Source organism: Gigantopelta aegis, chromosome 6 (assembly GCF_016097555.1).
Source record: "Gigantopelta aegis isolate Gae_Host chromosome 6, Gae_host_genome, whole genome shotgun sequence".
Taxonomy (NCBI): Eukaryota; Metazoa; Mollusca; class Gastropoda; order Neomphalida; family Peltospiridae; genus Gigantopelta; species Gigantopelta aegis.
The window spans coordinates 6273757-6345845 of NC_054704.1; the positions used below are offsets into that span (position 1 = coordinate 6273757).

The window sequence follows — 72089 nt, forward strand, 5'->3', positions numbered from 1 at the left end:
AACAAGAGGCTGTGACGTTGAAACGGGGAAATACCCTTAAAAATGTAACTGACGTTTGTCTCGATAACCGTTACTTCTCAGAGGTACGTGCGTTTTTAAAAAATATATTTTTAAACAAATGCATTTCATTGTATTAGAAACACCAGGATGACCAGTAACACTTAGAATGAACGGACGTGGATAATATAAACAATACAATCTAAATAATGTCTGATTTCAGTTATCAAAAAGGCTTTAACAGTGAAAAATATGCCTTAGTGTTTAAAAACTAAGGTCTGTTACTTTAATAAGCAAGGAGACAATTATGTGAAGAGTTACAATGTGTCTATTGGATCATTGTATACAAGAAATAGACAAACTGTTGAACAATTCACCAAAATGGAGGGTCCGAACTAGGATTTTTTGTTGGAGGGGGGGGGGGGGGGGGGGGGGGGGGCAACTGAGTAGTTAATAGTCTAAAACTCCTTAAACGGTTAAGAAGATAATTTGTTTTAAGTTTCTATAATTTATTCGGATTTTTTCCCTGAAATGTAATATGTATAGGTATAGGTAATTATGGTTTACAATGCTATCTGAGGACATCATTATCTCCTTATTATTCATTTCTTATCACAAATGTTTGATATCATCCCACCAACTACTCAATGAGCAAGGAAGATGATATTATATGAAATTCAATGATCACAAAGAAAACGTCGTATGTATAATCGCTACGTCATTGAAGATGAATTTCATTTTATTTTAATATGTCCATTGTATTTACATATTCGCTCATTACATGTTAAAAATACTACTGGTTGAGACTACCTGTTTTTAAATTAATACAATCACTGTCTGTTCAGAACAGAAAAAGAACTTGGTAACCTTGGTAAATATTTAAAATATACATTACATTTAAGATCGCAACATAATAAAAAGTCCATTCTCCAAATACACATCCACGTGTTTATGTTTATATATGTTTGTATAATTGTATATAACTGCATGTATATGAGCTACGAGGCTTAAAGTAAATGAACTACTACTACTACTACATACATACATACATACATACATACATACATTTTATAAGTGCATCGACCGTAAAACTTTAACGGGAGTTCATTACAGATAAGATAGCTATATATATATAACACAATAAACTACCTGCTGCTTTTATTAATATATAATGCCATTCTAATTGTGATTTATGTGTCAAGATCGCACTAGAGCGGTACTTGTGTTTATCATTGTTATCGAAGTCGACACGCATTTAATAATGGGTATTGTCTGTTGTGTCATCTTTCTGCCATAATTTATGCATCTCTGTCAACGACCCACTGAGACACGGGAAAGAGGGTCCGGTATCTATGCGGCAACCGTTGGATACGGTGACAACACGCCTGTAGGAACCACCACATGAAGTGAAGTGAAGCAGGCACCACTATGAGAGTAGGGTGGTTTGGCAAGGGGATTACAGTTTGTATTTATAATTGGCTTCACATTTACGGTTAGTCGGTGATTAAAAACACTAATCATACCTGGAGATACAGTATACTGTCATATAAGGATAAACATTATACAGTACACAGTCATATATATATATATATATATATATATATATATATATATATATATATATATATATATATATATATATATATATTATGCAGTATACTGTCGTATAAGGATAAACATTATACAGTACATTGTCATATAAGGATACATCCATAGTATATATCCTTATATTACGTTATACTGTATAATATGTATCCTTATTTGACAGTATTCTGTATATGTATCTTTACAGTACACCGTCATATAAGGATATATATTATAATATACACTCGTATAAGGAAATTTTATACAGTACACTGTCATATGAGGAAACAAATACAGTATACTGACGTACCAAGTTGCACAGAGGTTTATATAGTATACTGTCGTACAATTAAACTGTCATATATGGATACATATTATAAGTATAACATACAAGGATCCATATTATTTACTATACTGATATACCAAGATGCATAGTATCTAATACAGTATACTGTCGTACAATTATACTGGCATATAATGATACTAGTACATACTAGTAAGTATAACGTATAAGGATACATATTATACAGTATACTGATGTACCAATATGCATAGTAGCATGTTCATTGTACATCGTACATGGAAACACAATATACAGTATACTTTCATACCAACAGATATTAAACAATATAATATCATATCAGGATGCATATTATACGGTATACTGTCATACCAAGACACATATACTGCATTGAGTATATTGTGTATACCAGGATATATATTAACTAGTATATACCAGGATAGACAGCAAACTGTCCATTAGTTAAATTAATGTGACTGCATGTTGAACAACGGTCTCGACTTGGACGAGAATGTATAAGTATGTTTACCTGTATGGGACCCGCGTGTACACGCAGCTATTTAACGCCTGTCTTCTTACCTGTGTAAGTTACCTGTCTATTTACCTGTATGGGACCCGCGTGTACACGCAGCTATTTAACGCCTGTCTTCTTACCTGTGTAAGTTACCTGTCTATTTACCTGTATGGGACCCGCGTGTACACGCAGCTATTTAACGCCTGTCTTCTTACCTGTGTAAGTTACCTGTCTATTTACCTGTATGGGACCCGCGTGTACACGCAGCTATTTAACGCCTGTCTTCTTACCTGTGTAAGTTACCTGTCTATTTACCTGTATGGGACCCGCGTGTACACGCAGCTATTTAACGCCTGTCTTCTTACCTGTGTAAGTTACCTGTCTATTTACCTGTATGGGACCCGCGTGTACACGCAGCTATTTAACGCCTGTCTTCTTACCTGTGTAAGTTACCTGTCTATTTACCTGTATGGGACCCGCGTGTACACGCAGCTATTTAACGCTATTTACTGTCTTCTTACCTGTGTAAGTTACCTGTCTATTTACCTGTATGGGACCCGCGTGTACACGCATCTATTTAACGCCTGTCTTCTTACCTGTGTAAGTTACCTGCTATTTAACGCCTGTCTTCTTACCTGTGTAAGTTACCTGTCTATTTACCTGTATGGGACCCGCGTGTAAGTTACCCTGTCTATTTACCTGTATGGGACCCGCGTGTACACGCAGCTATTTAACGCCTGTCTTCTTACCTGTGTAAGTTACCTGTCTATTTACCTGTATGGGACCCGCGTGTACACGCAGCTATTTAACGCCTGTCTTCTTACCTGTGTAAGTTACCTGTCTATTTACCTGTATGGGACCCCTGCGTGTACACGCAGCTATTTAACGCCTGTCTTCTTACCTGTGTAAGTTACCTGTCTATTTACCTGTATGGGACCCGCGTGTACACGCAGCTATTTAACGCCTGTCTTCTTACCTGTGTAAGTTACCTGTCTATTTACCTGTATGGGACCCGCGTGTACACGCAGCTATTTAACGCCTGTCTTCTTATTTAGTTACCTGTCTATTTACCTGTATGGGACCTGTGTAAGTTACCTGTCTATTTACCTGTATGGGACCCGCGTGTACACGCAGCTATTTAACGCCTGTCTTCTTACCTGTGTAAGTTACCTGTCTATTTACCTGTATGGGACCCGCGTGTACACGCAGCTATTTAACGCCTGTATTCTTACCTGTGTAAGTTACCTGTCTATTTACCTGTATGGGACCCGCGTGTACACGCAGCTATTTAACGCCTGTCTTCTTACCTGTGTAAGTTACCTGTCTATTTACCTGTATGGGACCCGCGTGTACACGCAGCTATTTAACGCCTGTCTTCTTACCTGTGTAAGTTACCTGTCTATTTACCTGTATGGGACCCGCGTGTACACGCATCTATTTAACGCCTGTCTTCTTACCTGTGTAAGTTACCTGTCTATTTACCTGTATGGGACCCGCGTGTACACGCATCTATTTAACGCCTGTCTTCTTACCTGTGTAAGTTACCTGTCTATTTACCTGTATGGGACCCGCGTGTACACGCAGCTATTTAACGCCTGTCTTCTTACCTGTGTAAGTTACCTGTCTATTTACCTGTATGGGACCCGCGTGTACACGCAGCTATTTAACGCCTGTCTTCTTACCTGTGTAAGTTACCTGTGTATTTACCTGTATGGGACCCGCGTGTACACGCAGCTATTTAACGCCTGTCTTCTTACCTGTGTAAGTTACCTGTGTATTTACCTGTATGGGACCCGCGTGTACACGCAGCTATTTAACGCCTGTCTTCTTACCTGTGTAAGTTACCTGTGTATTTACCTGTATGGGACCCGCGTGTACACGCAGCTATTTAACGCCTGTCTTCTTACCTGTGTAAGTTACCTGTGTATTTACCTGTATGGGACCCGCGTGTACACGCAGCTATTTAACGCCTGTCTTCTTACCTGTGTAAGTTACCTGTGTATTTACCTGTATGGGACCCGCGTGTACACGCAGCTATTTAACGCCTGTCTTCTTACCTGTATAAGTTAACTGTGTATTTACCTGTATGGGACCCGCGTGTACACGCAGCTATTTAACGCCTGTCTTCTTACCTGTGTAAGTTAACTGTCTATTTACCTGTATGGGACCCGCGTGTACACGCAGCTATTTAACGCCTGTCTTCTTACCTGTATAAGTTAACTGTGTATTTACCTGCATGTAAAACATATTTATGTGAGACTTACGGGGTGAAAAGTAGTGCAGGAATTTGATTCCGAAGTTGTAAATATCCCATTACAACATTTTATTGAGCAGACCACACAGGCAGAGAAAAAAACCTTACTGTACCTACAGCTTTGATGACACAGTGTAAAGAGGTGGGGCACATTTTAAGAAAATTACACTAAGATACTTGACGCTATGTAGAGGAGAATTTCCCAATGTTATTTCCTAGTATCCGGAACATACAGGTACCGTTATTTAGAACGTCGTCAAAACGTGCGAGTACATGGGGTTGGATCCAGATTTGGCCATCTGCTCTAGTTCTTACATGCCTGTAAATAACCCGGTGATGTGGTGTTATCAACAAATCATACACTCGTCAGATACGGCCTTCGTTTATAAGATAGCTATTTAATTTATACAAAATGGCGAAAAGTAATAAAGCCCCAATCACCCTCTCCCCCCCCCCCCCCCCCAATTATGTTATAAGACAAAGACAACCACAACTTCCACAAACTTGCGTGTTTTTAGAAATAAACACAAACACAACTAAGCTTCAATAAATACATTATATATCATGACAATCGTCATCAGAAACGCCCAGTCACCATCTTCGCAAGCCAAATTAAAATTCCATATTAGTACAGCATTTACGAAATGCAGTAGCTATACGGAATGGGCGAAGATGACCAATCACTTATATATCCCCCACTGAAAACCAATAAATGCCGGGGGTGAGAGGTTGGGGACAGTTTGTTTTAGAGCACTTGGAAATTCTGGGAGAGAGGGTTCGACTTCCAGCACTCTGCCCCTGGATCCGCGCCTGCATAATAGTGACGTATTAATGTCTGCTTGGTAACAAATGAACCGCTGAACCGTTACGTATTCGTTACTATTTGTATTTGTTTAATTCGAATTACGCTTTAAAAATAGAAAAAATAAGATAATGTGAAAGATAAACCATACATAAACATAGTGGTGTCTACCTCCCTTATGTGTCCCTTCTCCACCCACCCCGACCTTTCCTGTTCTGGACGGAGGAGCAGGCCGAATGTGCACGTTAATCCCTATACTATACCATACCATACCATGCCATACCATACCATACCCTTATTACACCACAATTGAATACACGACCATACAATACAGAATCTCGGTGGACCCATTCTCTGATTGGGGTTTCCCCGTCCTAACCAGTGCCCCACGACTTGTATATCAACGTCCGTGGTGTGTGCTGTCCTGTGTGTGGGAAAGTACATATAAAAGATTCCTTGCTACTAATGGAAAAGTGTGGCGGGTTTCCTCTAAATCTATATGACAGAATTACCAAATGTTAGACATCCAATAGCGATTAATGATTAATAAATAAATGTGCTCTAGTGATGTCGTTAAACAAAAATTCAACTTTAATATTTGGATTTTCAAAAATTGTTCTGTGAGTTTTAGTTTTGTATTTGGTAAGTGCTCAGCGATCGCCTGTGTCCGAGGTATGTCTAAACGATAGCCATTAACAGAGATCACGCACTATTAAGCAAGCCTTCCACACAGGTCTTCCTGTAAGTACGAGGGGATTTCACGAATGATTTAACACCAAAATGAGTTTCTCAAAACGTCGGGGGCTCTATTGTACAGGGACACTAAGGGTGCACGAACAAGGTGATCAGAGTTATGTGTTTATCACCAACTTGAGATTCCAGCCCACGTTTCTATTAACTTTTTCATTGACTGAAAGTGAACTCGGTTCTTTTGGCATAACAAAACATGTTAAGTTACTCCGACGCCAGATATATACTCGTGTGCAACAATAGTTTTGTTGTTGCTGCCACAGTACAGGTATACAACTTTCTACCCGAGCTAATAAATGAACACATGAAATACACATACTTGGATAAGGTGATGCCAAAAAAAATTTGGTTAATTTTACCCGGACACATACTTTAGCTTATCTATGTTATAACCCTATTCAGGTTTATAGATTAACTAAATTCAGTGTCCATTTTCACCGACTGAAATCAGGGTATGCGCCTTTAAGAGTGAAACATTATGAAACACCAAATTAATGTTTTTCGTGTATTTATGTGAAATCATTAACTCTATACTCCGTCCCACAGGGAACGCCTTTTTTCATACGATGAACTTTACTACAAGTTATTTATTTCTGAGACGATTTATTTGTAACTTGCACACAAAATTTGTATTTTTGTGTTATTTCCAAAACACTTTTACTGTTCTTCTTACGTCAGACCAAACTGAAATTATTTACAGAAAACAGTTGTATAGAATGCTAGGACGGACTATAAGTAGACTTTTTGTTTTCATTGAAAAAAATTGCCTTTAATTCACATTTCATTAATTATATCCTACTGCTACCTGGCTTTGTTTTCGTTAGTACATCTGACATGTGCTAAACCCATTTCGTGTTCCGACCTGTGACCTTTCGTTGCACACATTTATTTAAACAAAAAAAACCTCTTTTTTAGCACTGAAACAGTTACACTGTCGGTGTTTTGACTGATTCAATAAAAGGTCAACTAGACCCATAATAACATTGGCTATTGGTTTTGGTTAGATCTCCTGAAAGAGACCTGCTCTCAGAGTAACCAGTAAGATTCGAGTTCAGTTAAATTGGCGAGTCGGGTTACAGAAAAAACCCTTGATATTTTGATCTGGCCTAAGTACATGGTTTGGAGAATCGTGATCTGTAATACCGTGTCTGTATTACCGAGAATGTTCAATCTCAACACGCTTTAATTAGAGGACTTCCATAATACACGTATGTAAAATATATTGGTGGATTGTGTACGTATTGTCAAAAAGCCGTACATTGACAATTCGATTTCTTCTTGTAATATGGCAAGTATGTAATTACAACATCTACCTATAACCAATAATTACACCGACAGGTGTAAATAGGTGTTGACACTATTGAGTACTGAAGTTTAATCACGGTATTTCAGCTTTGTATAGTAGTGCATTCTACAGTGAACTGGTTGACGTGGATAACCTTCAAAAGAAACCCAGGTGATTTTTTTTAAGGTATACAACAGTCCGAACTATTTTTATACTTTCTTTTATAATTTATTATTACGCTGAAGCTTATATTAAAAATCCAAAGTCCGAATAAAGTTTATTATTAATTTTATACAAACTGCATTCCACAAACCTCCCCCGTGATGCGGTTTCATATACCCCCGGAGATTCCTTGACCCCTAATTTAAAACAGCTCTAATAAGTGATTATTTACAATGTGTGAACTTGGTCATACAAACCAGGCGTGTGTGCAAGACATTATACAGGGGAGGGTGATGTCTAGATTGTAGAGAGCCAAGTTTCTAGGTATTCGAGTCATGCTATTTTAAAAAAGAAAATTCACTTTGAGCAGGGTGTTCGACTTCAACCCCCCTCCCCTGCACACGTGTCTGCAAACATGTGTCTGCAAACATGCTGAGTTATGATGTAACAAAAATGTATGTTGTTACTTGATTTACAAAAGTTATGTGTTTTTATGTCGGAGCTAACCTTGCATTTGTAACAGCCAAAGCTTGTTATTTTTTATATTTGACAACGTCGTAGACTTTTTACAATAGTGTTATCATTATTATTTTAATTGTACATACTTATATTATTTGACTATACTGTCTCTCATAATTCCAAAAAGAATGGCTTATGCACTTTTGTTTGTTTTTATTTGTATATGTGTAATGTACATAAGGTGAGACGTTAACCCTGCAGTCCCTGGAATACTTTTAGTATTTAAGCATATAGAACAGATGATTCTACATTATCTAGGTCAACTGCAAACAAATGGCTAGCTTTGTTTTTCTTCATTTAGCGGGACGCCAGTAGAAGTGGGATTTTACGTGATTTGCGCAGGCGATGAGCTTCTCACGTGATTTTAAACAAATTTAACTGTCTTGATTGAGGGGTCGTCTCATATCTCCAAAACATATTTATATCCACAGAGGTATGGTACAACACCTTTCCAGGGGTCGGTGGGGGATTTGCCTTGATCAACAAGCTGTGCAAATTAATAGTACTAAAAACAGCTGTAATGTTCAAATATTTACACCGCTTAAAAACTTTTCTGATTAACGGTTTTAATTATTAAACATTTTGATATATCTGTACTTGTATTTACGTTTCCACCAAAAGCCTTGCATATTAGATTGGATGTTCTGTACATAGACAACCTGGCGTGTGTGCTCACGTACCTTGTTGACCAGCGAGAAATTGATTAGTCTAATCGTTACACGAGTAATTTCCGGTGGACAGTGTTCAGCTTTTGTATTGTGCACGCGATTCATATTTTTATTTATTTACTTTTGACGATAATCATGAGTTATTTATATGTGCATTATGTTTTTCGTATACAACGTCTACACAGTTTAATTGTCTTGCAATGTTCTGTTGTTCTCATAACATAACATAACATAAAACTAGACGTGTGTATGTTTATTGTGTTACAATAATAATCAGTGTGTTTCTTTTCCCACTTTATCCATGTTGACGTCACCAAGGACGTGGGCTATGAATTAGCGATGTAATGAGATGCTGTCCATGAAATTATTATTTTATTTGTAATTTCCTTTTATTTCAAGTCACGAAATACTATCATTCTGTTAAACCTTGTAGTGTAAACTGAAAAAAACACAACCTTTGTTCGAATTAAAATGATACGCCCCACTAGGAATATGCAAAAAATCGAATGGTACACTCGAGCCTGTAAGATATCATTTATATTACAACTCATGTATGCATTGTTAGCCATTTTAATTGAACGTTTCTATTTCATTTTAAAGTTGGGTGGGAGATGACTGGCCTAAATGATTGCAATCTTTTCCCTCGTGTCCCTTATATTTACTTAGGCAAGGTCTTGAAAGTTAGGAAGAATAAGAATGTGGTCATATAAATGTAGGCCTAATTGTACGAAGCAAGAAAACATGACAATACGAATATAAAGGTTTGTTATTAAACTAAGTTTGACAACACGGTGTGCGCCCAAGATGTGTAATATGTACATAACACATACAGGAATGCATATTTTACGACAAAAAGCACGTTGTTAATCGTAGGTTGTTTTGTGTTATGAAGTAAAGAACGTGACAAAAGGCACATGTCACTCAACAAGTTTTTATTTTTTCGACAATCTGAAAGGCAGTTTTATTTATTTTTTACATATTATTTTTTAGACAGAATACAGAAGAACATATGACGGTTGAACCACATTGGATGTTACTAATAGAAACGATTTACTACAGGCTATTTACGATCAACAGTCCAGTGGTTCACAGATGCTATTGCAAAGGCCGTGGTATGTGATGCCCTGTCTGTGGGAAAGTGTAAAAAGTATAAACAACATTGTTTTCTAACACAACATACAGTAATAGAAGTAGAAAGCAAGTTTGCACACATTTGACACTCGTTAGTAGACTAAATCTTACAAAGAGGGAGTTTTAAAGAGAACAAATTCCACGACCTCACCTGCATACCAACTGGCTTTACTTCATTATATACTGCTCACAAACAGCATATTCCCCAAAATTAACAAATACATAACGTAATTGTGCACTGGATTTCATTTGTTTTACGAATCTGAATTATCGTTGGTCACACAATAACGTAATGGCAGTCAGGGTTGGAGTCATGAAAATCACAAGATGTCAATATCGTCTAGCGTCAATGCATTCATTGTACGTTTGTCACATGGTTCTTATAAACCTGCCGCCACTCTTCCTGCAGTGCCTGCCTAATTCTACCAGCGTTCACCACAGCTTGCCTATCCTCCTCTCACTGATGAAGCCCTCGGTGAACAAACACTTTAGGACCAAATCCACAAGCATTAGATCCCACTGTATATGGTTGATCCCGAAAAGTGACTTCTAAATATCTTATACCAACTACCGTTCCTGATGTAGCACTGGCTCCAAAGGAGTTGCTAAAATTGATAAGATGTTCGTGTGACAGTGAATATTCACGTTGAACACACAAATATGGTTGCAACAGTTCCAACCTGAAATGTAAAGTGTTCGGTTTATGCGAAAGTTGCCAGGTTTTCATAAAAAGAGGATAGGATGAAGCATAAATAGTAACATCAAGGCACAAGATGACAAATATATGATATTTAAGTTCTCAAAATACAATGTGATACAGCAAATATATACTAACTATATGTTTACTAACACATAGTTTTTAACTAATACTAATAGACTGGTCATTTGATTGTGCTAACAAAGACACTGGTGAAATGTTTACTTTGATTATGTCCTTTTTGGCAGTATAGTATCTTAATGTTTAATATATATTCATTATTTGTACTGGTGCCCCAGATAATTGTTTAATTGCATTCTTTATCTTTTAAAACATACAAAAAGTCATATAATTCATGTTTCTATCATACCTAGTTACAGAGAAATAGGACTGATCAGAAGATTAAACCAATTTATTCTGATTTGAGAAATTCTTATTTACTGTCCACAATACAAAGAGGATTTTAAAATATTCGTCCTGATTTAAGACAATTCTATGTCAATGTCCAGTTTAACAATGACTATTTTCGGAATACTCGTCCTATCAGAATACAATTCCATTCCCTGTCTGGTATAACAATGCGGATTTTCGGGATATTTTCGTAGAAGAATGTCGTCTGCTTGGCTTTGCGGCAGCCGACAATAGTAGGTGATCCTCTTTGTGTGTGTCGGCTCGTCAGAGATAAGATATACAAAGTCGTTTTCTTTGTAGTCCCAAAGACAACAGCATATGACCACTCGAAATGAGAAATTCTAGAATAATTATCTTTCGTGCCAAAGGTTTCAAATTCAACTCCACTGTAATTATAACGATAGTGTGGAATTGAGGGTACGGGTAGGTGGGTTGAGAGTAAATGCGTGTATAAATCTCGTATATTTAAACATTTATGACGGTAACCGCACAGGATTGAACCACCTCGGTGGATCCATTCAATTGATTGGGTTTTTTCTCGTTTAAACCAGTGCACCACAACTGGTCAAAGGCCGTGGTATGTGCTTTCCCGTCTCTGGGAAAGTGCATATAAAAGATCTCTTGCTGAATTAGGAAAAATGCAGCAGGTTTCCTCTGAATTACCAAATGTTTGACATCCAATAATCGATTATTAATTAATCAATGTGCTCTAGTGGTGTCGTTAAACAAAACAAACTAAACTTTATGACGATAACCGAGTTTGCATACTAACAAAGCAACATGCAAAAAAAAAAAAAATATTAAAAAAAAATAAACGCTACAAAGCCAAAATAACAAAACGACTAATTGAATAATAATAAATACATCTAAGACGAAATCGTGGTGCTAGCAGTAATAAGGTCGGTATTGTAACAAATATAATCATCTGAAACTACTTGTAGTAAAAACACGATTCAGTGGCGGGACCTAGCCCAGTGATAAAGTGCTCGCTTGATGGGTAGTCGGTCTAGGATCGATCCCCGTCGGTGTGCCCATTGGGCTATTTCTTGTTCTAGCCAGTGTACCACGGCTGGTATATCAAAGGCTGTGGTATGTGTTATCCTGTCTGTGGGATGATGCATATAAAATATCCCTCGTTACTAATGGGAAAATATAGCGGGTTTCCTCTCTAACACTATATGTCAAAATTACCAAGTGTTTGACATACAATAGCAGATGATTAATAAATCAATGTGCTCTAGTGGTGTCGTTAAACAAAACAAAGTTTAACTTTAAAAACACAATACAGCTCAGTGGCGTAGGAAGGTGCCAAGAAGTGGGGGGGGGGGGGCACACTTTTATATTAACACACTTTTACACTATTATAAACCAAATATAAAGCAAAATATTTGAAATTGGGGGGCATGTGCCAACCTCCCCCCCCACCCCCCACCCCCCACCCCCGTTTGCTACGCCAATGCAGCTACATAGTCGACGACTTGCTGACCTGACTAATATGCGAAGAAGGTTATTTAAACACATCTTAACAGGCTTCTCATAATCTAAGTTTGGGGAGCAATTTTATGTTTTACTGTCAGGTCTGAATTTTGGTAGAGGCAGGCGATATTGAAAACAAAATTGTACCATTTGTAAAAAGATTACCGCTTGTGACCAGTCTATACCTATAACCAGCAAATCCTCTTTTGTTTTAGACTGGTGTCATCCTCAACAACTGGTTCTGTTTTCTTACGGAAGTAAGCAGCTGTCATGTTGGGAGATATTTAGCACGGATGTCTGCGAGTGTCATCTCAATGACCTACTTATCACTGTGAGACGGACAGTAGTTAGTTTACGTATCAATCGGGTTTCTTTTGTTTCTTGGCAGTTAATTCCTCCTTACTTCGTTCGCGTGAAATAACCCGCCTACTTCTGCTAGGAGAAGAGAACGTTGCTCATATGACAGGATATACAAATACAATAAAACTGGAGATAGGGTCGTGGTGAATGCTCTCATGTCTGCGCAAATAAAGATCACAGGATAATGGATTCACTAGATATTATTACTAAAAAAAGTAGTGTCGGAAATAGAATAAAAATGATTTTTGTCAATTATTTCTTTCATATTAAACTGACAAGTAAATATTTTGTTATTAAATTATTCAGGGTAGGTAACTCCGTTTTGCAAAAAAAAAAAAAAAAAAAAAGTTTGGCACACTAAAAATTGTAGGAATGTATTCATTATTTTCAAATAAAATACCTTCAGTACCATTAATATAATCAGTATAATCGACTAATTGGTCATTATAATACCCATCCACCCCCAAAAAGGGTTCAACATAAGAAAACGGCCAGTTTTGTTGCATAAGCATATATCGTACAACAATGGAATGTAATAAAACTCATATGTACATTACAAATGAACATTACCATCATCGTCATGTGCTATATGTAACTCCTCATTCGTTACCCGCATTATCACAGCATTCAATTGTACAGAGTAAAGAGCATAAGTCGGCCATGGAAAAAATGATATGCAGGTCAATGGTCAATATGTAAGAGGACAAAATGTGTACCATTAATGTTGTATCTCTGTCAAAATGTCAACTTGTGTGTGCGTGTTATATATGAGAGATAGAGAGAAGTGAGACAGTGAAAGAGGGGGAGAGAGGAAAAGAAAGACGGAGCAAGAGAGAGAACAGATGTATGTGTTAGGTTTTGGCAAATTGAGTTTCTTCATAATTACAAAATTTGGAATAATTAGAGAATGCTTCATTGTTGTTTGTATGGCTTATTAGCCAGCCTGTTTTTTGATTTTTTTAAAATAAGTTAGTGGCATTAAAAAACAAAATTACATCACCCATGCTGTGTTATTGAGACAATTATATACACATTTAGTGCTGTCAAAGGTGTACAAACAGTGGTTTAATTGGTGAAACGAAAAGTCGTAGAATACATGGTTAGGATTTTAAAAAGTGTTTTTTTACACATTAAGTATAATGTCAAAGTTGACATTTTTACCTGGGTACCATTTTAATTGATTACAGCCAGTGCTCCACAACTGGTATAACAAAGGCTGTGGTGTGTACTATCCTGTCGGTGGGATGGTGCATATAAAAGATCCCTTGATGCTAATCGAAAAGAATAGCCCATGAAGTGGCGACAGCGGGTTTCCTCTCACAATATCTGTGTGGTTCTTAACCATATGTCTGATGCCATATAACCGTAAATATAATGTGTTGAGTGTGTCGTTAAATAAAACATTTCCTTCCTCTTTAATAGTTGATATTTTGACTTGACATTTTTTCCAGTGACATTTTGTCGTACATCCATTAATTATAAAGATGTGGTTATAGGGATTATTTTTATGTGATTCCCTAACAACAGATGTGTCAGGGCCACAATAAATGTATTCATAATAACAAATCATTGAAAATGTAAACAAATATCCGCCATCTTGGATTGTAGTAAACAGACAAACAGGAAGATGTTGTTAACGGGCGATCACAGTTCTACAATAAATCAAAACATCTAAATTTTGTCATGTACTGCAAGAGTAATAAATTAAATATAATTACCTCACAAAAATAAATACTTGCAATAACGACAACAACACTATTTTTCAATAATTAAATGCGATATCGCTACTTTTTCACTTTGCCACTGAATAAAACGTAAAGTGGCAAGTAACACGAGTTCTATATTTGTTATAAAGTTTTATCAATGTATTTTATACCTGTTACAAGTACTGGTATTCTTCCAATATTAAACAATAAATGTTTTATAGACGTTAACTAACATGTGCTTTTCAAACCTTGCATTCGGCAATGGTGTAACGGATGTGAGTGGCGCTACCAGTCTTCCGGTGCGGTCTCTATTGTTTGGGCACTCATTGATGTACAAGGTGGTGTTTACTCTTGAAATAAAAATGTCAGTAAACAGGAGATTTGGAACAGACTATAACACATTTTGATCCATATGTGTCAATTTCATTACCCTTAAACAAACTTTAATTTAAAACTGAAAGTTAACTGATTATTTTGATTTGCAGCATAAATTATTAATTATGACCAGCATATTTAGTGAATATAAATTCAATATAAGTACAGTAGAAATTTCAAATTTATACAATCGTGCAACCACTTAAAGGTGCTATATCAGAAGTTATATGTGAGCATGTGTTTGTGATAAAGATTCTCCAATAAAAATGTATTTTCTACTAGTAGATAAAATCATTTCCTATAATCATTTATGGGCATATAGTTAAAGGTGTAGTCTTTAAATGTTAAAGCAAAATTTAATAAAAGCATTATTTGCAATAGCTGTCATTATGCAACTTTGAGATAGCACCTTTAATACCGGTATAATAGATCACAAACACAAAATGGTTCTTGACAGTTTTGCTCAAAAGTTACTTATACAAATGTCTACATTTATTTTGTTTTGGAGAGGAATAGGGGTAAACCATCATCAGAAACGTCCCTCACATACAGTAACAGCAATGAAATTGACATGTGTTGACAAAAAAAAGTTTATAGTCTGTTCCAATAAAGTGCACAAATCACCTGTTTGTAACAGAAAAATCAACCTCCACTGAGGGGATTCGAACCAAGGTCTCTCAGTACGAGTCCAGCACTCTACCAACTGTGCTAATAGGGAAATTCCCACTAGCTACTGCCAGTAGGAGCACTTTATACCCATTAGATTGACTTTATACCAACACTACTACATACTCCCTCCTCAAGTGAAGCTACATCCCGGAGCTGTGGGCCACGGGCAGTTGAACTGTTACGGGTCCTGACTGGGTTATAATTGTATTCTTGTATTAAGAACACACCCAGTCCCTACGTCGGCTCCAAATGTAACAGAATGGTTGTATACAGGAAAACACGAACAACTCGGCAGGGGTTTAGGGTTTATTCTGGATCATCAGTCGGGTGGGATATGAAGATCCCTGGTTCCAAGCATACGTATATACAAATACACACACAGACAAAGACTTGCGTCCCTACGTCGGCTCCAAATGTAACAGAAAAATCAACCTCCACTGAGGGGATTCGAACCACGGACTCTCACGACGAGAATCCAGTGCTCTACCAACTGAGCTAATAGGGAAATTCCCACTAGCTACTGCCAGTAGGAGCACTTTATACCAACACTACTACATGTTTACAGACATATTTCTTTTAATTTCAAGAGTAAACACCACCTTGTACATCATTGAGAGCCAAAACAAGTAAATGCTAAATTAGGTAGACTATAATTAAATAGATATTTACAAAATATTTACTTATCTGTTTAATATGTAAGAAATAATCGACGAAAATAATTTTTATTCTATTTCCGACAGTACTATAGATAGTATTATCCAATGATCGGGCGGGAGGTAGCCCAGTGGTAAAGCGCTCGCTCGATGCGCGGTCGGTTTCGGATCGATCCCTGTCGGTAATCCATTTGGCCGTGGTATGTACCATCCTGTCTGTGGGATGGTGCATATAAAACAACCCTTGCTACTAATGGGAAAACATAGCGGTGTTCTTCTCTTGACTACATGACAAAATTACCAAATGTTCTGTAGTGATGTCGTTAAGCAAAACAAACATTAACTTTACCCCATGTTCATAAAGGCATTATTGTTTATTACACCGTAGTGGGAGAAAACAGGAGGAGAAAAGGGGGTCAGCTGCCTAGGATTATTTTGGAAAGTTGTACAATGCATCCTTCAAAGTTTGTTAAAGTGTGTTTTGTTTAACGACACCACTAGAGCACACTGATTAATTAATCATCGGCTATTGGATGTTAAATATTTGGTAATTTTGACTCGTAGTCTTATATTTTTTCATTAGTAGCAAGGGGTCTTTTATATGCACCATCCCACAGACAGGAGAGCACATACCACGGCCTTTGATATTCCAGTCGTGGTGGACTGGCTAGAATGAAAAATAGCCCAATGGGCCCACCGACGGGGATCGATCCTATACCGACAGCGCATCAGGCGATGCCTTTACCACTAAGCTACACCCCACCCTCCCACCCCCTATCCTTCAAGTAAATTTAAAATCCAAAATGTCAAGTTGCATGTTAAAAGAAGCATACCTTAACAAACATACAAGTTGTTCTTAAACATTCCACTCAAAATAGTTAATAATACGGTGGTAAACCTCGGCTATACAATTTGAGTAACATTAGGCTAAACTCCACCCCCACCCCACTTTGTTTAATTATGACATATAACATTATAATTGTTTATTTACAAACACACATTGGAACACGGTGTTGTTTATAGATTGCACATATATTAGCATTTAGAGATGTTTATACAGCGTACGAGCTATACCCTTTAAAGTCTTGAAGATAACTGATTTCTAATAAAAACGAAGTCTACGCCTTAGTTTACTTTACTGGCACTCTGTAAACACTTTGTTAGTATATTTGATAGATAAACGCTTTGTAGTGAAGAGTTTCACGAACACCCACCCTGTTTCATCATGCGGATAACAATAGCATTGTATTAGTCTTAGGTTAAATCGCATTACTTGAAGAAATTAACTAGGTAACAATCGGGACTACGATGACACATGGACGACCTGGTTGTAAAATGTGAACAAAAGATATGGACTGTCCTTGAATGCTTAACCGATAGAACACAGGCGAGTTTTCTCAAAATGAATGGTGGTGGCGTTATGAAGGGTGTTAATTTCACCGAACACAGTGAGCTCTGGCTGATTTTGTTTACTGTGTAATATAATCTTCATATCATGTGTGTGTGTGATCGATTGTTCCAACCACTTGGGTATCGTTATCAGACAACCAATGTTTGTGTGAATCGCTATCCCCTCCCCAAAACAAAAACACTGTCTCTTTACCGACATAATAATGTGATATACAAAGCAAATTTTCACAAGAGTGAAAAGTGTATTTGACATCGCGGCATAGATATATAATAATACAATATGACAATAGACGGTTTTAACAAACTATGGGACATGATAGTCTGAAATCAAATATGCCATCATTACTTCAATTGACACCCTCCGTGGGGATTTGAACCCCAGACATCATCACATTACCGCAAATAGAAAAGAAAGAAAGAAATGTTTTATTTAACGACGCACTCAACACATTTTATTTACGGTTATATGGCGTCAGACACATGGTTAAGGACCACACAGATTTGGAGAGGAAACCCGCTGTCGCCACATAGGCTACTCTTTTTACGACAGGCAGCAAGGGATCTTTTATTTGCGCTTCCCACAGGCAGGATAACACAAACCATGGCCTTTGTTGAACCAGTTATGGATCACTGGTCGGTGCAAGTGGTTTAAACCTACCCATTGAGCCATGCGGAGCACTCACTCAGGGTTTGGAGTCGGTATCTGGATTAAAAAACCCATGCCTCGACTGGGATCCGAACCCAGTACCTACCAGCCTGTAGACCGATGGCCTGCCACGACGCCACCGAGGCCGGTTACCGCAAATAATGAAGGCTTTTAGTGAATCGGTTATAAAGAGAACACCATAATCGACTCTTAATGTACACGTATAAATGTTTTAGTTGCAGTACACCAAATCAGTTTCTATTGCTTGTAATGTTAATAGTTTAAACTAAATGTAATTGTTCTTTGTTGTATCGAAGAAACTTAGATTTGAGTTATTTCCATCGGTGGTGTTTTCGTTAGTTAATACGTTTGATTTTGTTTTGATGTGACCTATTTTCGCCGTACAATTCATGCACCAAAACCTAGCGGGAGTTTTATAACGTCTGGGATCTGTTCCCCCTGCCCTCTACCCCCCCCCCCCCCCCCCCCCCCCCCCCAAACAAACTCGAGGACCATAATATTTACTTCTTGTTGTTGTTTGGGGTTTTTTTTGTTGGTTTTTTTTTTGGGGGGGGGGGTTGGTTGGGGGGTATTTGGTGGGGGGGGGTTGGTCCTACCATATTCTATAATATTTGCTATTGTGTTTTCCAGATTCTAGACAACCATGTCTGAGGACATTAAAAACTACTAATTTTTCGGGAAGCAAGTCCCGGTACTCTTGAAATAGTTGCGCCCCCTAGCTACAAGTTTTGAATTCTATTTACACTCTTATTTATCGGTGCAAAACGGACTCTGACCCGAAAGCACTTAATGTGGTGCAGTGCATCCTATACCATGTTGTTTGACAACAACACTGACTGTCTGCGTGCAGGCCGTAATGGGCCTCAGTGGACGGGTTGATTGACTGGCAGGACCTCGGATATAATTGCAGTTCAGTAAATAGGAAACATAATTCATCTGCGTCGCCCGCCAATAGATTACCGCTAATTGCTTCTGCTTTGATATCAAACTGTTACCACGACAACACGTAAATAACGGGCAACTTGTCCATGAAATAAACGATCGGTGTAAGATATTAATATAGGCTATATAAAACGATATTGTCAATAACTTACCAGGTTAGAACAAATCGCCATTATGTGTATCCAGAGTGTCACACAAAACCGTATTGTCAATACATTACTGAGGTAGAGGGGATCGCCATTTTTCATATTCATCTGGTGATATAAAGTCAGTAGATAATCAGATGAAGGGGTACTGGTGTATTAAATGGGAAAAGCGATGCAGGATGTACTTAGCTAGGAGTAAAAGGGCAATTGCCCCCGCCTCGAAGAATGCATATCAATTATTAATTATTAACAAACAATGAAGTGTGTTCTAACGCTCATATCATTTTGTGTTTTATTTCTTTTGAACACTTTGCTGCTCATCTGTTTGTATATGTATATGTATTGAAGTCGTCTCGACTATTTGTATTTATTGTTATATATGTTCCTCTGATGTGACCGAACTATTTGACTGGTCCCGATATAAAAAAAGAGAAAGAAATGTTTTATTTAACGACACACTCAACACATTTTATTTACGGTTATATGGTTAAAGACCACACAGATATTGAGAGAGGAAACCTGCTGTCGCCATTTCATAGGCTACTCTTTTCGATTAGCAGCAAGGGGTATTTTATATACACCATCCCACAGACAGGGTAGTACATACCACGGCCTTTGATATACCAGTCGTGGTGGACTGACTGGAACGAGAAATAGCCCAATGGGCCCACCGACGGGGATCGATGCCAGACCAACTGCGCATCGAGCGAGCTCTTTACCACTGGGCTGCATCCCGCCCCGATATGGTCTAGAGAACGTTGGGTTGTTGTTGTTTTTTGTTGTTTTTTTTTTTTTGGGGGGGAGGGTTTGGGGCCCAGGTCACATTCAGATGCTGTGTTTGCTAAATACAGCATATGATAGGGCGATACAATCGAATATAACTGTACAAGTCGCAGGTAAAAGATGACATTTAAGTGTACCGCAACACACACACGCACATACACACACACACGCACATACACATACACACACACACACACAGGCACACACACACACACACACAGGCACACACGCACACACACACACACACAGGCACACACACACACACACACACAAAGGATGTAAAATATAGCTGCTCCAATACCCGGTTACACACCGTCTCTATGGCTTGCTGTATCGGAAAATCAATTTACCACCCATTCCAGCCCTATGTCATTTCTTCTGTTTCTGTCCTAATACAATCTATAAGTTATCAGGGTAGAACGACTCCCCATTAACTGTATTCCGTCCGGATATTGGGCAGGAACTAGCTTTATCACGACTAACAAGATATTTCTGTCAACAAGATTTTTGATTATGTAGAAATATTAACAAGTGATGACCAGACAGAATATTTATTGATCAGTGTAGTCTGTGCTGATGTGTCGTCAACATTCATTAATTTCATTGGTTTGGAATCTCTTTAAAATACAACGTCATTTCCGGTTTCCTGTCATTGTGCCCAACCTTACGCATATATAGTATATAAGTGTAATCCACTTCATACAGTATGATTAAAAATCATATTCAAGTGTCTGGTACACAATACTCTTATCTGAGTATATGTTTACTAATGTCATACGGTAATGTATTTATTTTAAAGGTGAAGAACGTTTTGCGTCATAAGTAGAAGATCGTTTTGGTGCTGTAAAACATTTTCTCCAACTGTACAAAAACACATTTTATGATGTCTTTAATAAATTAATGTACTCTAGTGATGTCGTTTAACAAAACAAACTTTAATATATTTTAAATAAATGTACGTGTATATTTATCAGTAATCAACCTATAATTGCCCGTATCACATTCACAGTTCTTTCTCCGCGTGTCTCTCTCGTCCTATCCGTCTCTGTCTGTCTCTCTAGTTATCATAAGCATACGAGACGTAGGGACAGCAAACCTTCGCATTCGGGTGAAAACAATGGAGACTGTATTTCCACTATTCCACCCACAATATTGGTTGTAATCCATATACAAATGTCTACTGATTCGTTTGGAACCCTATAGAGCTGGTAGTAATGCCAATGTGAATAAACGTTATTCAGATTCGGGCATTTTCGGTTAAATCGGGCAAAAATGAGTGCTCGTACGCCTATGCAAATTTTGCTATAATATGCTCTCTCTCTCTCTCTCTCTCTCTCTCTCTCTCTCTCTCTCTCTCTCTCTCTCTCTCTCTCTCTCTCTCTCTCTCTCTGTGTGTGTGTGTGTGTGTGTGTGCGTCTCTCTGTATCTCTTTCTCTCTCTATCTCTATCTCTATCTCTATCTCTCTCTCTCTCTCTCTCTCTCTCTCTCTCTCTCTCTCTCTCTCTCTCTATCTATCGGAATGGGAACTCTTTTTACGTAATCTTACTGAATAGTTGAATGAATAGGCCTACTGGTATGTAACAATTTGTATTTCATTGCTTTTGTTCACGCGGTGTGAAAACAGAGTAAAGCCGAGAGCGACTTCGAGTCAACATTTACGGAACTCTGACCACGTGGATTCGAGTGTTCTTAAGCCTGTGCATTAAAACCAATCCTTCTCGAATGCGATTAGCGCAGACCGCATGTGCAACATCAAAAGTTACAACCCAGATTATCTCCCTTGACTAACCACTCAAAACGGCGTCAGATAAAATTGTAATGACCAAATTAATTCTGTAATGACCAAACGTCTCATTCTGCATGTCCGAGAACACCAGGTGGGTTCAAGGCCAGTGGAAGCAAGGTCGCCAATGCAGTTAAAGTTAAATTAAAAATAACGTTAGAATCTGTCTCAAAGTTTCAGATACATTGTATTTCGTAAAATATTTACGGAGTGAAAACAGCCGCGGTTGTGATTGGTAGTAATATGTGACGTTGATTATTTGTGCCTATACTATTGTCCATTGGCAACAAATAAACACACTTTATTTGTTATACAGATGTTATGAAGAATACACCTTAGGTGGAAACCAGTGCAAGCAACCCCTGCCCCCCCCCCCCCCCCCCCCCCCAAAAAAATCGAACTGCGATTTTGCAAAAAAACCCAAAGCACAGCAAAACACAACTGGCTGTTATTTTAATGCACTTTATATTGACGGACAATGGATTATTACTATGCGCTGTCCTGCGCTACCTTTATTCCCCATCAGGCACAGATCAAAAGGAAGGGTGCTGGGGTTGTGCTTTTCGACTTTTTCGTTAAATTACGAAAATAACCGGAAACGTTGCCATAAAAACGTCAACAGTCCGTTGACGTTTTAATTAATATGCATATTGATGTCAAAGCGATACTACGTACATTTTTCTGACTTGTTTTAACTTCAGAAATGTGCGAACAGAATCGTTATTTGTCATTTAATAATCATATTTATGTTAAATGTGTATAAAAGTAAAATATCTGTGCAGGGATCTAATACTACCTAATGACGACAGCTAAGTACTCTACTGTTCGCTTTCAGTGTTTCAGAATCTACACGTGTTGGGTGGATATATCAATAGAGGTAAGCGTCTGTTTCAGTGTTTCAGAATCTACACGTGTTGAGTGGATATATGAATAGAGGTAAGCGTCTGTTTCAGTGTTTCAGAATCTACACGTGTTGGGTGGATATATGAATAGAGGTAAGTGTCTGTTTCAGTGTTTCAGAATCTACACGTGTTGGGTGGATATATGAATAGAGGTAAGTGTCTGTTTCAGTGTTTCAGAATCTACACGTGTTGGGTGGATATATCAATAGAGGTAAGCGTCTGTTTCAGTGTTTCAGAATCTACACGTGTTGGGTGGATATATGAATAGAGGTAAGTGTCTGTTTCAGTGTTTCAGAATCTACACGTGTTGGGTGGATATATCAATAGAGGTAAGCGTCTGTTTCAGTGTTTCAGAAGCTACACGTGTTGAGTGAATACTATATCAATAGAGGTAAGTGGCTGTTTCTCTGAATGTTTATCAGGACCGTTGAAGTCGGAGTTGAGTTGCGTAAGTATTTGCGTAGCGAGAGTTTTATACTGAGGGGCCATCCACATTGCGTGTGTATAGGGGGGACAGGAGGGGCATGCCCCCCCCCCCCCCCCCCCATGCTCTACACTGGCTACACAAATGCATATTAATAAGATTGTACATGGAATGTTTGTTAGGTTAATTCAGTTCAGTTCAATTCTGTTGCTTGCATTTAATCGTAAGAACTGCCCCTCGAGGGTGTCGGAGGTGCGCACCCCTCCAAAATTCGAAGAGCCTGGAAAAATCCAGTGTTTAGAAGATCAACATAGTACATGTATTGTTTTTAGTGGAGAACAAATTTACAATAGTCAGCTTGGTATTTCTGTGGATAAGTACCAAATAGATAGCCTAATACATGCTATTAACATTGTTAATGTACTTCTGAATACTGTTAGTAGGCGCCTCTTTTAAGCATTGCACCTCCTCCCTAGAAAAATTCTGCATCCGCCACTGCCTGTTATTATAATATAAAAAATGCAATATTACTAACACCCACTCTTCCCCACTCGCCAACTTCACAACCTCGCTGTAACTCCTGATCGATTTAATACTAGATCTGCCACTGGGGGGGGGGGGGGGGAGACAGAGGCAGAGAGACAGAGATACAGACCGAGAGAGAGAGAGACAGAGACAGACAGAGAGAGACAGACAGACCAAGAGAGAGAGAGAGAGCGAGAGAGAGAGAGAGAGAGAGAGAGAGAGAGAGAGAGATGCACGAACAAGAAAGTCCCTGACATTGTTTAATCAGTGTTTTTATTCGTTCAGTAACACATCACACCTGCCTAATGTGGAGGTTCTTTTGTACACTCCTAATAGCAGGTATCGTCTTCTTCGTGTAATACAGAGAATGTGCTTGATCAGTGGATGAATTCGATGTTATCCCATTATGAAGACCTTTCCTAAACTGATATATCAAAGGATATGATATGTGCTGCATTAGCTACAAGCACTAATATAGATGTCCCCTTACTACCACCCCAATCTCCACCCAGAAAGAAAAATAGCACAAGTAGCGGTTTATTAGTTTAGACATCCTTAGACCATGTGTTTAACATATAATGGGCAATAATGAAACAAGAATGCAAAGTCGAGACGAACGCAGGATTGTTTCATGGATGGGGTGCAGCGTTTAAAAAGGCATTTATAGTATTCACGGAGGGGTTCCAGTTTTAAGGGGAACACTTACAATATTTAAAAGTACACTAACAATAACATTATATATATGGCAATACTCCCCCAAAATACAAAGCCGTCGAAGATATCATATGTCCCCCACTAAACAAATTTATTGTACCCATTTGCTACACATTGAATTTTCATGGGGCCAGGAGGTGACACTTCCAACACCCTTCCCTGGAACCGCGCCTGAAAGCCAATAATAGGCTTTCATCTGGAAAACATACCGAGATCTGGAAAGCCTAGTGTAACAATATACGTAAGCTAGAACAGGTTCTGAATGCTCCACATAATCCCAGGGTGTGTTTGAAGGCCACGATCCCCACAGAACAGTGGTGTAGGTTTTTCTTGTTGACAAGCTGATCGATATGTTCTACTCCATGTCAAAACAGGCATTAATTTCTCAAAGGGAGCCAGTATGTGTGTGGTTTCAGTTGTTTTAATATCAGAACTTGATTCAGAAATAAAACTTCCCTATAATCGACTGCTTCTTAACAGTGTGTGGTGTAAACTGACGCGAAAATGAAAGACCTGTTCTAAAATTAATACACGACTCTAGTGCACTTGTGTAGTTGTAGGGGAGGGACGGGTTAGTTGGTTTCTGAATAGAGACATGTGACATTTGGCACCATATTTGGAGAGGCCATGACCCTGTGCCTTAATGATGTAATGGTCAGGCAGCAGGCACACTTGTGTAAATTTTGCTTTGAAAAAGACATTTTAACACAGGAGAAAGTAAGAATCGTCACTCAAGGTATATTGATTTGTATCAGAAGAATCGTAAATATTTTGCATGTTCCCGGACTTGTGATTAAAACATTGTTTTACGGTGTATTTTCCATGAACAGTTTGGGTTACGTTTGTGCCACCATTTTAACAGCATGGATTAAAATATTAAAATGGCCTGTATGGGGCAAGTTGTGCCAGTGTGATTGGGGTATTTTGATCCATGAACAACTTACCCCATTTTGTTTTCTAAATATGATCAACTTACCCCTATTGTCTTTTTTTCCATATTAAAAATGAACGTTTTCAGTCTATCTCAACATATGTTTATCAGACATTCCTATATGCTTAATATGTTTGGATTTAAAAATTACGATGTTTATCATGTTTGAATTTGTTTCCGTTCGAATGAATAAAACAATCTTCATGTGTGATCTTATCAAGTGGGACTTATAGAGATACAGAATAACGTGTCAAGATAGAACTTTCAAGTAATTTGTGTTTGAGACAGAATTTTAAGTTAGTTCTCAAATGTTAATACATTTTTATTTACTTTATTCTATGATTTAACGTGATTGATGGTATGTTATATAGTCATAAAAGTATATTATTATTTGTGAGATGTTCTCGAGAAATCTCTCGTAGTAGGCTATTGTAGAGAGACATATTAAGAATGAACGTTTTCAGTCTTAAAATATATTTATCAGACACTCCTATATGTTTATTATGTTTGAGTTTGTTTGCATTCGAATAAAACAATCTTCAAGTAAAGTACAGTATATTGATCAACTTGCCTCTTGATCTGGCACATCTTACCACAGAAGGTGGGTTATTTGAGCCATTTTTTTTATAAAATGTTTGATAACCCACTTTTATGCAGGGACACGACTAACTTGACTAGAATGTGTGCACAAATGTATGCTGCAAACATTAGACTATAAACCATCACCTAGCATATCTTAATTCAAGTACAGGACTTGTTAGAGTAAAAATTGGCTCAACTAACCCGTTCCTCCACACAAACGCACATCGAGACTATCATGAAGAATATCACCCGATCTACTAATAACTAAAGATCGTAAAATTCGTCTTACTGTTGTCGTGAAGAATACCACCCGATCTACTAGTAACTAAAGATCTAAAAATTCGTCTTACTGTTGTCATGAAGAATGTCACCATATCTACTAGTAACTAAAATCTTAAAATTCTTCTTACTGTTGTCATGAAGGATGTCTCCCGATCTACTAATAATTAAAGATCTTAAAATTCTTCTTACTGTTGTCATGAAGAATGTCACCCGATCTAAGTAAAGATATTAACATTCATCTATCGAATTCACCCATCTATCGAATTCACTTATTTATTCATCCATCGATCCATCCAATTCATTGATTCATTAATCTATATCGAATTAACTTATTCATTCATTTATCGAATTCACCGATTCATTCATCTATCGAATTAAATTATTAATTCATCTGTTCATTCATCTATTGAATTCAGAGATTCCTTCGTCTATCGAATTCACTGATTCATTCATCTATCGAATTCATCGATTCATTCATATATTGAATTAACTGATTCATTCATCTTTCAAATTTACTGAATCATTCATCTATCGAATTCACCGAGTCATTCAATATCAATACAAATACATCGTAACGCTGGCTTAATATTAATTTAAAATATATTTCCGACATTAACTAGAATTTAAAAAATGCAAGTTTCAAAAGTTTTGTAAACTTGAGAAGTAATTGCATGTTTCTCTGGAAAAGAGATATATAATAGAAGAAAGTCTTCCACACACTATTTTCTCAATGTTTGGTCAGTGTTTTACTAACATCATCAGGAAAAGACTGATAATGAATATACTAGAAATATTATTTTATTTTAATAAAACAATAAAGATAAAGCAGAAATTAACACATACATTCAGCAACATAAATTTAGTCTTTTAATATAACAAAGATAAAACACTTGGCAGATATTAACACATACATTCAATAACACAAATTTAGTCATAAGACCCAATTAAGAGAGAGAGAGAGAGAGAGAGAGAGAGAGAGAGAGAGAGAGAGAGAGAGAGAGAGAGAGAGAGAGAGAGGGGGGGGGGAAGGGAGAGAGGGGGAAAATATTTCACAAACTATGTAAGTGCAAAAACAATCGTTTACACTTGTTATTTTAATTGTACAACACCCGGATAGATGTGGAAGAACCACCAAAGTCCAAAGACGTTAATACACAAACAGTTTAAAGAGGCAGCCTCAAAGTTGCATCACGACCAGAAATATGTATTGATTTTTCTTGTGAAAGGTAAAGATTATACGTTGTATTGCATGAAAAAAAAACCCCGTTACATTCAAATAATTTCATATACTATTTACAACCTTATATTACTGCACATTTAAACAAGGGTAACCGACAGGTTAAAGCATGACATCACTGGCTGCTCTTTTAATGAAAATACGAGATGTAAAAAAAAAAGTACATTTGTAATTATCTTTTTGGTAAAGGATTTTCGTAAAAAAGAACCAAAACAAAACATGGTTTAGGCCTACGCAGTTGCAACACGTGACAATTTTTATGTTCTTGAGTTAATCTTGCAAAGATTACACGTGGGACCAATTAATGTGTACTTATTTGTTTAAAAAACATGTAAAAATAGCACCTAGAACATTGAAAATACACCTTTCATTCTGAAAAACTGATGTCATGATGGCCATAGGCCAGTTACAAAAATACATCCGCACAGGTAATCCGCTGTTTGGCAGACAGCTTTGATGTGGAAATACCAAATGTTTGACATCCAAAAGTCGATGATTAATAAATCAATGTGCTCTAGTGGTGTCGTTAAACAAAACAAACTTTAACTTTGATGTGACAAGTGACAACAATTAAACTCAAGTTGACAAGGGAGAGCATGTAGTTTGAAAACTTGTCACTTGTTAACAATGAATGTTTCTTTTTGTCATTTAGAGGGTGTGTTTGTTTAAACCAATACCCTGGGAGAAAGATCTGGACAACAGGGGTTATGCTTTTTTAGGATATGTTGCCCCCAAGCAGGAAATGTTGCATAAAAATTAATAAAAGAGTGCTAAAATCACTAGTTATATAAAAACATATAGCGTAAATGTGGGCTTAATGTTCAAAGGGAAATAACTCCCGTTTTACATAAAAGTTAGAGAAATGGTGTCATTACACAGATTTCATCTGCGATTGCAATTAATGTTAAATTACCCAACTTCAAATGGAGATAATAGACGAGTTCTCGTTGGCACTAACAACATACACCATTTCGAAGATACATTATATAAGCATTTATTTTCATTCCAAAATTGAGAACATTACCGTCTCAGTATTTTGCTATATGATACAGTATCTGGTTGTAGGTTGTATTATACCCTAATAAAATCCCATAGGCGCCCATGTTAACGTTTGTGTTTAAAAACACTATATGCAATATATCAACCAAACTATGACCCATAAATATCAGTACTACAACCCATACTTCAAAGTATTAACTGAAGAAAATGGTACCTTTCATGGCTCAATTTCGGTATAACCAGATGTTTTTACAACACCCCTAAGTTTCGCACAGAATTTGAGTACTTTCCTTTACAGGTACCCCATACATGTTTCAAGCACAAGGCTACTTGACACAGTGGTACTAGTTGAAATAAAATTGCATACATGTTTTGCCCAGATGAATTGGGTTTTTTTTTTTTTTTTTGTATAAGCAACACACTCACATTTATCACCAATCACAGGACTTATGGTGTTAACTTCTGTAGTAAAGGTTCGAGGTGCGTACCAGTCGGAAGTTATTTGATTTAGTACTACCTATATTCAAGAGACGATATATTCTAATTCTGCTAGACAACCATGTCCCAAAAAGTCAATGCACAATATTACAAAATAACATGGGCAAAGTCCAGCCAGAAGGCTTACCATTGAAATATACAAATTGTTTTAATTATTCCCCAATTATTACAAGTGAATATGTGAACTACAACATATGTCACAATTAGGAACTATAATGGATCGTGATGAATGAACTTTCACCCGGAAGTGAACCGTGTAGGGAGACCAAATCACATTCTCCTAAAATCCGTCAAAACCCCCCCATCAAACACGTTGTTACATACTTCGTCAAGCATCGAAAGAGTCTTTCTCATGTACTGTTGGTATTTCCAGTGAGGGGAGGGGGGGGGGGGGGGGGGGGCAAGTAGGTATTTGCTGGGGCCTTTTGAATATGAAGTTGTCCCGAGGGCGCGAAGCGACCGAGCTTTGTATGGGGGTCTAGGGGCATGCTCTCCCAGAAAGTTTGAAATCTCGGAAAGCTTAAAACGCATTTTCCTGGCATCTGGAACTTAAAAACTGATCTTTTAAAACAATGGGTTTCGACTACATGTATTTTGTCGATTGTATTTTTATTTTTTTGGGTTTATTTGTTATTAAGGTGTTTGTTTCTTCTTGTTGTTTTTCGGTTGTTGGTTGTTTTGGGTTTTTTAAAGATAATAAAATTCTAGCACATAACAGGAGTTACGGGTACTGCTTCACACAGAAACACAAATGGGATTAACGTTAGTGTCAACCCACTCCCCACCCCACCCCGGACCAGAATACAGTGTATAGGCTCCAGACAATGTTGTTGATAACTGAAGTGTTATTTAATTGCACAATACCGAGCCCGGAATAAACCAGTCTACTCTTTCGTCATGTCTCAATAAAATCAAATTATTACAGCCTCAAGATTTCAAATTTCTCCTTCGTTCATAATTTACGCTTATTTCCAGAGAAGCTAACAATTAAATGGTTATTATATTAATTCTCAGAATGCAGTTGTTTTGCTAATATTCTATCTCGGTACATGGAATCGTTAACATCAAGGTGAAGGTCAGATTGCCTGGCAACAGTGTACTCAGCCTAAAATAAGTTAGAGGAAGTGGGGGAGGGAAAGGCAGGCAACAGTAAAAAAAAAAAAAAAACCTACAATCTGAGTACAGTAATATAGCGACTTTTCCAAAACGATAAAAATGGCATTTTCAAACTTTCTTGTCCCTCCCCCTCTCCACCCCACCCCCACCCCAGTCCGCTGTATACGGCCGTGTGGTTTAAGCACAAGATGTCTATTTCTGTGCTTCAGCCAACAGTTCATTACGGACCTCAGTAATAATGAATCCTAACAAATTCTTTCCGCGCCACTGTGTCCTGTCTCTAGCCGCGGGGTTTTTCACACCCAGGCCTATACCCCACACGCAATCTCTGTGGTTACACTCCACAAAAGTCTTTGGGGAGGTGGCGAGTAGTTGCTTCTTTAGGTCCTCATTTTGTGAAAACTGAAAGATAAAATAATAATGATAATAATAATGTGTGCATGATCGTGTATGTACATATATACATGCGTGCAATTTTGCAATAGTCAGTCATTAATCAGAACAGAATGACCTGTTCAATAATATCACTTACTTACATATCTGACATACATGACATACTTACATATCATTACTTACATACTATAATCCGAATGCCAGACAACTCGGCCCGGAGGACAACTCGGCCCATGTCGAGACAGCTCGGCCCAGAGTTCTGAGACAACTCGGCACATGGACAATCTTGTATATTGTTGAACAATATTGTTGAACAAGTGTTGTTTTTTAAATTAAAGTATTCTCACAGAAATAAAAGAATGTGTTTTTTGTTAAATTGATAAATTGCTGATCCATTTATCTTTGAAGATAGTTTCCGCTGTGGAAGGGGCTCCGTCAAGTGTATCCTGGCCTGCCAATCAAGGGTGCTGCTTCCACTGGAGCCAGGCTGTCTGGAGGAAGGTGCAGGAGCTCGGTTTGGCGTAGCAATACCTTAATGACGATGGCACCTGCAAGTTCATCAAGAAGGTCTTCGCCCTCCCGTTCCTTCCTTCAGAGCACGTGGAAGCAGCCTTCGACGGTCTTAGAAGAGGAACACAAGTTCAAGGACTGGTGACCCTCATGGACTATGTGGACCGCACCTGGATGAGGTGCAACGTGTGAGTGTGAGCACCAACAACGATGTAGAGGGCTGGCATCACCGACTGAACCACCGTGCCCTTGGAACAGCCCCTCCCTTCTACAAGTTGGTTCCCATGCTCCACACTGAAGCCAGGCTGGTTCCTCTGACATGCCGGTTCGTCTCAGAGAGGAAGATGTGACGGCGACAGAGGAAGGCTTTCAGGAATCTGCAGGGGAAAATATTCGAACTGTGGGGACGCTACACAGATGGTGAAGTGTCCACTTCGAGATTCCTGTCTGCCTGTGGAAAGCTGTACGCCCCTGTTGCACACTGACTTTTATCTTTTGTTAGACGTTTTATTTCTATGTTCTTTTGGTGATTGTTGTTTTATTTCTTTATTATAACTATTTATGTATATGTGTTCTGTTGGTATGTGCGTATGTATTTAATGTAATAAATGTGGGAATTTGGCAAATGATGTCTTTTGCGTTATTTCTATAGTACAATACTTCTAGAAACCCATCCGACACTACGATATGCGCCTACGACATACACAATTGACATTCTTAATGGTGACCATATAGTTAGCGGTATCTATTAGTATAATGCATTATTATTACTATAGTACAATACTTAGACACTACGACATGGCCAACTATCATACTTAACACGCATATAATGCGTCACAGCAATGAAGGTTCAAGCACGTTGTCCTGGGGACACAGTCCAGCAGTCTGGACTGCCTCTCCAGGACATATAATAATATCACAAATAACCATACAAATATGCGACTTACAAGCATAATCAAAAAGTGCCTGCTTTAAAACATATCTTCATTAATTTGTATGATTTTAAACATTATTATAATTTATATACTACTTAATATTAACCACATAAAACCTTAATACACATATATATAATCTGTTGATCTGATATTTATGTGCCAGGCCCGTAGGAGCCGGAGGGGGGGGGGGGGGGGCGCTACAGTGGGCTCAGACCCCCACTTTTTATTTCGGGACTTCGCCCCCCCCCCCCCCCCCCCCCCCCACACACACACACTTTGAAAATCCGTCCTACGGGCCTGTGTGCAGATGGACAATTTTCAGCAAATAAAGAATGTTCAACGACATTGTCGGTACAAAAAGCTGTCCGAGTTACGATGTGGTAATTTGGTAAATATAGAATACTATACGAGTTTTCGGTAGATATCATTTTTACGAAACGAGTGAACTTCCCAAACGTATCTGACCTCACTTTCGTTCGGTCAGATACGTTTGGGAAGTTCACGAGTTTCGTAAAAATGATATCTAGCAAAAACGAGTGTGGTATTTTATTTATTACCCTCCTTTAAATCACGCAAATTATGAAAAATCAATCAATCAATCAATCAATTTTACATTTCAAGACCGGATGTTAATTTGCATAACTAGCCGGTGCACGACTACGTACCGCCGCATTGAGAAATAGTTCGTTGTACTTCCACTACTTCTCAGTGACGTTTTGAGGGGAGTGATGTTGACGTACTTCCCCATAAATTTCCATCGGGTTTCTTTTTTAATTTAAAGAAAGCTGTAAGGTACATGCATAAATATATGTTTATTTTCATATTGGGTGAAAATGGGTAAAACTAATGCATAATTCCATATTTTAACAAAACGCCCCCAAGAAACAAATGTTCCCGTTACCCCTCTGGTTATGCTAATAATGATGAATTCACAAATCACAACTGACAATAACAATTTGTTGACTCGTATAGTATTCTATATTTATATCTCACCTTTTGTTCCGTGGCACGTTTCACTATTTCCTCACACTTTTTTTTCCAAACGTCCAACTCAAAGTTCCGAACTTTTCTTCCAAGTCGCTTTTGAACAACTGGATTTGTCGCTTGAAGAATCTTTTCTTTGATTTCTTCATCTTTGAATGTAACTGAAATCAAAATCTTGTATGTGTATTAGCATGAAAGGTCGATACGTTCATGACTATACATGTTAATAAAACAACATGTGCTAGTATAGGACGTTTTGCATGAGGGGGGATGCGGGAGAACAGCTAGATAATGGCGTGAAATGTATTATTATTTAAAAAAAAATTTAAAAAATTAAAAAATTAAACCCAACTACTCTGTTGTATGTTGCAGTATTTGAGGATAAAAAAAAAAAAAAATCCATTCATTAAAATTTCTTAAAGCCACCGATTCCAGTTTCCTAGGTAAATTCATTTTGAGATACTTCAACGTCCGGGGCATGTTCAGGAGGATGAGCATCACAGTCGCTCGTTAGACTGGGTTTTTTTTAAGGTTTTTTCGCCTACCATTAGTTGAATGTGATGTGATTAAAAAAACCGGTGGTACCAGTCAAATTGTTCGCGAGCGCTCGGGATCTTGAACATGTCACCTGAGTGGTGGATACACAAAAACACTGAATTTGCCAAAATTGTAAGTTTAATTAAATCAAGTTAAATTAACATTTTAACCTAATTGTATTTAATTGCACATGAACATGTTTTAAATTTTCTGTTGAGCCGATGTTCTCCCTGTATCAGTTAGCCTATGCTATCCGAGTATGTCCTGAACATTCCACAAAACTTTCGCTTTAAAAATGCGGTCCATTTTGATCAATCAAATATTCTACACAGCCTGACCGCAGCTTGTTTCCATTTTTCTTAAAATAAACAACCGACTGTTACCTGCTTTCATATACATCATGTACTGTTCGGCGCAGTTAAACGTGATCCCGTCGATCTCAAACTCGGCAGGATGGTGTTGGCTAAACGGCGAGTCTTTTCCAAAGAATAAAACATATTCCTCTTCAACTTTGTCAGCCTGACAGTCAGGTTCATTTGGATGTTCAACCGTCGACTGTGGGTTATTTTGCGAACATGACACTTCACACTCTTTATCGTCTGTTTGATTTAGTGTAGCCATGATACGGTTATTGTCAGTCTTGAGTAAAGTCACAAACTTCCTGCATAAAGCTTGTTGGAGACTCGATAGTCACATTTCCTTATTTTACGACTTGCACAACACCACGTAAAGGCAGACAACTCAATATTTCTGTGCGTCGCGAGTACAAAATATCACCAACGATAGGGTCCATATAACAATAATTATTTTCTTTTAAATTTGCACAATGCAAAGTACGGGCGCGTGCGCAGGGGGTGGGGTTGGAGGTCGACTCTCCCCCCCCCCCCCGCTCAAGGCGATTTTTTTTTTCATATCCCGATTTTTAATGTAATTTCTTTCCAAAAAAATGTGGTCAGAAAGCAGCTCGGCTAGCCAGCAGAAAACACCTCAGAATAGCCCTAGAAGGGGTAAATTTTTCAAAGAGAGCCCCAGACCCCCCGCCACGGGCTTCGCACGCACCTGAAGTACGGTAACCTACTTTCACTGACGCCACTGACCCATGTTTCCAAAGTACGTATACGTTTACTGTTTCACATAAAATGTATTTTGAACTGTTATAAACACCAATGGTCAAGATAATCACGCGTGGACAATTCACTTTGGATTTTAACTTATTTTTAATTAAGAACGAATGAATTAATGGAATGAATTAATGGGTATTTAACGACACCCCAGTACATTAGATTTAAACAAAAAACAGTGTAAAGAACTGTACAAAAATACAAATATCACAGATAGATACTGACTTTTACTCAAAATTTCAATTGTATCTCGAAGAAAACAAGGGGATTTGTGCTGTATTGACCATTCTCAAAGAGAATGTTACATCCCTGCACCACGGTGAGGTTACAGCACGCGCAGGGGAATACATTTGGATGGATATGAATCCTTAATTTCTTCCAAACCCCTTAATGATTGCACATATTTCTGCAGTAAATAGGGATACCGAATCGGGCAATCTTATGGAAATTAGTGTGTCTGGTGGAAAAACAGTAACAGAAGCCACAGAATTCCCATCCCGTGATCTGTCTGTGTAAGCAGGAATGTAATTGTTTTGAAATATTTTATTGATCAGAAAAAAAGTCAAACGGAATTCACAACAGGCAGAGCCTATATACAGGAATGTAATCACGGTACCTGTCTTGTATTTCCATAATATAGTGTTTATAAATGACTGCATCTGTGCGATCTTCCTTCAGATGCACAAGGTCGAATATAATTTTGGGTGGTTTGATACACCAAGGTGGCAAAACGAAATATGAAAGTGTTTCCAAAATGTCGGTTAAATCAATGTTGGAAACTGATAAAAACTGCTTAATGCGAAGACCAAATGTTCGGATGGCATTTGACCTCGCATCAAACAACTTTATATATTTGTCATCAAACACCGCATTATGTGCAGGATATTTTGGCAAAGATTTAATCTAGGTACAGTGTTCGAGATTAAAAAATTTGGGCAGTATCCCAGTTGGATACTAACATTTCAAAACCTGGTATCCCACCTGAGAATTTAGTATCTCGCTTAAATGATATTCATAAATAACATCGTAACAAACTTGGACGACACTGTTACTTAACTTCACAGGTAAATGACGATTTTCATTGTTTTATCGAAAAATAAAAATGCAGGATTAAAAAAATCAACAACATTATATGGTATCCATGTGGGATACTGGGTTATTGAAGTCTGGTATCCAAAATTAAATTCTGGTATCCCCGGGATATTGGAATACCGTTAATCTCGAACACTGAGGTAGCATACTGAAGAGAAAGCTTTTGCATGTCTAGCACCTTAACTAGGTTCGTGTGCATCAACGTACAAGCTCTCCACAGGAGGTGTTTTAAAAGCACCAAGACAAAGCCTCAGTCCCTGGTTATGTATAGGATCTAGCATTTGTAAGTAAGACTTGCGTGCTGACCCATATACAGTGCACCCATAATCAAGTTTCGACCTAACTAAAGATCGATAGAGTCAAAGCATAACCTTTTGATCTGCTCTCCATTCAGTCTTGCCAATAACTTTTAAAATATCGAGGGACTTTATACCCTTCTTTTTAACATATTTTAAATGAGGCACAAAAAATAGCCTCCTGTCAAATAAAACCACCAGGAATTTGATCTCTTTCACAACTGGAATCTTATGTTTGTCCAAAAACAGCTGTGGATCTAAAGGGTGACCTCTTTTCTGGCTTTGAGAATCTAAAGCCATTGTCAGTTGCCCATTGTTGAAGTTTATTCAGACAAAGCTTGATACTCATATTGAACAACCTGTAGCAAATCTGAAAACACCAGGTTTTAAACACTGGGTGATGTTAATTTTCACAGAAAATAGAGTTAACGACAGGATGCATCATGCTACGTTGAGGCACACCCATCTCTTGGGAGTGATAATTGCATAAAGTGGATCCCACTCGTACTTTAAATGTTCTGTCAGGAACTCAGGAAGTCGACCTCTTAGGCCCATACCATAGAGGTTGTTTTTTTAAATCACATACTTCCATGTGGTATCGTAAGCCTTCTCCAAACGTTTCAAATCTAACAAGATGATCAACCGTGCTTCGTCTGGATCTGAATCCACATTACACATTATTAAGCAATTTGTGCGACTCCAGATACCAGTCTACGGTTGATCATTCCTTCCATGGTTTTACAGATGCAATAAGGCGATAACTGGTAGGATTTTTGGGATCCTTAACAGGCTTGGGAATAGGAATAATAACTGCTTTCCTCCAATCAGAAGGAAAGTTACCAGAAAACCAGATTTTATTAAAGATGTTTAAAAGAACCAGCAGTGATGATTGAGGTAAGTGTTTTAATAATTGGTAGTGTATTTCATCTAGTCCTACTGAAGTATCATGGGCTCTACCTAGAGCGTCCTGCAACTCTTCCACAGAGAAGGGCTTGTTGTATATCTCAGCATTCTCAGATAAAATGTTAATAGGTTGCTTTTCAGCTTTATTTCTAAAAGATGTAAAAGTATCTGTACTGAAAGCCGAAGAAGAGTTACGTAAAAAGTTGTCTGCCAAGACATTGGCAATGTCACGTCGAGACAAGACATCTGTACAATTGACTAGTGCTGCAACGATAAACCGGTACATACCAGTATACCGCGATAATTGATCAGCTCGATACGAACCGCGGTACAGTTTTGCGTATCGCGATTTTTATACGCTATTGTTTTTCCTTGTATTTTATTTGACTTGAAATAGGCAAACAAACAAACAAAAACCACATCATTTTATTAATTGGTGGTGGCAGGAAGTGTAACAATCACGTTAACACCTGTACGACTTAGCAGCTAGTGTTTTTGGAGGAAAATTTGGTGTTCATGGGAAATTATCAGTTTTTCACAATAAACTAATGTGACTTGAGAAAGGTAAAGTAGTATTGTATGTACGAAGTATTGTTTTTATTATATTTTAATGTTTTGCTTATCGTATTGAAAACATATGACGCCAGGATATCTATATATTACTGTATATACATTACCGCTGATTACAGATGGCCGCTGCTAGGACAGGTTTGACAATATATATAATATAGAGAGAGAGAGGTTATTACCAGAGTGTTTTTCGGTATCGTCAATATTGACGATACCAAAATACACGAGGGTAATAATCTTTTTATCATATAATCTCAAGCTTAATACAACGTGTTTTTGTAAACTGTACACGCAACTTTAATTCCAGTCCGCCATTACTAGATATTCAAATGACGTCAGAATATGTGGGGCGGTGTATTTTTGAATGGAAATGACGTCAAACTCGAATGACGTCATTTTGGATGTCCTTACATCAAAACAATGAATGAATGAATGTTTGTTTAACGACACCCCAGCACAAAAATACTTATTTTGTACTGTAAACATTTGACAGTAAAAAGAACGCCGTTATGCTATGACGTCACTTACATTACGTCATGTAATGCGCGTAAGATTATATGACGTAATGGCTGATGTTGTAGACTGAAGAGGAATTTTTACATTAAAAATAAGTTAAAATTGACAATGGGTAATAAAGAGAATAACCAACTCGCTGCGAGGAGTTACGAATTATCTGTCTCAAAGGCTCGGGTTTACAACATTCATTCACTCGGGACATATACTTCATAATTCCTCGTAGCTCGTTAGTAATAATCACCGGCCTCAGTGGTGTCGTGGTTAAGCCATCGGACATAAGGCTGGTAGGTACAAGGTTCGCAGCCCGGTACTGACTCCCACCCAGAGCAAGTTTTAACGACTCAATAGGCAGGTGTAAGACCACTACACCCTCTTCTTTCTCACTAACCACTAAAACTAACTCACTGTCCTGGACAGACTGCTCAGATAGCTGATGTGTATGCCCAGGACAGCGTGCTTGAACCTTAATTGGATATAGGCCTATAAGCACGAAAATGAGTTAAAATGAAAATGAATGAAATAAAATGAATGCTATAATCAGTAGAGCACATAGATTTATTAATCATCGGCTATTGGCTGTCAAACATTTGGTAATTTCGACATATAGTCTTAGAAAGAAAACCCGCTACCTTTTTTTTATTAGTGGTATTTTGTTATTAGCATAAACCCAAGTAGCTCGAGTCACCTCCAGCCCTCCCTTATTGATATTGATATGTAGGGAAAGTCTAGAGGAAACTATGTAATGTTTTGGTAATCGTCGACAACCAAATGGTCGTAAAATACACAGGTTTTTCCTAAATCTGATGTCACAGGGCTTTAGTTTATTCTCGAGTCCAGTCATACTTACATGTTGTTGGCCAGTACCAACGCTACATGAAGAAACCTGACGCCCCTATGAGAAACGAACCTGCGCCGTACTTTGTGCTGACGTATAGCAAAGTGTGTGCCCACGTGACACTTTGGTACTGCTTAACAACATGTAAGTTTAATGTCATGACTCAAGAATTGTGACTTCAGATACACACATTGCTAGACAATGAATCGCCGTGATTTCCGGGTGCTTAGACGTAACAAGTTAGATAGTCTTCTGAGAATTCATACAAATTGTTCAATTTGTTTTTTACTTTTTTCACTGGTATTCGTAATCTTATACTACATGTTTATGAAAACCTAAACTACATGAAGTGGATTTGTTTATTTGTTTTTGTTTGTTTTGTTTTGTTGTGGGGTTTGTTTTTTGTTTGTTTTGTTTTTTTTTTTTTTTTTTTTTTTTTTTTTTTTTTTGGGGGGGGGGTAACCTTCCCATAAATACACCTCTTCAGTCAATAATAAAACCATGTTCATTTTAAATGTCACTGAGTTATGACCTCATATATCGTTTCGATCCACGTGTCTTAAAAGTGCAATCTATAAGTTTGTTTGTTTGTTTTGTTTAACGACACCACTAGAGCATATTGATTTATTAATCATCGGCTATTAGATGTCAAACATATGGTCATTTTGACACAATCATAGAGAGGAAACCCGCTACATTTTTCTATTAATAACAAGGGCAATATATAAGCTGCATAATACGGAACCCCAGAGATGATGGATGTGAATTTATTATTATTATGTTTCCTCACAATATTATTATTGTGTTCCCTCAATATTATTGTGTTCCCTCAATATTATTGTGTTTCCTCACAATATTATTATTGTGTTCCCTCACAATATTATTATTGTGTTCCCTCAATATTATTGTGTTCCCTCACAATATTATTATTGTGTTCTCTCACAATATTATTATTGTGTTCCCTCAAAATATTATTATTATGTTCCCTCACAATATTATTATTGTGTTCCCTCATAATAATATTATTATTGTGTTCCCTCACAATATTATTATTGTGTTCCCTCATAATATTATTGTGTTTCCTCACAATATTATTATTGTGTTCCCTCACAATATTATTATTGTGTTCCCTCATAATATTATTGTGTTTCCTCACAATATTATTATTGTGTACCCTCACAATATTATTATTGTGTACCCTCACAATATTATTATTGTGTACCCTCACAATATTAGTATTGTGTTCCCTCATAATATTATTGTGTTTCCTCACAATATTATTATTGTGTACCCTCACAATATTATTATTGTGTTCCCTCATAATATTATTATTGTGTTCCCTCACAATATTATTATTGTGTTCCCTCACAATATTATTATTGTGTTTCCTCACAATATTATTGTGTTCCCTCAGAATATTATTGTTGTGTTCCCTCATATCCCTCATAGTCTTTATTCCTCTAAACAGAGAGTTGTAACATATACTAAAACGCAAAAGAAACGCAGGTTCTCATTAAATTGGATATAAAATATTAAAAAAACAAAACGAAATGAAGATTTCAACATTTATTTTGGAGCTACACCAATTCGGCACACATTGGTGTTGGAAATTTTTGATTGAATTCCTTTTTGGCTATTGTTTCATGTCATAAAGTAGGGTGGGGGTCCATGTTAAAAATGTGAAAGAGACGACCTGTAGCATTGTCAAAGTCAGTATCGCGTGTGACCACCCTGGGCATTCAAACAGGCAGTGCAACGTCTCCTCATTGAGTTGACAAGCCGTTGAAAGAATGCCTGAGGGAGTGAGTTCCATTCATGGACCAATGCTGCCTCCAGCGCCTGCATATTCTGAGGTTGTCCGCGAGCCTGAAGGCGACGTCCGATTTCATCCCAGACGTGTTCGATAGGCGCCATGTCCGAGATAAGGCTGGCCACGGCAACGTTGGGATGTTGTGCTGAGCCAGCAACGCCTGTGTTGCCCTGGCAGTGTGCGGCCTGGCATTGTCTTGCTGCAGCAAGCGCACACGTGGGTGAGCGGCAAAGAAGGGAACGACGTGATTGTTGATGACGTCATTTTGGTACACGGCGGCATTAACGCGTTGTCTGAACACATGAAGTTGTGTTCTGTGGTTGAATGAGAACCCACCCCACACCATCACACTACCCCCGCCCCATCGGTCGGCCTGCAGAACGCAGCAGTCGGAGTAACGTTCATGTCGACGTCGCCATACTCGGATTCGGCCATCAGCGTTGGAAAGATTGTAACGGCTCTCATCAGTAAACAGAACTTGTTGCCACTGGCCACGTCGCCATCTTTGATGTTGTTGCGCCCACTGTTGACGTTGTTGGCGGTGCCGAGGGGTCAATATTGGTCCCACATAAGGACGGCGGTTACGGGAGTCCTGCTGCCCTCAGACGGCGTCGGACTGTATCGGCGGACACTGGACCACGTGGACCACGCACCTGGTGAGCGGTGTTAGCTGCTGGCAGCATCCGATTCCTAAGGTGGGTCACCCGGATGTACCGGTCTAGGGCTGCGGTTGTCACCCTCGGGCGGCCGGTGCGTGGTCGATCGTTCACAGATCCAGTGATTTGGTGACGTTGAGAAAGGCGTGCGATTGTCGAAACATGACATCCCAATTGTCTGGCTACAGCAGTACGGGTCTGTCCGGCTTGCAACATCCCGATGGCCATCCCTCGCTGGAGTTGAGTCAGTCGCGGCATTTTTAAAATGTGATTCTGTTGTCTGTCACTACTCAAATTGAATTTATGCGATTAAATCCAGGTGTGTAGGCTTTATAAGCATTTCAATGAGTGTGTTTGCACTGGATTCATGATACGGATGATCCAGCACGTGCAAACAACGTGTTTTGAGAATTCGTGACGTCACACAGGTAATGAAATTGACACGCAGGTGGGACTGCGGTGTGGGTGTGTGCCATGTCCTTTAACACAGTTGAGGTTCAATTCCACCAAAGATACTGCTTTACAAAGTGCAATTCTTTCGCATTTTCAGGACCTGCGTTTCTTTTGCGTTTTAGTATATAAATACATTTCATTACATGCATACAAGCATACAATAAATTAATAAATAAAACTATGATAAATGTGGGTAAGTAGAGCATGCATCGAACTATGAGTACATAGTGATTCAAATACGAGCACATAAAGTTTATGGGGTAATACAATTATCGATTGCTATTTGTGGCTTCAAAGTATTGTTTGCTTAGTAGATGAATGTAATAGATAACGGTTTCACAGTAAATACTTTCTATCGAGTCATCAACATTAACTGGAGGTTCACAAGATAATATCTTAGTAATAAAAACAGAATCGGGAAGATTGTGAAGAACGACACTGAGTTCCACTGGTCCGATGTCCAGAAGAGATATCCAGAATTCGTCTCTAATTTCAGATATAAATTGACAATGACATATAATATGTATTAACAAATCAGAATAGTTTAAGTGACAGAGGGGACACACTCCTTCACATGACATAGGTCGCCACGGAGCGCATACATTAATTACATGATGTGCGTGTTCTTTTAACAATGGGTTCACACAAGAAATTTGTCATGCTTTGTGGATATTTAAATTGGGATGAAGTTGCAGAAAATGGCTGATGTCTGGCGAAGACGAAATTTGTGTTTGCCACTTTAAGTCTTTAAAACCAAACACGCTTTTCTTAACTAGTCGTTTCCATATATGTTTCGATGGAAATATTGACGTATTATAGAAATCAATCAGATGATTTAAAAGTTTGTATTTACACATAATCTTGTGTATATCTGTTATAAAACCTACAGGAGTTGTAACACATTTGTTTTTAAAACATAGCAGCCTACTGGTTATAACTTTATAAAGTTGGGATCCGTAGGAGGTGACCCAGAAAATATAACTTATGCATGTCTATTATTGCTTCAATAGAAGTGATACCAATCAATCCCAGGCAGATGTCTGTTCGAGTTCGTTTGGGCAAACCCTGAATATTCTTAATAGAGAACCTAAATGCACGTTCTAATGCTAACAGTTCATTTCTTGAAATATCGTTCCATAATTCCCATCCATATACAGATTTTCCCAGACATTGTACCTTTACGAGTTTTGCACTGGGCTGAGACCAGATGGATGACAGCCGGATTGCAGGAGGGCCATGCTTGTAGATTTTATTGTTTTACATGATTCCATTGTCCTTTCCCAGTGATCAGTGTTTTTGGACTGTTATACCAACATGTTTAATAGAAGTTGTATTTGGGAGTTGTTTATTATAAAGAAAAAACACTGGATCAGGTTCTTTGGCAAAGTTGATGATTTGACTTTTCTGAGATGAGAATGTAAATCTCCATTTGGAACTATACTGTTCACACATCAGAAGCATGTCTTGCATGTTACGAGGGGAAGGAGAAATGAGGGCAATATCGTCTGCTTGTGTTGGACACGATATATGAACATCCATAATCATTGATCCTTTCTTTGACTTACTTAATTTGTTTAGTAAATCATTTATATATAGCACATATAATTTTGGAGCAAGCATGCTACCCTGACACAGTCCCCTAGATTGTCTTAATTTTCTTGAATAAATATTGTTTACCAGGACAGAGGATTTGGCGTTACTGTATATACTGTCCAATATTATCCAGATTTTAGGAGAGAGTCCAATTTCTGACAATTTAAACATTAACCCTATATGCCACACAGTGTCAAAAGCTTTCGAGCTATCCAAAAATGCAACACTAGTACAGTCACTGCGCTCTCTGTAGTGATTAATGGGGTTTTTGAAGCACGAACGACGTGTCCAGACTTTTTCTTCTAAGTACGATTCGAAGTTGTCATCAAAATGGTTTTCTGTCGTATCACTAAATACATTGCTAAAGTGATCTGCCATGGCGTTGCAAATATCTTCGGGGTAATTGTTTTGTCGGCAATATTGAGACATGATAGAACTATGTTGACCTACTAACAGAATGAGTGGAATCCGCCGGATGCTACGTCACAGGTAAAATCGATTGAGGGTCAAATCGATTGAGCAGTGGGGGTTTTCCCAAGCGCTTTACAAAAAGTCACTTTATTAATAATTGGGATGGTATTTTTGCTTTTTTATTTTTAATATTGTAATGTTTATGCATATATATATATATATTGTGTATTAATAATGTGCCACAAGCGTGGACCTTTAATAGAGATTAACAACTGTCTAGACAAATGACACCCTATCGACGTTTTAGGACGGCCACTGTCCCAAAGGTAATATACAAACACGTGAATTCTGTCTCACTTGACTGTTTGCAGCTACTTGTTGCATTTGTTGTCAGTTTTGTGAACATTAAAGTACTAGGATTATACTATTAGTATGGCATTTGCTTTAATAAACAAAAACCATGTAACTGTTACTTTTCTTCATTACTGTGTGCAAGTTACACGATAAAATGACTGTGCGCGATATCTTCCTGAAATTAACTAGGACTTCCTAGTTCGAAAGTGATACCTTTGTCTTTCGAACTAAATAAATATTTAATTGCTAGTTTGAGCAACACATATACCTGCAATTAATTATAACACCATAGCCGGACAACTAGGCAATATTTCACCACGTTATTTATTGTTTGTCGCTTATGTGATGTTCATTTCAACTTATTTTCGTGCTTATATCCAATTAAGTTTCAAGCACGCTGTCCTGGGCACACACCTCAGCTATCTGGGCTGTCTGTCCAGGACAGGGGGTTAGTTGTTAGTTGGTTAGTGGTTAGTGAGAGAGAAGAGGGTGTAGTGGCCTTACACCTACCCATTGAGCCTTTAAGAACTCGCTCTGGGTTGGAGCCGGTACCGGGCTGCGAACCCTGTACCTACCAGCCTGTAGTCCGATGGCTTAACCACTGCGCCACCAAGGCCGGTCTATGTGATGTGACACGTAAATGGGGTCCAAATGTACTAATAACGACCATTGGGTCTGACTTTACTGGTCATAAACCGTATTAGCGGGTTGGTCTTAATACAGAGGTAATTGTACTATAGCGGGGTGGTTTTAGAACCGGGGTGGTCGTTAGGTGGGGTTTTACTCTGTGTGTGTGCGTGTGTGTATATATACTGTGCGTACACGAATAGCAGTCACAACACAGGATGGAAGCATTCTTTGTTGTATTTCCCAGATAACCACACCACCACCACACAGCCTATAGGCAATGTATACTACTCAAAAGACGATATTTTCGACATTATTTTCTGAATGTCAGTTATATTAGCTAGACCATAATGTCACGCATGGTATTGTTCCATTTTGACGAAAGTGGGTCTAAGCAACCCATAAATGAATTAAAATCCACTGTCATTGACACTGTCGACTAGTTCTAATGGAGAAAACATGCTTACATTTGCATGTAAATTAGGGCGAAAGCGAAAGGTCTGCTAAGTGCCATAACTTGCTTTTTCACAAAGCGCTTCATTTGCACGCTTTGCATGTGTATTCCATGTTCCCAATGCTGAATTTCCGTATAATTGGAGCTTGCGTTCGTGTACGGTGCACACTCCAAATTCGACAATGGTACGACTTCAACTGACTATCGAAGATCGAGGAAGGGCTATTGCTTGGCTTCAGGATGACAATACGCAAAGAAATGTTGCTCTGAGACTTGGTGTCAGTCAGAGTGTCGTTGGCCGACTGTGGCAACGGTACCAAGCAACGAATTCTGTTCGAAATCGTCCACGTTCGGGAAGACCCCGAAGCACTACAAATAGAGAGGACCGCTACATCACCAATATGGCTCTACGTCAACACACAACCACTGCACGCCGATTACGTGACAATCTGCGGACTGCGACTGGAACTCGAGTGTCTGATCAAACCATACGTAATCGTCTGAGAGCCAATAATCTACGCTGCCGTCGCCAGGCTGTTCGACCACCACTCCTACCACGTCATAGAATGGCCAGACGTCACTGGTGCACGCTTCATCTGCGGTGGCAACGTGTTCAGTGGGGTCGAGTGATTTTCACTGATGAGTCCAGGTTTAGTCTCCAGTTCAACGACGGTCGGGTTCGTGTCTACAGACGTCCTGGGGAGCGCTTCGCTGACGTTAACGTTAGACAACGTCACCGGTTCGGTGGTGGCAGCGTCATGGTGTGGGGCGGCATCTCTATCCACCACAGGACCCCCCTCTATGTGGTGGATGGCAATCTGAATGGAATCCGCTATCTGAATGAGATTATCCGGCCGTTGGTTCTCCCAGGCCTTCAGCAGATTGGCGGCGGGGCAGTTCTGCAGGATGACAATGCCAGACCCCACCGCGCCAGGGTGGTAACGGACTTTCTCAGACAACAAGGTATATCGCCAGGATGGATTGGCCAGCATATTCGCCTGACTTGGCCCCAATAGAGGACGCCTGGGACGAATTAGGCAGGAGAGTTCGGGATAACCATGCCCCTCCGGCCAACCTTCGTGATCTGGGTCAACTTCTTATGGCAGAGTGGCAGGCCATTCCCCAAGAGTTCTTCAGACGTCTGATCAACAGCATGAGGCAACGATGTGTCGAGTGTATTCGCGCCAGGGGTGGATACACACACTATTAAACGAATGTTCTAATGTGTAAAATCCATGTTTGACAACCTTCAACTTTGACAGCATGTCATGTGACTTTCTTGTATACAGTGACGTTTATTTGTGGTTTTTTGTAAATATGGAACAATAAATAAAAAATTTGGTGTAGTTTACATCATCAATCTAATACACTCTGAAACTTATTTGGTTATTAATTTTTGACCCTTAAATTCTTTTGAGTAGTATATTTGTATTGTCTGAAAAGTACATAACAAGTTGTGCTTTTTAAAAATTACATTGTGTGCTGTTACTGTAAGATGTGAAGATATACAATCCGGCATTTAGTCACATTCCGGGGGGGGGGGGGGGGGGGCATAGCTCAGTGGTACAGCGCTCTTGATGTGCGGTCGGTCTGGGGTCGATCCCCGTCGATGGGCCCATTGGGCCATTTCTCGTTCCAGCCAGTGCACCACGACTGATATACAAAAAGCCGTGGTATGTGCTATCCTGTCTGTGGGATGGTGCATATACAAGATCCCTTGCTGCTAATCGAAAAGAGTAGCCCATGAAGTGGCGACAGCGGGTTTCTTCTCTCAATATATGTGTGATCCTTAACCATATTATGTCTGACGCCATATAACCGTAAATAAAATGTGTTGAGATCGTCGTTAAATAAAACATTCCCTTCCTATTATTTTATTGCATTTGTATTAATACTATTGTACTATTGTATCCTGTAAACCCTACCTTGTCACTACAGTTTATATATTATGTTCCTCACATGCCGTTGTGTAACGGCCTGAGCGTATTAAAGTTCTGGTGCCGTCTTCGCCATTGGTGTGTGAACGACATGCTTGCCTCTAGAAACCAGTGAATATCTGAATATGAACAATGATAGTCCGTTGTTGGTTTGAGGTTTTTATGTCTGAATAGTCATAATACAAAGAAATTGCACACACGAAACATACTCATTTACCGAGAACAAGGGGTGTTAATGCCTTGCGTATCTTAGTTAGTGTTCTACCATCATATGCAATACGTAGTTATATTAGCTTAAACCAATAGGTGTATGTGAACTAATGTCCACTCCTAAAGATTCTCATGCTCAGTAATAAATCGTACATTTATATAACAAATAGTAACAATTTAACTAGGGCAAGTTACAGTAATAACTAGACAGTAATAACTAGCTCACGGTGGCAACTTTCAGATTAAGAATTAACCGTAGTTATGTCCTTTTGATTAAAAACAGATTTTATTGCACAAAGAACAAAATAATGGGGAATACGTTTTCTTTTGTCTTGTCAGGTAATCATGTAACAAACAAACCAGTGACGGTAATTAATCTGATTTAAAATAATTGCGTACGTTCTTTTAATTATTGAAGTCTAAACATTAAAACATTTATATATTACTAAAACAACGTCTACACGCTAACTGATATATATCTGAAATAAAAGAAACCGTAATACTGTACACACTATAGGTCGGAATGATATCAGGACTAATAGCTCCTACTAATGCTGCTTCTGCTAATTTATATACCTTTAATTTATACATAACATTATTATAACAACTCATATAATTTAAACTGGTCATTTTATATAAAAATGATGTGGATCAATTTTGGCTTTAGTCAAATATTGGACAAGAACCACAGTCGAAATATATAAAATTTTGGTCAGATACTATTCAAAACAATGATTCTAAAATCAGAACATAGTCTATTTAAATCAGAATTTAAATTAGAAAACTACCTGCTCTGCACACCAAACTTCGAACAACACAGGCAATTTACTAAAATGAGAATCAGTGCGCACAATCTTCATATTGAACTTGTAAGATTCTGTAAACCTAAAAAACCAATTGAACAGAGGACTTGTTTTGTTTGTAATTCTCAAGCTGTAGAAGATGAAAAATATTTTATTTTAGACTACCCTATTTATTATGTTGACAGGCAACAACTATTTGATAAGTTAAACTCCTTTTCCAACTTCTCAACTCTAAATAGCAATTTACAATTTATATTTATTATGTTCCAGCTATCAGTGGGACAGTAATTTAATTTAATTTAATTATTTCCAAGTACTTTAACCATTTATTTTTTTATAATATACAAAATTCATACAAATATTGTTTCTCCGTCTGGCATGTATATTAATATTGTTATAATTATTATTAATTGTTGTTGTTGTTATTGATGTTGTATGTTTGTTTTTTATCTGTTTGCTGACACCAGCTTGTTTGGTAATATGCAATAAATTGAATTGAATTGAATTGAATCATAACAATCATTGTGAGAGTACTGCTAAAGCAATACATGTCCCCTACCGGGCCCAAAAGGTTTTCGCCATAACTCAAAAATACATGAATGCCAAACTTGACAGGAACAGTATATAATAAAGCTATACACAACATTTCTGCTCTATATCTCAAAGCAATTTGAAAAACAAAAACATCCAGAAAACTATATGTTCAGCTCAATATCTCAAAGCATTTTGAAAAACAAAAACATCCAGAAAACTATATGTGGGCCAGACAGACAGAAGGACGGATATGAAACCTATAGTCCCCTCCAATTGGACCGGTAGGGGACTAATAATGTACCGCATATAACCCTTCGCACAATGTAATTATGATAGTTATAAATTGTTTACCTCGCTGATTTGTTTTCACTAGACAAATCTGACAGTTTGTGCATAAAAGGACGTTAAAAAGGATATATAGGAAGCATATATGAAAGAGACAAAATAATTATCAGTTTTGACATGTCTTTCATGGGTGCCCTTCGTTATCAAAATTATCTATAATGTGCCTTGTACAAAGATTCTATTTTCAACAATAATGATTTTTATTGTCTTGGTGCACAACATAAAGTAGCATACGGCAAATATGTAATAAAAGGTAACCAACAGAATATTTAGTGGCAACCAGGACATGTTTATAAGTCTGAAAGCAAGTTTTTATTTGTATGCATAGCATACAGAAATTCGACCAGTTGTTTCACCAATCCACAATTTTCCATGGGTGTCCATAGCAACGGCTGTTGGTGAAAATGATGGTTGCCCTGTGACATAGCACTCTTTGAATCCCTCTGACAAGACCTATCGATGAACTACGTTTAGTCCGAAATCTGCAATAAAGATGTCATTTTTTAATCCCCAGCAGACATCACGCGGAGAAAACCCTATTTTGTATTCCGGTATATCATCCATATTACAGGGAATCACACTTCCGTCAGCTAGATCGATCTCTACAGATTTATTATTAGTATCAATTTTGCAGATGTCACCATTTGCATTTTTATCAACTAATGGAATTTGTTTTCCAAGAAACACGCACGTCTTGTGTGCTTCATCATTTGAGGGTTCAACCGAATTCTCGTGGCTCTCTGTATTCCACTCGGGCAGGAGAAATTGTATACCCTGCATTCTGATATGTCTGTATCGGTCATGTTGAACAAAAAATTTCTTGGTGATTTGACCCTTTACGTTGACTAGAATCAGACAATTGTTTTGGCATCCTTTAGCCGTGTAACCGATACATACACTGTTGATATTTGAAAGAGGGCCTATCACATCCACCGGCTCGGGAACAAAGGTAAAGGTTGATCTTATTTTCAACTCAACTGCTTTTGAAGCAATAATGTGGGATGCTAAAAATACATTGGTATTTGCTAAAATTTTCATTTGTTTAGTTATTAACAGTTCTTGATTGAATGGATTTTCCAGCGTAAGTATACTTGCAAGACTTGCTTCCTTTTTACCTTTCACGTTTTGTAGAACTTTCTTTACTTCGTTTGCTGTTGTTATCACGTCTGCGTCAAGTCCAGTAGATATAATCATGATCACATGATCAATCTGGGCTTGCAGGTAACGCTTACTTCTTGCAACTTGGGATCTTCTTTCTTCTAGACACTTACCCGCGGATTGTTCAATATCAATTATTTTTTCTATTTCTTCAGTGCTGTGTTTCTTAATCAAGTCAATTAATGCATCGGCTAACCTCTTTATATCTGCACACTTCTTTACCCGAGTGCTTTCTAGACTCGCTCTATTAACATCAATTAATCGGAGGTCACCACCCAACGTGTTTATGCACTCTTCAAAGCCTACTTTAGCTTTCGCCAAAGAAGATTTTGCATCAGCCACCAAATCACACAAATCTACCGTTTTATGGCCTTCGTGTGACGTCAGTTTACAATCTCGACAAATGGGCTTCTCGCACGGACGACAATAAAACCGCATCACCTCACCTTTATGTTTAATGCAAAACTGAGGTCTTGAAATAACTGCACTGTCTTCCTCCACTTCCCCTAGTGTAATGGTCGTGTGTGACCTAGTCGCACCCAGGGAACTATGGAATGCTGTGCACGATTTACAAAAAAACTGTGAGCATTCAAGGCATTTTCTGTCGGCGGGATTTGAACATATGTCACACTTCTGACTGGGCGTGTACGCCTGTCGGTCGGCCTCAGCTTCAATGTAGAAGTTGGTCTGAAATGCCGACACGCCGCCCTCGGGTACCGTGACCTCATACCTACACACCGGACAGTTAAACGTGCCGTCCTGTACAGACGTCGCGACATAGTGTTGTAAGCAATGTAAACAAAATGTATGGAAACATGGCAGCAATTTGGGCTCTTTAAACTGTTCAATACATATACTACATGTTCTCACATCTGCCGCTGCCATTGGAAAACAAACCACAAATGCCTACCAGTCCCACACGGCCAGTCACGCCATAACAGGACAGGTGTACTTCCTGGATTGCCGTTTCGGTTTCGATCCAGTCATACTGGTGTAAGCTATACTTTTCTCCCTCTGTAAATAAGTTCCGGGTGTACTGAAATTCATGTGTGTGTTGTTGGGGTTGGGGTTTTTTTTTTAGAAGGAACGCTAGTGAGATGTCCACATAAGAACTGAGAACTCGTAGACGCCAAATGTAGTTCAATGGAAATTATATCAGTCAGAGACGCAGAAGGATATGGGATCCAATCTCCGCAGCAGGTTAGTTCCACAACTGATATATATCAAGGATCGTAGTGTGTGTTGCTGCAGCTCTAGCTGGAAGTCCTGTTCCTATAATAAACGGGGGAAAACTGTCCCTTCGACTGTTGAAACTATCGTTATGATGTCCTGTTGATCAGTGCTAATCGGACAGTCTGTGTGGTAGGATATTTTCTCTAAAACTCCAGACCATGTGTCACAAACCGAGAAAAAATCCCGACACATTTTTATCAGCTAAAATAATGCATTCCGTTTAGATGGTATCTGTGTTTGACAATTTGCGGACATTCCTGTTGAGTTTACGATAAAAAATGGTAGAATATACGCAGTTATAAGGCGGGTGATTTTTATAACAGTCGCAAAGACTGAATTAGAATATATCGTCCCTTGAATATAGGTAGTACTGAACCAAATAAATTCCGACTGGGTCAAAGTTCAATAGAGAAGTTAACACCGCAAGTCCTGTGATTGGTGATAAATGTGAGTGTGTTGGTTGTAAAACAAAAACTAGTTTCATCTTGATAAACAGACCTGAATGTTCTTTACTATGATGTCTGTGGTCAAAACGTATGTTCGGTCTAATAGTTGATACTAGCATTAATATGTCAGACCTCCTAGTAAAGAACGTTCAGGTCTTTTTATCAACACACCAAAACACATTCCATAGTTTGCACGTGCATCACGCAGTTACCGCGTACACGTGCGTGGAGTGTCATTCTCGATTTTGACCATTTCCAGGAAGGTCCATTAATCACTCAATCTAATTAAAATTAGCTCCACTATTACACGTGGATCTAACACCAGCCAGTTGGAGCTCATGTCCACCAATCAAAACCTTACTTGCAGAATCCTACCAGTGATTTAAAAATAATTTGAAAACATTCCGAATTATCCTGAGGGTATACATGTTTCGTGTGAATTACGAATGCCTTAAAACATGTTTTATTTTATAAAATAAATAATTTGTAATGTAAAACTGAAGACTGATTTAGTTGTTGTTTTTTTATAAATAAATAAATAATTTTTAATGTAAAATTGAAGACTGATAACCCACCCCGTACGTATTGGTATGGTTCGCTGTACTGCGGCCACTAAAATAGACTCGCCCGATATTTTTAGAATTTGTATGCTCCCAAATAACGTTATAAAAGGCGAAGTGTGATTGGTCAATATTTAAATTATTATTTACAGACGAAATGTTACCTGGACATTGGGGACTACGCAGTGTTGTTAGCAATCCAATTAAAATTAGTTCTACTGGTCTAAATAAGGCATTCGTAATTCACATGAAACATATCGTATACCCTCAGGATAATTCGGAATGTTTTCAAATTATTTTTAAATCACTGGCAGGATTCTGCAAGTAAGGTTTTGATTGGTGGACATGAGCTCCAACTGGCTGGTGTTAGATCCACATGTAATAGTGGAGCTAATTTTAATTAGATTGATTAATCACTGTGGAACATTGTTTCTGTCATCTTTTTCATTCTGTTGATCATACAGTTGTTATTGTTTTGTTTTTAGTCATTTTTATTGTTTGAATTTGCGATTTACTGATAAAAAAACACGTCATCTTTCAAATTTCACTTCTGACCCCAATCGTCCTTCAAGATCTTTGGTGGTCATAAAATCTACTGTAATACAGAACTACCGGTTGTAATGTTTGCCAAATTAATTCACTATTATTATATAACAATTCCCCACAGCTAATATACCTTACAATTTTGGCAATTGTAAATTCTTATTAGAGTTCTCCTACTTTTTTTAAGAGTATGTATGTATGTATGTATGTATGTATGTATGTGTGTATATATATACGCCAGTGCAGTTATACTGGTGTAAACTATTATTTTTCTCCCCTGTAAATAAGGTCCGGCTATAATTGCATCTACAGTTTGTGCACTCTTACAATTTAAGTCTGGATGCACCTCAGTGGTAGAGCTCTCGCCTGATATATCAATCGTCATCGGTGGACTCAACCACAGACTCACGATTGGTATATCAAATGTAGTGGTATGCACTGTCCTGTCTGTGTGTAAGTGCACTTATATATATTCGATAACTGGAATACAATGGACAAATGAAAATTGTTTTATTCACCACAACACAAAATAAAATTATTTAACAAATAAGAAAGCTACCTTCATTTTCCGACGAGTGTATAGCACATACATTGTGTATAAAGAGAACCTAGTAATTGGTATATAACTATATATTGAATAAAGTTAAAACTCATGTCAAAAGATTTTAAGTTTTAACTAATTGTCATCAAATTCCATAGGATAAGATTAGTGTCCTTTTTATACAGGTAACAACTAACAGTACAGCCAGGGTAAAACAATCTCCGTGATTACATTATGGATTACTAGTAAGAATTCAGGTGAAACTGCGGACCATAGCTGTTCTAGCATGTTGTCTGCATCGCTATATTAAAGATATTTAATCTGAACAAGTTCATAGTAATTTCTTAAGAAACGTTTTTTTAAATTAATTACATTGAATTTGTTTTTAATGATCTGCAAGTTGGTATAGGTTTAAAACGTAAGATATTTTCATGTAAAGTTTATTCATTATAGTAATAAGCGAATTCATCAGTTCCCTTTTGGCACACACTGACTATATACATGTATATCCCGTAATGAAAGTGACGTAGGGTGAAGCTCTGTGATAGGAAGGAAGAAAGAAAATATTTTATTTAACGACGCACTCAACACATTTTATTACGGTTATATGGAGTCAGACATATGGTTAAGGACCACACATATTGAGAGAGGAAATCCGCTGTCGCTACTTCATGGACTACTCTTTTCGATTAGCAGCAAGGGATCTTTTATATGCACCATCCCAGGTGATAGAGCGCTTGATCTCGAGGGTTCTCGTTCCAGCCAGGGGGTGGGACGTAGCTCAGTGGTACAGCATTCGCCTGATGCGCGATCGATCTAGGATCGATCCCCGTCGGTGGGCCCATTGGGCTATTTCACGCTCCAGCCAGTGCTCCACAACTGGTGTAACAAAGGCCGTGGTATGTACTATCCTGTCTATGGGATGGTGCATATAAAAGATCCCATGCTGCTAATCGGAAAAAGTAGCCCATAAAGTGGCGACAGCAGTTTTCCTCTCAATATTTGTTTGGTCCTTGATCATATGTCCGACCCCATATAACCGTAAATAAAATGTGTTGAGGGCGTCATTAAATAAAAAATGTCCTACCTTCCTTCGTTCCAGCCAGTACACCATGACTGGTATATCAAAGGCTGTGGTATGTGCTATCCTGTCTGTGGAATGGTGCATATAAAAGATACCTCGCTACTAATGGAACAATATAGCGGGTTTCCTCTCTAAGACTATATGTCAAAATTACCAAATATTTGACATCCAATAACCAATGATTAATAAATCAATGAGCTCTAGTGGTGTCGCTAAACAAAACAAACACATTTTTGGTCCCGATGGTTCATCAAAGACTGTGGTATTTACTGTGATGTCTGGAAAACGCACATCAAAGATTCCTTGTTCTTTTCTTGTCTGTAGGAAAGCACGTATGCGACAGCAAGTTTCTTCCTGCTTCCTTGACCAAGTGTCGAAGTAACCACAATCATGTAACACTGTTAGACACCAAATAGTCAGTTTTAATCAAAATGTGCCGAGGTGTCGTTCAACAAATAGACTCCTCCTTTTCTTTCCTATGGGGGATAACCTCCACGTTTTCAACAGTATACATGTAGTACATTAGTCACAAAGATCTTGAAGTCGAAATTTTTAAATCGGTGTCTTTATTTATAAAATTAATGTACCTAACTATTTACTACTTTTTACACAACTACAGAAGAGTGTATTGTATATTATGTTTTCAGTCCCTCTTCCTCCATCATGTCGTTTCTCACTTCCGTTAAGACGTAACCTAGGAGATTCTGCCCTCGCCACGTGGCTTCATCCCACGCGTTGGGGTGGTCCGCGGCATAACCGATCCCCCAGATCGTATCCACTGGACTGGCCTCAACCAGAGTTTTAGGAAACGTGTCGAAGAGGATTTTCTTTAGGTTTGGGTTCTGCGAAAACTGGAAGGACAAAAACAAATGTTACAGATATTTGTGCAAAGGAAATATAAAATAAATGAATCAAATGAGTACATGTTTTAATTATTATGCATGTATATATTTGTACGTGTCTGCGTGGTTGTGTGTGTGTGTGTGTGTGTGTGTGTGTGTGTGTGTGTGTGTCTGTGTTGATGTGTGTGTGTGTGTGTGTGTGTGTGCCACTTTCTTGGATCACTTTAGTTAGTAATCTACACCATTTCATCATAGTTATTTCACTGGTAAATTTCCCTAGGACGATAAACGTACAAGACGGGTGGGGGGGGGGGGGTGGAGGAGGGGGCAGGAGGAGGCAACTGCCCGCTAGTGCTGTAGCAAATTTTCAAATGTGGACAAACACTAGGCCTATAGCACTATTCGGGCAAAATGAGCTGGCCTGAAACCTTTTCACCATGTATTTCCATCATTCTACAGTACCCACAATATTAGTTGTAATCCATTACTCGTCTGGCATGAATGCTAAATAGAAAAAAAACGTTGTTATCCAGATTCGGGCATTTTCTTTTAATTCGGGCAAAAATCAGCTCTCCCCCCCCCCCCCCCCCCAAAAAAAAAAAAAAAAAAAACAAGGGAGCCCGTACGCTTATACCTAGGACAAGAACTAAGTATATTTATTCAAGTCACGCTAATGCTTATAAGTTAGCAATATCCAGACGTATAGAAGATGGTCGCTATGAACATTAGCTATATTTGTTTGAGGTTTGTTGGAGTGTGTGGTCTATTCACCTTCAGTCGAGACGCCTCTTTGACAGTCTGCCTGCACGACTTGTCCCACAATTCCTGGTCCCAGTTCTTCACTTTCCGACCTAAAGACTTCTGAACTTTCGGATCTTGGGAGTGGAGGATCTTCATGGCGCTTTCTTGATCTCTGAATAACACTGGACAAATACAAGAGAACGTTTCAATCAAACACGACTGACTACTTACTATTTTTACGTAAACGAATTACTGTATTAAAGAGAGAAAAGGAAAGAGGTAGCAAAGGGTATTAAAGTTGTAATAATTTTTATGTTTATATGATTTTTTCTTATCCAACTACGGATTAATAATATCAATATGCACATACCTGGGTTACCTGGGGTCCAGGTCAAAGATTAACAGGTTAGAACTGTTCTGACCATGGAAGATGAGGTGGGGATCATCGTACATTTCTTTGGTGCCTGCTGGGCGTCTTTCGGGTTTCTTTTATTATATTATTTAACTGTAATTGTGGGTAATGGAAGTGATGGTCCAGTGATCGAGTATAAATTTTTTAATCGGTTGCGCTCTACTGATGTGGTGATCGATTCTAGAAATCCATGATCGATTGTCGCAGAAAATGTTAACTGTAACTGTTCCTACAGCTTCAATTATGGAATTGATGTCAATATTCTGGCGTTTGGATAAGTGTTTATGTGTACGTAAAGAAAACAAATACTGAATAGATGTTAAACATAAAATTACAATTTGCAGTGTATTTCCTGGTGAACACAGCAAGAGGGGCTTAGCTCTAATAATTCAACTATTTCTTAAGTTTATATACTTTTAACCGATTGTATACTCTTCAAAAAAAGTAGGGGAACCTGAAATATTAATGTTAATATCAACTATTAGACCGAACATACGATTTGACCACAGACATCCTAGTAAAGAACGTTCAGGTCTGTTTATCAACACACCAAAACACATTCCAAGGTTTGCACATGTATCACGCAATTGCCCCGTACACGTGCGTGGGGTGTCATTCTCGATTTTGACCATTTCCAGGAAGGTCCATTAATCATTGTGGAACATTATTTCTGTCAACCTTTTTCATTTTGTTGATCATACAATTGTTACTGTTTTGTTTTTAGTCATTTTTATTGTGTTAATTTGCTATTTACTGATAAAAAAACGTCAACTTCAAATTTAACTTCTGACCCCAATCGTCCTTCAAGATCTTTGGTGGTCATAAAACCTACCATAATACTGAACTACCGGTTGTATTGTTTGCCCAATTAATTCACTATTATCATATAACTATTCCCCACAGCTAATATACCTTACACTTTTGGCAATTGTAAATTCTTATTAGAGTTCCCCTACCTTTTTTTAAGAGAATATAATCGAAAGTTGATCGGCTGGCGCTTGATAATTGTGATCTTTCATTTACCATTTATTTACTGTTCGCAACTGACCGGTCTCGGTGGCGTCGTGGCAGGCCATCGGTCTACAGGCTGGTAGGTACTAGGTTCGGATCCCAGTCGAGGCATGGGATTTTTAATCCAAATACCGACTCCAAACCCTGAGTGAGTGCTCCGCAAGGCTCAATGGGTAGGTGTAAACCACTTGCACCGACCAGTGATCCATAACTGGTTAACAACAAAGGTCATGGTTTGTGCTATCCTGCCTGTGGGAAGCGCAAATAAAAGATCCCTTGCTGCTAATCGGAAGAGTAGCCCATGCAGTGGCGACAGCGGGTTTCCTCTCAAAATATGTGTGGTCCTTAACCATATGTCTGATGCCATATAACCGAAAATAAAATGTGTTGGGTGCGTCGTTAAATAAAACATTTCTTTCTTTCTTGTTCGCAACTGGAAATAACAATGGGGAGGAAACGAAAAATAATATCTTTGACAACACCTCAACATATTTTTTAAATTAGGGCTATTTGGTGTAAGATATTGTTAACATAGGAGAGAGAGAGAGAGAGAGAGAGAGAGAGAGAGAGAGAGAGAGAGAGAGAGAGAGAGAGAGAGAGAGAGAGAGAGAGAGAGAGAGAGAGAGAGAGAGAGAGAGAGAGTTTAAAGCTGCTGACGCCCCATACTAATAGGCTACTCCTAACGATAAACGGCAAAGCGTCTATATGTCCTTTCTCGCAGACATGATAGCACATACCACAGCCTTTGAGTTACTAATCGTGGTGCACTAGACGGGGCGGTGAAAAACGAGTATGTAAGAGAGTGATCGCCGATCGAGCTGAATATCATATCTTGATGGACAGACCGACGGAGACAAAACCTATATACCCCCCCCCCCCAAATAGAATGGATACTAACAGTGGCAGATCCAGAAAATCCATTGGGGGGAGGGCAATGACATGTGGCAGATGGCCACAAACTGTCGCAAAATTTTTGGGGGGGGGGGAGTAGCCCCCCTTAGATCAGCCACTCACTGATATAATTATAGGACATCTCTCACCTGCTTTTCTGTGCATCATGTACTGCTCGGCACACATATACGACTGATTGCCGTCTTTAAATTTGGCAGGATACCATTGACTGAAGGGGGATTCTTCCTTCCAGAAATACTCATACTTTGTCTTTGCCTCAGCGAGGGAAGTCTTTTTACTGTCAGTTCTGGCTGCCATTTTCACTGGTCTGTTTCAATACTAACGAAACAAAATGTACGCCGTGTATTTCTAAAAGCCACAAATCGGTGTATAAGTATAATAAAATGATGACGTATTTCGCTTTCAGGTGATTGTGAAACACGGAAGTAAATGTAAACAATTGTATCGCGCGTCAACTCTTAATGGTGTTCAGTGTTCACATGTTTCTGTTAATAATTGTAACATTTGAATAAATACTGAATGTGTTTACGTCCAAATGGTTCAATCACGCTTGTATTGGCACAACAAATTAATGTCAATGTGCTTCTCGTTTGAGACATGATAGTAAAGTGTTAACTAATGTTAATAAATACACATTCCGAACATTACCGAAATGTCCCGATTGTTTTCGTCGGTTTTTCAGACTGGACCGATTACGGATTTTTCAATATTATAATCATAATGCATGATATTGGGCGTCTTAAGTTTGTTTTGTTTAACAATGCCACTAGAGATATTAGGCGTCTTAAAAAAAAAAAAATTATAGATATAAAAACTCGATGTGTTCTAGTATTGAGTTCTTTAATTTTGAAATCAGTACTTTGATACCAAAGAAGAATGTGGAAAGACGAATACAAAGAATGGCTGTAGTAAAACAAACGTTGGGTGTTTGGTGTGAAATGTCTTCTGTAAAATGTTACTAGAATCAACTTGGTAGGGGGAGGGGGAGGGGGAGGGGAGGGGAGGGAGGGGAGGGGGCACAAAACAAGCAAACAGAAAAAAACATAGAAAAAAACACAAAAACAAAACAAACAAACAAAAAACAATCCTATATAAATGTGTTATTATTGTTGCTATTTATCAGGTTTAATAAAGTATAGGCCTATATGTGGCAATTATCTGTATATAATGGTATTTTATAATGTTTGTAACATGTTTTCTGTAACTAATTAAATTATTGTTATTTGCAGGTATTCATTGTATGTTATGTTTTTAAAGTTTACTATACCTAATTAATCCAACGTCTCTTTCAGGTAATTCTGTAAATTATTGTGCTCCTACTGACAGTAGCTATATAGTGGGAATTTCACTATTAGCTCAGTTGGTAGAGCGCTGGCTCTCGTACTGAGAGTCTATGGTTCGAATTCCCTCAGTGGAGGTTGATTTTTACCTGTTACATATATATTTCCAGAAAAAGATATATGCATTATATAACATATAATCGCATTACAAAATGTTTGAAGTGTGAATTTCTTAATAATGAAATGTAAATAAATAAATATATAATAAAATACAAAATAAAAGGTGTCAGTGTGTTGAAGGTAAAAGGTAAACTAAGAAATTTGAGAACCGAAATACTTTAAGATGACTTGTGCATCATTCACACGTTAATTTCATATACACAGTGCAGAGCCGTAGCTAGGGGGGGGGGGGGGGGGGGGGGCACAGAACACACAGAGGGTACATAAAAAGCCATATACCCCTCGTGATGCTTCTACAACTTATATTACATATTATTTCTGTCTTTGATTCATTCTTAATTTGTCAATATACTGACAACTGGTTACTTAATTGTACATAGCGTTCTTTTTGTTTTCTTTTTTTTTTCTAAAATCTCTTGGACAGAGAATACTACATCAGTGGCCGTTTGATGTCACTTATCTTACAACGAGGGATGCACCATCCCACAGACAGGAAAGCACATAGCACGGTTGAGGAGCAATGGCTATAACGAAAAATAGCCCAATGGGCCCACCGACCGGAATTGATCCTAGACGGGTTTGGAAGAAAGTTATTTCCGTGCTTATATCCAAGTATGGTTCAAGCACGCTGACCTGGGCACACACAAACAATTATGAAATGTCTGCCCAGGATAGTGATTTGGTGGTTAGTGAGAGAGAAGTAACTGTAGTGGCCTACCCACTGTGTCATATTAAACTCGCTCTGGGTGGGAGCCAGTACCGGGAGGCGAACCCAGTAACTACCAGCCTTTTGTTCCCGGATGGCTAAACCACTGCACCACTGAGGCCCGTTGTCTGTGTTTGGGAAGGGTATTTTATTTGTTAGGGTGAGTGGGTTTTCTTTCTCTCTCTTTTTTTTTGGGGGGGGAGGGGGGGGGGAGCGTGTCTTTTTATTTTTTTAAACCATGCATTTTTGATAGGCTAAATTAGATGTGTGTATGCATTTCAAATTACTTGTATATTGATGTAGGGGGGGGGGGGGCTTTAATAATGATTTGTTTGTTTTTAATGCCCACTCACATCCACAATGTGACTGATAATGCTATTTCAAGTAAAATTCGAACTGAAACTAGTCTAAGGATACAGTTTCTCGCTGAAGTTGCTCCCCTTGGTCCACAAGGTAGCGTAGTTGACAACAATGGCGTCTCGTCCACTTGTAAATAATTTTGAAGTTCCATCATGGTAAATATATTGATGCCTTCTAATGGCTAATGCATATAAAATCACCAGTGCCTCTGTCAGTAATAAATGCAATAGTTGTATGGCATTATTTTGTTTTTAGCTGATTTTATAGCCATACGAATCGGGTATATTTAATTTGCGGCTAAGCAGGTTGTTGGCACAGTTCGAGTTGAATTGTTTACAGCCGGTCGGCAATTGCGATCATACAATGTAACAATACTTTGACAGTCGCTCTTTGAGCTTACTCTTAAAATAGTTAAAATTTACTTGTTTGTATATATTTGTCGATAGCACATGACGTGTAAGGCCATGTGTCGTGAACTAAATGGACTTAACCAGAGGTACTGAGAGTACTGGCTACAAATATAGCATTGACGTCCCAAACTGCGTTCACCTAACGACAAAAACATGAATACGATATTTACTGAAATACTATTTTACATTTTTCAGCAACGATATGTGAAACAAAATAAATTTCAATCAGTTACTGTGAAAAATTGACCGTGGACGTAAAACAAATCCATTCTAGTAAAGAAAAGTGAAGCACCCGCCAGGAAAGTGTGCAACGTTTCTAACTGCGTTCAGGCGCATGCATTAGCAAACAGTATCGTACTGCGCATGTGCGGTTCATCATTTTCCATTTTTAGGGCCACTACATGAAAAATATATGTTTCCTAAATATGCACAGTTGACGAACACTTATAAGTTTTAATATTTTTAAAAAGAAAATATTCAGTTTGTCAAGCATACTGGTCCAGTCTGCATTTTACCAACACTCATCGCAAACTCTTCATGTCAGTACTGATAGGCATTATGTTCATACCAGTGAATAGTTTGTAAAAAAAAAAAATTCTTTAATGAATTGATTCTTAATTAACACAATTTATCCACTCAAAATTATTTACAATTGTTATGAATGGATTATGAATACTATTCACTACAGTAGAAGCACAAAATTGTAGCATTCTTTTTGCAGATTGAATATAATAATTAAAAACAAATTCTAACAACAGGGGACTTAAAAATCTTAAAAATTAAATGATTTGGCCTTGTTGATCTGGCACGTGTGAGATCATGTGACACACACCAAATGTTAATTCATCATCATCCATTTTAAGTCAATTTCTATGAGTCATGTAGACTCAATATCAGTGATTTTAAGGAATAAACCAAAACAACTTTGTAAAATTAATGATTTTAGGTGTTTGTAAAGTTTTGTGTTTAGATACTTACTTGTCTGAACTTTATTGGTGAACAAAAACCTCACAAATGAACGACTAGCAGAAAACAACAAATCGGATGTTGATTGCGTGAACCATTCATGAGAAAACAAACTGAAAAGTTAGGGACATTGACGATATTCAACATCATTCTCAGAATTTGGGATCGTGTTTTAAAAACTTTATTTACATGCATGCCATTTGTATGGCTTTGCCATGACACTAAATGACGCATGTGCCGGATATTTTGTGGTGGGTGGTGGGTCTATAGTCCGTCCCACAGGGAACGCCCTTTTCAGGAGCAGGACAACTCGACCCAAAACAAACTCGTCCCCTACAAACTCGCCTCAGTGGTTGGTCAACTCGCTCCAAACAGTTTGGTCAACTCTCTCCTAAAATATAACCAACTTGCCCCAGTGTTTGGTCAACTCGCCCCCAATCCCATTTGTATATTCACTGTACAATTTATGATTCTAATTCACACAATTCTGATTCCATTGTTTTGATGATGTCTGAATCTGTTTCACATTAGATCAAGTGCATAGACCGGTCCTTTTTTTGTTCAACACATTATTTGTTTAAAGTTACATTCTCTGGTTACCATATTATAACATCATGTACAAATATGAAATACAAGCTCAAATGCACTTTTAAAAGCTCATGTGTGTTCACTATGAATGGAGATCGTCAAAAGTACGCACATGATTCGTCGCCTGTGCCGCCATAGCTCGGAAAAGCACAAACGACAGCCTGTTGTCAGTTTCAGTTAACACGTGCGTTAGACGATTTCAAATTGTAGGGTTCGTCTCAAAAACTTAAAAAGAAATCTTGCGCTGTACGAAGAACGTTCGGTTGAGGATACCGTACTGGAGTCTTTCGTTAAAACCGGTTTGATCTTGACAACATATTATCGACAATCATACCTTCCTATTTCAAAATTAATATTTTATAAAGTGTTAGTAGAACTTTCAACATTTAGTTTGTATACTAGTAACACATTAATCATGTATATATATTTTTTTAAATAAAATATACTAAAGTAGACAATGAACGTTTTCACTTCTTAATTCTACGTGTTAAAATCAACAAATTGAAATAAATATTCTTTCGTTTGGAAAGGGTAAAGTTAGGTGGGGTGTTTAACGACATCAAAGTTGGAGCATATTGATTTAATAATCATCCGACGCCATACAACGGTAAATAAAATGTGTTGAATAAAAAATATCCTATCCTTCCTTCCATCTGCTGTTGGATGTCTAACATTTGGTAATTTTGACATATAATCTTAGAGAGGAATCAGGTGCATGTGCAGGGGGAGGGTATTGGAGGTCGAAACCCGTACTTGCCCATGCTTAAAAAAAAATTGAAATGTATTTTCTGGGGGAACATGGCCCCATATAAACTTCGCTCAACACAGTCTATAACCCCAACTCCGCTGAAATCCCTGCACACACACCTTGGAAAACCGCTACATTTTTTTTAGCAAGGGATTGTTTATATGTACCATCCCACAGGCAGGATATCACATACCATAGTCTTTTATATACCCGCCGATGGGGATCGATCCTAGACTGAACGCGCATTTCCAAAAAATACCCCCTTTTTAGGTCTAAGTAATGAATAAAATAACATATAGTCTTGGGAAATGTTACGTAAATCTAACACAGTACCCTCTTTCTCTACCCCTAGAGCGTTACGTAATTAGTAACACCCCCTTACATGTAATGCGTATGCCAACAGCTGGCCACTGTCAAAATTCCAAGGCAAATTCTCCTACCCACCGGCCCCTGGAAAGGCGTACCATACCTCTATGGATATAAATATGTTTTGGAGATATGAGACGACCCCTCAATCAAGACAGTTAAATTTGTTAAAAAATTGCGAAATCTCACGTGATCTCTTGGGGAATTCAACACTTATGATAAGCCAATGAAAACCGAGATCGGTAGGAGCCCGTCAAAGTGTCCCACTTTCGAAAAACTGGCTTTGTTTTTGACCTGGATAAGCCAGTGTAGTGAAATCAATGTGGAGTGCAGCATCATATATGCACCAAATGTAATTGGATTTTCTGTTTTATATGCTTAAATAATAAAAATATTCCGGATACTGCCGCTTTAAAACAAATTTTAAAATTTGGGCTACTCAAACATTCCACAGGCGAGTCAAAGTGCTGACATGACTCAAACGAATGGCAAGTAAAAAAAATCCAAAGTGCACACCCTGCACAATGGAATGTGCGTATATGTGTCATTAAAAACTAAGTCATGAAAGTCATGAAATTTAAATTAGTGTATTTTGATGATTAGAAATTACAATATTGTACAAAATGACTTCTCATCACAGTGGTATTAATTGACTCGAGAGTAGTGTGAAATGAGTCATTTGTGACTTCATATAATGGTACAAATTGACTTCACAGTGTTGTAATTTTTAAAATAGTACTATCCAGTTCCCGTATGCTGTGCTGTTCAGTCCCCTTGTGTTGTGAGAGATTGTTTTATTTTGTTATTTAATGTTTGATTTTGTTACAGGGCAGGCAAACCACCACCTGGTCTTCATTTGGATGTCATGAAAGATGGCAAAATGGTTCAGGTTTGTTGATCAGATGATGGATTTTATCATATCATTAGGTCACAGTTCATATCACTAGGTCATGTATTTTAGATTTCAGTACGTATCTTTTACTTTAAAAAAAAGAGTAAAGTTTGTTTTATTTAATGACACCACTAGAGCACATTGATTTTTTATCTTATGATCGGCTATTGGATGTCAAACATATGGTCATTCTGACACTGTTTTTTTAGAGGAAACCCGCTGTCTGCACATAGGCTACTCTTTTACAATAGGCGGCAAGGGATCTTTTATTTGCGCTTCCCACAGGCAGGATAGCACAAACCATGGCCTTTGTTGAACCAGTTATGGATCACTGGTCGGTGCAAGTGGTTTACACCTACCCATTGAGCCTTGCGGAGCACTCACTCAGGGTTTGGAGTCGGTATTTGGATTAAAAATCCCATGCCTCGACTGGGATCCGAACCCAGTACCTACCAACCTGTAGTCCGATGGCTTAACCACTGCACCAACGAGGCAGGTTTTTTTTTTTTACTTTTTAGGAGCCATCTCCAATGTTATCTGCTGTTTTGTAAATATTTAGCATACATGCATACAACAGCACACAGAAACACACACACACACACATGCATAAACACACACACACACACACACACATGTATAAACACACACACATAAACACACACACATACATAAACACACACACGCACAAACACAAACACACATACAGGTTATTCATATATATTTGTGTATTTTGCCTTACTTTGTTAAAACTAACAGTTATAATACATTTGTAAGTGTCATTGACTATGATTAACAAAAAAAATTTACTGACATTTTAAGGCTTTTTGTCTTGCAAATCTATTTTAGTTTTTAAAAATGGATAATTGGTAAGATTTATCTTATTTTTTTAGATTGAATGTGACAGATATTTAGCTGTCATCTTGTTTATTTTTCAGAAACTAATGATTGATGAGAAGAAGTGTTATTTTTTCGGAAGAAACAAACAGCTTTGTGACTTTTGTATTGACCATGCTTCCTGTTCACGTGTCCATTCCGCCCTAATGTGGCACAAACGACTTTCTCGCCCTTTTCTTATGGATCTTGGCAGCAGTGAGTTACACATCGTTTTTCATTCCATAGATTTTATACAATGTTACTGTGTGTGTCTTAGAGATTTTAAATTTTTTTCTATTAGGGTTTAAGTTATTTTAAAAATTGCAATGCATATTGCCAGGGTTGAACAAATCCACAAATCATCGGTCCCGACTAGTGAATGTTTGATTTGCACTAGTGGAAATGATCAACTAGATCACTTATACATAGGGCACTAGCTAAAGCTTCCATGAGGGCTACTGACATTTTAAACATCTGTCAAACACTAAAATTGATCCCTTTTGCACTAAGAAGTTAAAGAAACATTTTGTAAATTAAATTCTGATTTATATTGCTGATCGTATGAAAATATGTAAATTCATCTGTGTATACTTACAGGCTGGACTTAGCCCAGTGGTAAAGCACTCGCCTGATGCCCAGTCAGTCTAGAATCGATTGGGCTGTTTCTTCTTCCACCCAGTGCACCACAACTGGTATATCAACGGCTGTGGTATGTGCTGTCTGTGGAATAGTGCATATAAAAGATCCCTTGCTATGAATGGAAAAATGTAGCATGTTTCCTCTCTAACACTATGTGTCAGAATTACCAAATGTTTGACATCCAATAAATCAATGCTGGGAACATTTTGTTTTCAAAATCTTGATTTGCAATATTTCTAGTCAATTGAAAATTGATTAGCATCTACTGTTTAATGTTTTAAAATTGTGCAGCAATCTCTGAATTTACGTAGCAAATCACGACGCGATACTGAACAAAATGTTTCCTGCATTGTGCTCTATCTTTAAGATGTCACTTTGATTAGTGTTCAGTATTCCCAATTATTTGGATTATTACTGTTGTTATACTGATCATAACTTGTCAAACAGATATGATTTTTTATAATAACTAGACTATTATATTTATTAATAATTCCCATTTTAAAAATATTATTCACTGTTCTTTGGTCAACTTATTTTTTAGCACATGGGACATATCTCGGTCAAATACGATTAGAAAAAAAGAAACCGCAGAATGTTCCAATTGACAGTGAAATACATTTTGGTGCATCTACACGAATATACATAATCCGAGAGAGGCCACAACCTCTTGCAAGTCAGCCACTGGAAGACGGCAAACGGGTGGAGGAGCATGATGTTAGCTTGTTGGGTTTACCCGAGTCCGAAACTGAACTGGATGTAAGTTGTGAGAATTCTTACATAGCTGCATCAATGGGTAATATGAGTACAGTGACCAACTAGTGTTACCTCGCATATTGTTAGTAACAAAATACCAGTGATTTATATGTGTATGTTGATTTCAGTGTTGATTATATTTTGAAAATGATTTGTTTATTGTGGAATGGTATAAGTGTAAAATTAAAATTCAGGTCAGATTTTGTAGTGCTAAAAATATCTGTATGCAGATATTAAAGGGACATTCCTGAGTTAGCTGCAGAGTTCGACAAATCCGCTAGCCCGACTCCCGTGGCTAGTGGTTTTTAAGTTCGGGCTAGTGAGAAACGCAAAACCACTAGCCCGCAGTGCTACTGGTTTCCACCCCCCTCCTTATCGCTCGATCGTGGGTGTGTTTTTTCTTTTTCTCTCGGTTGAAATTTCGTTTAATAAATTTGATTGTGACGTTTGTCATCGAATAATATCAACAACGCAATCAGTATTTAATAATAATCCACTTGAACTCGGTCTGCAAACTGCAGTAACATGCTATCTCTACATCGCCAGTTACAGCATGCATTGTTTACTTTTCCTTTTCAAATTTCTGGCACAGGAAATAAGTCTAATGACATGCGTGTTTTGATTGGTTGGACACGTCATGTGGTAGTTAATCTCGCACATATGTTTTAGGCTAAGAACTTGGAAATCACCAATCGCGACGACAGGTTAATCTCAATCAAGTAAACCCCAGTCATGCTTTGAATTTCAGTGTTTGTTTTATTTACCTATTGTTTTCTAATATAACACTTCGCTGACAACAGTTTACTTTAATGGTAACCGCACATGCAATGACTCTGCTTGGCCTATTAACGTGTAGCGGTCTGGATAAGATAATGCGTCACAGCTGCCGATACAAGATGATACCTTTTTGGTTCATCAATTAACAACGGATTAGATGTCGCCGTTATATTCTTTTGATATCGGTCTAACACGGGATAATGCCCTGTATTTGAGCAATTGACATCACCGTTCCTGGTGACATAAATAGTAAGGCCCTAAATGTAGGGCCCTACCGAATACACTGAAACATCTATTACCGTGTGTCACACTGTCGTACCCTTATTTAAATTTAATTATTTTGATAGTGGTTTTAGATAGCAACCATGAGTTTGTTCAATTATTTTGTCCCCAGGGGGAGAACAAAAGCGAAAACGTAACAATGACGATGGATCACACTTGACAAAAAACTAAACATACAACACGACAAAAAACTGAAAGTTACAACATGATTTAAGTGTTTGTTTTTCTTTTACTGTTATACTCGTAAATGTGTAATGTTACAACACTTATATAAAAATCCAGTTATAATTGATCAGGAATTTGGGCTAGTGCTTTATCTTGGTGGGCTAGTGGTTTTCACAAACCCACTAGCCCTGTGGCTAGTGACTTTTCAAAATATTTGTCATACTCTGGTTAGCTGTATTATAAGATGTTTCCGTCTTATAAAATATTTCTACGATTAAATTTACATATTAAATATATTTTCTTGTTTTGCATATCAGTGTCGGTATATTCAATGTGTTTTTGGTCGTCTTAATATTTTGTAAGAAGCCCAAACTGGATTTTATCTTCAAATAATTTCGTACGAACGAAAAAAAAATATTTTGGGAAATAAAATGAAATTTAACCTGGTACAAATATTAGAATGATCAGAAACATGTTTAATATACAGCAAGTAATATTTTATGCAGAAAAAATATATTTGATATGTAATTACAATCGCTAAAAAGTCTCTGTTAGTCGGTAACATCTTAAAAATTGCAGCAAATTCAGGAATGTCCCTTTAATGTTATACAGTACTGTTTGATGGCATTATTAATATTGATTACCAATTTTTTAAGCACATTATATTTTTATAAAGTACATTCAGAGATGTGATTTTTAGTATTTTATCTTATTAACTTTTCTTTAGAAATATTTTCACAAAATAAATTATATTTTATCTGCAATTCTTGAAAATTACCTTTAGTTGAGCATGTTTTAGCATTTTCAGCTTTCAAAAGATCATTTCAGTTTTTATTTTTAAATGGGCGTCATATGCCAGCACATTTGCTTCTTTTTAACAACTGCAGTGTATTTGGTTACTTGTGAGTATGTATGTTAATTGTTTTTGTATTTGTGTTTTTTTTAGAATCTGACAGAGTTTAACACTGCACATAATCGGCGGATTGCATCGTTAGTTGAAGTGACTGACGTCCCGAACCCTCTCAAACGAAAACACAAATCTGTCAGTGTAAGCTTCTTTGAAGAAGATGAAATAATCAATCCAGGTAATATATCCAGTGTTGTACAGGTATTTTATATAAGAATTGTTTGTCATTTTTTGTTAATTTACCTATGTATAACAGTCACAAATGGTATAAAATTGATAAATTCACACAATATTGTATCCCACTGATGAGGTGAGAATACAAATATAAAATAAAGTTCAAGTTTGTTTTGTTTAAAGACACCAGTAGAGCACATTGATTACTTAATCGTTAGCTATTTGATGTCGGGCATTAGTAATTCTGACACTGAGTCTTCAGAGGAAACCAGCTTCATTTTTCCATTAGCCACGAGATCTTTTGTATGCACTTTCCCACAAACAGGACAGCACATAACATGGCCTTCCTTATACCAGTAATTATAGAACACTTACAGTGATAGATTGATAGATTTATAGACTATTCATGAATGATTTGTTTGTGGTTTACAGAGGATATCGATCCAACAGTTGGCCGATTCAGAAACCTTGTCACCACAATGGTTATTCCAAAGAAGGTGAGAGTTGTCCTCATTCTGTCATCTGCAACACTCAAGAGTAAAATATCGAGGCTAAAGTTACAAAGCCTGTTTTTGTCTTTCATGTGTGTAGCTACATGTATTTACAATGTTTAAACCCATGTGTTTAAGACAAACAGGCTTCGTAAATTTAGGCCAGAACATTTAGTATTTGATGATCAGGGTTCACACGCATCCTGGAAAATCCTGAAAAATGCTTAAATTTTATTTTCATCCTGGAAAGTGCTTAAAACTCCTGGAAAAATTAGTTAACCTATTGAAAAGTCCTCAAATTATTTTATTTTTTCTTCATTAATAATAATTATTTGGAAAATATATTTATAAATAATTGTGTCTGGTTTCAAACAATATCCTTCACGCAGCGGTAATTATAAGAGGTCGACTGCCATTGGTCAGCTGTTAAAATATATGCACAGTGAGAAGGCATGGACAGAAATGAACACAGCTCGTGATTGGTTGAATAAATTATGTAACTGTCAGCAGTCTTGTTTCTGATGTGAGTTCAAAACTATTGTCAAAGATAAATAATTCAGTAGATAGCTGTAGCCAGCGCCTTCAACAAAACAAATACTCCTAAGGCTTATATCTGCTATACTTCTGTGCAGCGAGACTCATGTAAAAGTTGAGAACTTGTAGTTGAGACATGTTCTTTTGATCTCCATTGAAGTCTTAGATGACTGAATACACATCAAGACGGTATCCACATATCAATGCGTGTTATCCACACGTCCAGGCAAGTCAACGAAGAGACCAATTAACTAAATAAACAATCATTTTATTGTTAGTTTTGATTGTTTGTGAAATAAAATGGTGGTAACAAGTCCACTTCAGAGTTTATTTTTGTGCTATCAATAAATAATGTGATTGACATTTAGTTACTCATTGAAACGGGTATTATTCCGGTAAATTTCATATTTGAAACATGATGTCACTAATGAGTTGAAAATAATTATTAATGAAAGTGAAACATGTTTATATGATTTATGTAATTTTATCACTAGGTACTTTACAAAAACCACAAATAAATGATGATTTAAAGTACATGTACCTGTACTCTGTAAGCACTGACCTATAAATGTAATACAGTAAATGTATTCATTATGGTTTAGACGTTTTTTGACGGATATTTTTTTTTTTGTATTTTTTGTGGGGGGTGGGAAGGATATTAAATCTGGATAATATTGGTATTTAAATATTAATATTTTTGTTTCTTCATAGGTTTGGGTAGAAGAGTGTTGTTTTTTAATTTAAAAAATCTGGATAATATAAATTAAACATAAAATTTATTTATTTATTTTTATATAACGACACCCCAGTATATTGTTTATTTATTTATTGCTTATTTGTAAGGGAATTACAAGGCTTTTTAAAAAAAAATACTTTGATAGATTATTATTCTATCAGGGTTTTAGATCTCATTAATTTGGGCATAACTGGGTTTTTTCATCTGTTCTGAGCACTCTTAGGTCTTGTTAGTATAGTAATGTTATTAACAGCTGGTAACAGATGTTGCTGAAATGCATTTCAAGTTATATCAGTCAAGTTACGTTTAACATTTCAGTGGTATTGAGGTAAAAATATTAAAAGTCCTGGGAAATAAACCAAAATAGTGCTTAAAAGTCCTGGAAAATGAAAATGTTCGAAGTGTATGAACCCTGGATGATGTTGTCATTATATGCCTTGTACTTGAAACTCAATGACATCATTTTATATCTTACTTGCACACATAACATAAGCTTGGAGAATTTTTTCTTTAAGTCAAAACAGGGCTAATATTTGATTAGAAATCAAGATATAATTTGCATGAAATTGTAGTTAGCTTTGTTTCTGGCATCTGTTTACAAGATTTGTTTTCTGTAACATTTTGATGACTTCAGATGAACTTGC

General features: G+C 37.7%; 4 protein-coding genes across 4 annotated transcripts in view; 1 reads left to right on the forward strand and 3 right to left on the reverse strand.

The window, feature by feature from the left end:
• Positions 1–27260: 27260 nt before the first annotated feature.
• LOC121375459 (N-glycosidase YbiA-like) lies at positions 27261–34326 on the reverse strand. Its single transcript, XM_041502927.1, has 3 exons — positions 33999–34326; positions 33088–33239; positions 27261–30658 (listed from the first exon to the last, which is right to left on the reverse strand). Exons 1-3 carry the CDS (start codon positions 34234–34236, stop codon positions 30449–30451), a joined length of 600 nt encoding a protein of 199 aa, XP_041358861.1. The 5' UTR covers positions 34237–34326; the 3' UTR covers positions 27261–30448.
• Positions 34327–49311: 14985 nt separating this feature from the next.
• LOC121375114 (E3 ubiquitin-protein ligase TRIM56-like) lies at positions 49312–51289 on the reverse strand. The gene has a single exon (XM_041502358.1). The coding sequence runs from the start codon at positions 51176–51178 to the stop codon at positions 49589–49591; it is 1590 nt and encodes a 529-aa protein (XP_041358292.1). The 5' UTR covers positions 51179–51289; the 3' UTR covers positions 49312–49588.
• Positions 51290–55246: 3957 nt separating this feature from the next.
• LOC121375485 (N-glycosidase Npun_R5314-like) lies at positions 55247–59251 on the reverse strand. The gene is made up of 3 exons (XM_041502960.1): positions 58747–59251; positions 56314–56465; positions 55247–55551 (listed from the first exon to the last, which is right to left on the reverse strand). The coding sequence occupies exons 1-3, from the start codon at positions 58913–58915 to the stop codon at positions 55336–55338; spliced, it is 537 nt and encodes a 178-aa protein (XP_041358894.1). The 5' UTR covers positions 58916–59251; the 3' UTR covers positions 55247–55335.
• A 1874-nt stretch (positions 59252–61125) lies between these two features.
• Positions 61126–72089, forward strand: part of LOC121375522 (nuclear inhibitor of protein phosphatase 1-like) — a 15523-nt gene continuing 4559 nt past the window's right edge. Inside the window, exons 1-6 of the mRNA XM_041503015.1 lie at positions 61126–61299; positions 65051–65111; positions 66050–66203; positions 67168–67382; positions 69550–69688; positions 70117–70181. Of these exons, the coding sequence (XP_041358949.1) occupies positions 61256–61299; positions 65051–65111; positions 66050–66203; positions 67168–67382; positions 69550–69688; positions 70117–70181 (678 nt within the window). The 5' untranslated portion in view covers positions 61126–61255. The remainder of the gene's footprint in view (positions 61300–65050; positions 65112–66049; positions 66204–67167; positions 67383–69549; positions 69689–70116; positions 70182–72089) is intronic.

What these genes read in the sequence shown, in the direction of transcription:
- LOC121375485 (XM_041502960.1), bottom strand. Translation starts at nt 58,915, where the DNA reads ATGGCAGCCAGAACTGACAGTAAAAAGACTTCCCTCGCTGAGGCAAAG. An exon ending in CATGATGCACAGAAAAGCAG is followed by an intron (nt 56,466 to 58,746) that starts GTGAGAGATGTC and finishes GTATTTGTCCAG; the next exon opens with TGTTATTCAGAGATCAAGAA. An exon ending in AAGAGGCGTCTCGACTGAAG is followed by an intron (nt 55,552 to 56,313) that starts GTGAATAGACCA and finishes TTGTCCTTCCAG; the next exon opens with TTTTCGCAGAACCCAAACCT.
- LOC121375114 (XM_041502358.1), bottom strand. Translation starts at nt 51,178, where the DNA reads ATGGCAGCGGCAGATGTGAGAACATGTAGTATATGTATTGAACAGTTT.
- LOC121375459 (XM_041502927.1), bottom strand. Translation starts at nt 34,236, where the DNA reads ATGGCTACACTAAATCAAACAGACGATAAAGAGTGTGAAGTGTCATGT. An exon ending in CATGATGTATATGAAAGCAG is followed by an intron (nt 33,240 to 33,998) that starts GTAACAGTCGGT and finishes TTTTGATTTCAG; the next exon opens with TTACATTCAAAGATGAAGAA. An exon ending in AACGTGCCACGGAACAAAAG is followed by an intron (nt 30,659 to 33,087) that starts GTGAGATATAAA and finishes TTTATCTTTCAG; the next exon opens with TTTTCACAAAATGAGGACCT.